The 69,656-nt window shown below is 54.5% G+C and overlaps 4 protein-coding genes and 1 pseudogene across 4 annotated transcripts; all 5 read right to left on the bottom strand.

The window, feature by feature from the left end:
* Window positions 1-13,912: 13,912 nt before the first annotated feature.
* LOC120405430 (perforin-1-like) lies at window positions 13,913-15,907 on the bottom strand. The gene is made up of 2 exons (XM_039539084.1): window positions 15,378-15,907; window positions 13,913-15,026 (listed from the first exon to the last, which is right to left on the bottom strand). The coding sequence occupies exons 1-2, from the start codon at window positions 15,905-15,907 to the stop codon at window positions 13,913-13,915; spliced, it is 1,644 nt and encodes a 547-aa protein (XP_039395018.1).
* A 5,406-nt stretch (window positions 15,908-21,313) lies between these two features.
* Window positions 21,314-23,677, bottom strand: LOC120404105 (annotated as a pseudogene).
* A 5,345-nt stretch (window positions 23,678-29,022) lies between these two features.
* LOC120405359 (perforin-1-like) lies at window positions 29,023-32,337 on the bottom strand. Its single transcript, XM_039538931.1, has 2 exons — window positions 31,805-32,337; window positions 29,023-30,136 (listed from the first exon to the last, which is right to left on the bottom strand). The coding sequence occupies exons 1-2, from the start codon at window positions 32,335-32,337 to the stop codon at window positions 29,023-29,025; spliced, it is 1,647 nt and encodes a 548-aa protein (XP_039394865.1).
* A 4,118-nt stretch (window positions 32,338-36,455) lies between these two features.
* On the bottom strand, window positions 36,456-38,255 carry LOC120404104 (perforin-1-like). Its single transcript, XM_039536106.1, has 3 exons — window positions 38,251-38,255; window positions 36,754-37,667; window positions 36,456-36,466 (listed from the first exon to the last, which is right to left on the bottom strand). Exons 1-3 carry the CDS (start codon window positions 38,253-38,255, stop codon window positions 36,456-36,458), a joined length of 930 nt encoding a protein of 309 aa, XP_039392040.1.
* Window positions 38,256-42,327: 4,072 nt separating this feature from the next.
* On the bottom strand, window positions 42,328-57,122 carry LOC120404103 (serine protease 53-like). The gene is given in 22 exon segments (XM_039536104.1): window positions 42,328-42,565; window positions 43,456-43,512; window positions 43,999-44,055; window positions 44,448-44,504; window positions 45,077-45,133; window positions 45,522-45,581; window positions 45,968-46,024; window positions 46,156-46,178; window positions 46,484-46,543; window positions 46,926-46,982; window positions 47,568-47,627; window positions 48,017-48,073; window positions 48,452-48,646; window positions 49,779-49,942; window positions 50,090-50,349; window positions 50,656-50,806; window positions 51,269-51,485; window positions 51,674-51,811; window positions 51,936-52,233; window positions 53,408-53,576; window positions 55,097-55,123; window positions 57,026-57,122. Coding segments are annotated over 22 exon segments (2,484 nt in total). The 3' UTR covers window positions 42,328-42,399.
* Window positions 57,123-69,656: the final 12,534 nt, after the last annotated feature.

Genomic DNA, 69,656 nt, shown 5'->3' with positions numbered 1-69,656 from the left:
AGCGAGTCAAAGCTCGGGGCCAAGGAGAGAGACAGTGACACTGCTGGAGGCTGCTCTTCTCTTTGCTACTGTCTGGTTATTTACAAGAAACGTACGAAGTCCTGCTTCTCCAAACCCAGGAGAACCGAGAACGGAAGGAGTTCTCTTAGCTTTTCTTAGCCAGATCTGGGTGTAGGGTTGCCAACTTTCTAATTCCAAAAGTGGTAGGTTATGGAAATGAAAATATATTTTGATTTCATAAATGCCAATATTGTAATTTTACGTGTGGAATTAGGACCACACATTATCCCAGCTGCAATGAGTCCATTCAAGGCCCACTCCTGAAGCCCAAATACAGATCCATAGAGCAGAACCACATGCGCCTGTCCAGAGACCTATATACAGAAATCTGTAGAGACTGACTCCCACGCGTACGTGCAGATACACACGTGTATTCACGTGTACACATCTTGTTACCTCAATTTCACTAGAAACCAACCCAGGGTTACACTAATATTGATTTTATTAAACGCCTTCCTCTGCAGCATGGGGCAGAGGTCACTTGCTGGAGGATTCTCTGCACCTTGAAGTCTTTAAGCCACAATTTGAGGACTTCAATAACTCAGACATAGGTTGGGGATATGTTATAGGAGTGGGTGGGTGAGATTCTGTGGCCTGCGTTGTGCAGGAGGTCAGACTAGATGATCATAATGGCCCCTTCTGCCCTTAACGTCTATGATTTTATGATCAAACAGAAAAAGGTTGACGCTTGTTCATGGACGCGCACATTCACCGCATTCATACCCTCCGGCACCCACACAGGCAGAGAGTTGCCGGAGACAGCAGAGGAAGCCGGGAAGCCAAAGCATAGTAGATCTGGTGTGTGTCCGCTAACCACTAGCCCCCACTCCCCTCCCAGAACCAGGGATGGAACCCCGGATCCCTGAGTCTGTTCCTGGCTGGTCTCGATTCTCCTCAGTACCTGTGCAGGGAACAGAACTAGGGCTGCAGTGCAAGCCTCGCCCACTGTCCCATTGCTCCTCCCATAGTCTCCACCCCAAGCCACAGGTGGCTGCCAGGCATCAGTAGGTTTCAGAGTGACACCAGCATGAGATGAAGAGGGGCTGCTCCAAGCTCTCTCGGGGCCACACCTTTTTTTTCCCACCCAGCCAAGCCCACAGGAGCTCTAGGTCGGGACATGCCCACGCAGCCTCCAGCGAGCGGAGCAGTCAGCCCCTAGCTTTGAGGCAGCGGGTTATAAGCCCATCTGGAGGCACTGCATTGGAGTGGGAGCTGATTTTGGCCAGCCCCCAGCTGCGGGTGTTGGTGCTGAGGAAGCCACCGCATCTCTGAGCCAGTTATCGCTGATCCCACGGCTCTCTGGCTCGGAGCCCAGCGTTTTCCTGTTTAAATCTCTGATTTACAGGAAAGTGAAAGCAAAAGCTCCCAGACCCTCATTTCCCCGCTGCCGCCCATCGTGAGAGCTGCCTATTTGCAGCTCAGCCGGCAGCAGGATGCTCCTGGCCAGTGCTCTGGGCTCAGGATCCCCTCAGCTGGCCCGTTCTTCTGCACCCCCCTGACCCCTGCTCCTCACCACTTCCAGGGACCTGCCCACGCAGCCCGTTTCCAGCTGGCCATGGGCACCGGACAGACGGCTCGGCCCGGCTACCTCCCGGGAAAACCTGGGCAGGTGGCCACCCGCCTGGGGATGGTCTCACAGAGCAGGCCCGAGTCACAGCCCTGATTTCTCCTCCCCCGAGAACGGCCCAGCAAGGACCAGATCTCAGCTAAGCCACGCTGGCCAAAATGGGTCAATGGAGCATGAGCATCCTGGCAGCTTTCGCAATGGGGGCGGAGGGGGACAGACAAGGGTCCATGAGCTTCTGCTTTTGCTTTCCTGTAAATCAGAGATTTAACGAGGAAAATGCTGGGCTCCGAGCCAGAGGACCCTGGGACTGGAGATAAGGGGCTCAGACTTGCCGTGGCTTCCTCAGCATTGGGGGGCTCTGCTCTGCTCTGAGCTGGCTGCGCTGCTGGTGCTGTGGTCCCCAGCGCATGGTAAGAGAGACCAAGGGATCCAGAGAGGGACACAGTCACGGGGAACAGACCAGAGGGGGCAATCCTGCCCCTAGGGGGATAATTGACTGCAGGGGACGATCTTGCCCCACCCCCGGTGGCGGGGAAGAGAATGAAGGGGACAACCCTGCCTGTCGTGTACAAACTCTCTCTGAGAGGTTTCCATTGTACACAGTTCCCAGGGTAATCCTTGTGAGTGGGTGTATCCCCCGTAATGGGCCATCAACGCTGTCTGGCCTGTTCATGGCTTTGGGGGTTCCCAACCTCACAACATATTTCAGTCCCACACTCATAGCAAAACCTCATAATTCCAGATACAACAACAACACATACAACTTAACAGGGTATTAATATTCAGCCGATGAAGACTTTTAAAATGATGCATCACAAGGCAAACGTATCATAATTATATCACCATAGTGAATAAGGGGGTGGCAGGGTGGCAGCGTTCACTCAGAAACCTACTGACACACAGTAACCATCTGTGATGTGAGGCAGACTATAGACATTGTGGGAGGAGCTGGGGATCATGGGCAGAACTTGTATTCCAGCCCTTTTCCCCACCTTCCACCCTCCCCAACAGGGGCTGTCTGCTCCGCTCGCTGGAGTCTGAGCTGCTCCTCCCCCAATGTCTCTGACTCTGTCATGTCTCCCCAACATTTCCATCCCTCCACAGGTGCAGTGGAGAGTCATGCCCAGCCAGGTAAAGAGTCTGGACTCCTGGGTCCTATCCCCAGCTCCGGGAGGGGAGCGGGATCTAGTGGTTAGAGCAGAGGGAGCTGGAAGCCAGGACTCCTGGGTTCTGTCACCTGCTCTAGGAGGGGAGTGGAGTCTAGTGGTTAGGGCAGAGGGGCTAAGATCCAGGACTCCTGGGTTCTATCCCTGGCTCTGGGAGGAAAGTGGGGTCCAGAGATTAGAGCAGAGTGGGCTGAGATCCAGACTCCTTGGTTATTTCCCAGGCTTGGGGCAAAGAGTGGGGTCTGTCAGGTGAGGGCAGGGGGACTGGAGCCAGGACTCCTGGGTTCTCTCCCTGGTTTTGGGTGGGAGAGGTGCACTTTGTCCCATGTTAACATGGCTCCCTGGTTTGTGCAGTGTTCAGCTGTATCACAGGGGGGCAGGATGCCCAGGAGGGTCGAAGGCCCTGGCAGGTCAGTGTGCAAGTAAATAGTCACCCCACCTTGTCTCTCTAACAGCCCAGGATCAAGTCGACTACAGCACTGCAAACAGCTACAGTGAAACTAACATTTACTAAAAGAACTGGGGTACTTGTGGCACCTTAGCGACTAACACATTTATTTCAGCATAAGCTTTCGTGGGCTACAGCCCACTTCTTCGGATGCATAGACGGGAACAAATAACAAGAGTGTATATATATAGTGGCAGAGCTCTGACCTTGCTCCCGTGGGTCCTGTGCTTCTAGGTGAATTACGCTAACCTCAGTGGCTCACTGTGACCCTCCACGTAGCCCTTCTCTCTCTAGGGCCCGGGTTACAGTCTACTGAGCCCTTTTCATCATAGGCCAGCAAGGAGGTTGGTGAGAGAACTCCCACAGTCTCTGTTGTCCCTGGGGGCTTATTTCAGAACACTTTATCCTCCTGTCCTGACAGGGGCCTGACTTCTGTTTCTGTAGTGGTGGGTTGGGGGGAACCCGGGCCCGCCCTCTACTCCAGGTTTCAGCCCAGGGACCCTAATGGTAGCAGTTGTTGGCAGCCGACCTTTCACTGCCAGAGTTGCTACATTTCCCTGGGCCACTTCCCCACAGCTCTCCTGCTTCTCCCTTCTTCACCCTTAGCTTAGGGCTTCTTTAACGATGGTTTGAGGGTGTCTTCAGTAACCAGCCCTTCAGCCACACTTCCTCTCCCCTGCCTGACTGGAGTGAGCCCTTTTTATAGTATCAGCAGGGCCTTAGAGTCAGGTGGTCACATTAGCTTAATGGCCTCACCTGACTCTTTGCAGGTTAATTGGAGTCAGGTGTTCTCATTAGCCTGGAGCAGCCCCTGCTCTGGACAGTCAGGGAACAGAAAACTGTTAATCCAGTGGCCAGTATATCTGCCTTCTGCTACTCTGCTGTACCCAACTGGCCTGGGTCTATCACAAACCCCCAAATTTACAAAAACATGCCAATCAAAAGTATGACATAGCTGATCAAATGGAGCGAAAGCAAAGGTTACGAGATATGCCAAAAACAAGATGTGGTTTCTGCTTGTTTGCCTGTTTGATTCTTGATCTATTCTGACTAATATGTGTGAACAAAGGGATCTTTACTCATGTGTATAAACAAAGGACAAAGACACTATGTATGTTGCTTCTGCCTAGCCAGAGGGGTTTGTTAGTATAATGGGAACAGATAAGAGCAGTTGAAGTGTTACTGGGCATGGTGGGAGTATAATATATTAGTGCTCACTTGAAAACTGCCTGCAGAGAAACCGCTCCCACATCTGCGGCGGTTCGCTCATCTCCGAGAGCTGGGTGGTGTCAGCAGCTCCTTGTATCAAAATGCTCGTGGGAGTTGGAATCCCATGTAAGATTCCAACAACAAAATACATTGCCCTGCGTACGTGGAAACAGAATGTGGCTGGGAGCCAGGACTCCTGGGTTTTCTCTCCCACTCTGGGGTCTACTGGATTAAAGCAGAACCAGGACTCCTGGGTTATTTCCCTGGCTCCAGAAGGAGAACGTGTTGCTCTCTTATCATCAGGTAACACGTATAATTATTTCACTTTCCTCACTTCAGCTCCCTTGCCCGAAGATAATGTAGTTTACTCTTTTCTTCCCAGGCTGTGGCAAGTTGTTGGTCTTGGGGTGCATCCTGAATGGTCAAGATGCCAAGGCCAGGGCCTGGCCCTGGCAGGTCAGCGTGCAGAGAAACCGCTCCCACATCTGCGGCGGTTCGCTCATCTCCGAGAGCTGGGTGGTGTCAGCAGCTCCTTGCTTCAAGCTGTGAGTACCCCAGGCAGGGCAGAGAGAGTGACTGCAGCCATTCTGAACAGATTCTCTCTCCCTTTTCACTGGCTTGCTGTTGCGTGGCATCGCTGTGTTGCTGTTCCTCAGCTGCCCTGCCCCAGAGGTGGCTGCATCTCATTGCCAAGTGAGCCATCCCTTTGCGGTGTTATGTATGGCTGTTCCCCAGGTGCACCGCTCCAGACATGTCTGCATCCACGTGCCAGGCAAGCCCTCCCTGTGCAGCACTGCTGTGGGTCTGTTCCATAGATGTCCCACCCCAGAGCTGGCTACATTTCAGCACCGTGAGAACTATCCCCCTGTGGTATGACTATTTGGCTGTTCCCCAATTGGATTCAGGCCTGTAGTCAATTCAACGTATCGGGTGCAGCTGGGTGAAAACAGGATTGTCGGTGAGACTCCAACCCAGAAGTTCTCATCGGTGAAGCGGATCGTCCTCCATCCCAATTACAACAGTAGCACTTTCCTTGCCGACATCGCTCTGGTGGAGCTGGAGAAGCCAATTGCCTTCACGGCCTCCATCAGCCCCGTGTGTCTGCTCAACGCCTCCGTCCGTGTGCCTGCTGGGTGACGGGCTGGGGGAACGTTCACCCCGAAGGTGAGGCAGACTCGTAGCTGTTAGAGAGGGGAAGGGCAGGGGAAAGTCCCAGCACCAGATGATGGTCACAGGCTGGGTGATTGTAGCCCCATATGTGCGCAGATGGACTGAGAGATACAGGGTTACATGGGTACACGGTTATACAGCCATGGTTACACTGTTATAGGGTTATACAGGCACATATTATGATTGTACACATACACAGTTACAGGTGGGATGTGATATATGTCCATAATATCATGACCGGTGTGGAGAAAGTGAATGGGGAAGTGTTATTTACCCCTTCACATAACACAAGAATGAGGGGTTACCCAATGCAATCAATAGGCAGCAGATTTAAGACAAACAGAAGGAAGTATTTCTTGACACAGCACAAAGTCAACCTGTGGAACTCATTGTCAGGGGATGTTGTGAAGGCCAAAAGTACAACTGAGTTAAAAAAAAGAATTAGTTAAGTTCACAGAGGATAGGTCCATCAATAGCTATTAGCCACGATGATCAGGGACACAACCCCATGCTCTGGGTGTTGCTAACCCTCTTACTGCTAGGAGCTGGGGCAGGACAGGGGATAGATCACTCGAAATTGCCCTGCGGTGTTCATTTCCTCTGAAGCACCTGGCACTGTCGGCTAGATCAACCGTTGGTACAAGTGACGATGTACAACAGAAGAAAGTCCAGAGAAGTGACAGATATATAAGTATCAGAGGGGGAGCTGTGTTAGTCTGGATCTGTAAAAGCAGCAAAGAATTCTGTGGCACCTTATAGACTAACAGACGTTTTGGAGCATGAGCTTTCGTGGGTGAATACCCACTTCGTCGGATGCAAGTCATCCGACGAAGTGGGTATTCATCCACGAAAGCTCATGCTCCAAAACCTCTGTTAGTCTATAAGGTGCCACAGGATTCTTTGCTGCTTTTACAGATATATATGTAGTGCTTTCATAGAGTTAATTTCACACAGCTAAAAACAATTCTGAGACATAGCAACTGAGAGGAAGGATATAATCAGAGAAATGTGAATGATAATTGAGAAGTGTTTAAGAACACCTTACTTGAACCCCCAAAAGCCACAATCCCACAACTGAGGAAGAAGATTGTGCTGGTTAACAAACCGACCTGGTTTAGAGGGGAAGTGAAGGCAGCTGTGAAACATTAAAAAAAATCTAGCAAGTGGAAGAAAGGGGAAGTTGATAGCAATGAATATAAATCAGAAGTTAGGAATTGTGGAAAATTGATAAGGGAAGCGTAGGGGCATAAGAAGAAATCTATGCCCACCAGAGTTAAGGACAATAAGGAGTTTTTAAAATGTATTAGGAACAAAAAGAATCCTGACAATGGTGTTGGTCCATTGCTAGATCAAAATGGTAGAATTATCAATCATAATGCAGAATAGCCTGAACTATTCCATAAATATTCCCATTCTGTATTTGGGGGGAAAACAGATGATATAGGGTACGCCTAGACTACCCGCCGGATCGGCGGGTAGTGTTCGCTGTATCAGGGATCGATTTATCGCATCTCGTCTGGATGCAATAAATTGATCCGCTAATCGACGCCCGTACTTCACCTCGGCAGGAAGAGTAAGCGGAGTCGACGGGGGAGCCGCGGCAGTCGACTCGCCGCCGTGAGGACGGCCAGGTAAGTCGAACTACGATGTTTTCTTTTGTACGCAGCGTTGTTGTAGCCATGTTGGTCATAGAGTATTAGAGAGACAAGGCGGGAGAGTTAATGTGTTTTCTTGGACCAACGGCTGTACGTGAGAGATAAGCTTTCAAGCATACACAGGTCTGGGAACAGGGTGACCAGACAGCAAATGTGAAAAATCAGGTCTGGGGTGGGAGGTGGGGGTAATAGGAGCCTATAGAAGAAAAAGACCCAAAAATCAGGACTGTCCCGATTTTCACGCTATCTGGGAAACTACCTCAGAGTGTCACTGCTAAATACAAGGTGGAACAGTTTGTTTAACACAATTAGTTACCAGATATTTCAAGGCACCATTCAAGGTGGAGAGGCCTGTTAACACTGGTTCAGTCACTGGAAGGTAGGGAGGGGGTATGGAGTGATGGGGGATTGTTAGTGGGTGACAGACTGTTGTAATAAGCCATAAATCCAGTGTCTTAAATTCACAACTTTGCTAGACACTAAAAATCACGGACTGAACAGAGACACTGAATTTATGGCTTATTACAACAATCTGTCACCCACCAGCCCCCTCAGCTGATTATTCCTCCTTTCCTCCCCGTGAGTGGAGAGGTGTTCACGAACCTCTTTACCTCGACCAGCCCCTTGCAATACATGTTAACTACATATACTAAAGGGTTCAGGCTTGTATTTAGCAGTGACACTTTGATAAGGTTTCCCAGACCCGAAGAAGAGCTCTGCGTCAGCTGGAAAGCTTGTCTCTCCCCAGCAGAAGCTGGTGCAATAAAAGATATTCCCTCCCCCGCCTTGTCTCTCTAGCTTTTTTGATGAGGTTCCAAGTTTCATTGATAAAGGCAATACAGGTAACGTAATATCTGTAAACTCCTGCCACGCGTATCAATTGGCGCCACACGATATTATGGTTAAAACACTACACCAGGGGTCGGCAGCCTTTCAGAAGTGCTGGGCCGAGTCTTCATTTATTCACTCTGAAGGGTTCACGTGCCAGTCATACATTGTAACGTTTTTAGAAGGTCTCTTTCTATAAGCCTATAATAGATAACTAAACTATTGTTGTATGTAAAGTAAATAAAGTTTTCAAAATGTTGAAGAAGCTTCATTTAAAATTAAATTAAAATGCAGAGCCCCCCGGACCGCTGGCCAGGACCCGGGCAGTGTGAGGGTTCAGAGAAGAGCCGTGAGAATGACTGAAGGATTAGAAAACCTGCCTTAGAGTGATAGACTCAAGGAGCTCGGTCTATGGAGCTTAAAAAAGAGACCGTTTGTGGGTGACTTGATCTCAGTCTGGAAATACCGCGGGGAACAAATATTTAATACTGGGCTCTTCTGTCGAGCAGAGGAAGGTCAAACAGAATCCAATGGCTGGAAGCTGAAGCTAGAGAAATTCGGGCTGGAAATAAGGTGTAATTTTTTCACAGCCAGAGTAAATAACCAGTGGGACAATTAGCCAAAGGTTGGGGTGGATTTTCCATCACTGACCATTTTTGCATCACGACTGGCAGTTGTTCTGAAAGTTCTGCTCAAGGGGTTAGTTGGGGGCAGGTCTCTGGCCTGTGTTATGCCAGGGGTCAGACTGGATTATTAGAGTGGTGCCTTCTCAGGTTAGACTCTATGAACCCCACCGATAACCGTACCCCCATTACAATCTTACCTTTACCGGGCATCTGTCACTGGCCAACTGTTCTTGGCAAAATCAATTGCTAAGGATACTCGGAAGTGAAAATCACCCCATGTTAACCTTGGCCACTGTACTTTTATGTTTGGGACAATTCCAGGCAGAGCAGCATGAGAAGAGTCACACTCTGTTCGTGTGCTGAATTCAGCAGCATTTGTTTCCTTGAGTGGCTCATTGTGGGACCGGTCACATCTGTTCTGTAGACCTGGGGAGGGCAGAGGCAGGAGCTGGTGTCTATAAAAACCTGCCCAGGGAGTTCAGTCCCCAGCTGGTATTTGGTTGGAGCGATGGAAGCAGCTGGGTTTGGCCAAGATGGGACCAGGCGAGGCTGGATCATGGGGCATCTCTGCTCCCTGCTGGTCACTGCTCTGCTGGCGATGAGCCTGGTGCAGGGTGAGTGTGGGGTGGAGTGGAGATGGGCGCCTGGACCCTGCCTGCCCGGGGGCGAGGAGAGAGAGATGGGCTTGCAGGGAAGCAAATTGGGCTAGTGAATAACAGGGGGATCCAACCCCTTCACCCTTCATAGATGCCCCTGCCTATCTAGCCCCTAGTTCTGCTTTCACTCCTCAGCCACCCCATTCAGAGCAATAGGGATTGTTAACTCTGGAACCTACAGATGGCAAGCTGAATAGTGACTCTGCTAAGATTTTTAACGGTTGCTAAGGATAGCAGGGCTGTTTCAGGAGAGTGGGTGTAGCCTGAGATTTATGGGTGAAGCTACTGGCACTCATCCCCCCAGACACATCGTGTCAGACCCCAGCAATGGCACCACCAACATCCTAATATCTTCCCCTTCTCTTTCTTCACTCCCAGGGCAGTCAGAACCAAGCAGGTAAGACACACAGCAAAACACCAGCCTCACCTCCCCTGGGCATGTGGAATGAGAATGAGACTGGGAGCCCGGACTCCTGGGTTCTATCCCAGCTGTGGTTGGGGAGTGGGGTCTAGTGGGTTAGAGAGGAGGGATAAGATGGGGTCATGGGGGTTAGGGACAGGCGGTTAAAGTTATCATAGGGTTAAGGTTATAATGAGGTCAGGACGTTATAGCATAAGGGTTATCATGGGGGTGAGGGTCCACCCTCAGAGATGCATCAGCCAGGCTGGGTGTTGGAGAACAGGGGAATGCTGTTGTGTCTATGGCCCAGGGAGGGATTCCAGGACTCCTGGGTTTCCCTCCCAACACGCTGTGTGACCATGGGCAAGTCACTGAATCATGCTGTGCCTCAGTTTCCCTTCCTCACCCGCAGTTTGTCTTGTCTGTTTGGACTGTGAATTATGAGGGTGAGGGACCGGCTCCTACGGAGATCAGGGCCCGCATTGTGTGTGTGCTGAGTGCTGACAAAATGCGGAGTGAGTGACCCATCTGACGCCAGTGGAGTCAGGGCCGGGTTCTGGTCTCAGTGATCCTAACGAGCCGTGTCTTTCTTGCCGGCAGCGACTGTGGAATTTGCCCCTCACACTCCACTTTCAATGACTGAGCTGTTAGTCAGAAATCCTGCCCTTGCCCTTCTGGCTGCTTCCCCGCTGTCTGGCATCACGACACCCCGTCCCCTCCCGACATCATGGGAGGGGATGTGCTTTGTAGGGAAACGGAGGTGCAGATGGGAAATGTGTCACCTGGCCGGCTCATTACAGCATCTCAGCTGACAAATGATTGGCTGGTTTGGCAGTTTTCCATGCCCCCACCTGAACACAGATGGACACACACGTGGGCTCTGCCAATTTGTACGGCTCATTTATTAAATATAATGAAAGCCTGAATAGATCCCTGTGCATTCGAATCTGCTCTAACCCTCTAGACCTCATTCCTTTCCCAGGGCTGGAGATGGAACCCAGGAGTCCTGGCTCCCAGCCCCCTCTGCTCTAACCCTCTAACCTTAAATACTCAAAGAAAATACTATCTTTAAATACCCAGGTAGCCTGTGGAACTCATTGGCACAGGATGTGAGTCAGGATTCGGAATAGGATCTTTATATGGGGAATGGAAGAGCCATAGTTACACTCCTAAGGGTTTAAAACAAATATGTTTGGAAGGAGTATAAATGTCATGCTCCAGGGCTTAAACTGCCCTCTGATTAATGAGGGTCAGGAGGAAAGTGCTCCCAGGAGGGCAGGTTATTCCAGATTTGGCCACAGTGTAAGACTGGATACCAGGCTAGTTGGGCCCACTGGTCTGACCTGGGGTGGCAGGGAGATGGCAGAATACTGGCCTAGATGGGCTGATGGGTGTGATTCAGAGTGGCAGGGAGGAGGCGGGATACTAGGTTACATCAGCGCATGGGTCTGACTGTGATCTGGGGTGGCAGGGATGGGGTGGGATATTGGGTTAGATGGGCCCATTCTCAATGATCCGATCTGGGACGGGGAGCAGGGGTAGGGTTAGCGTAGGGGTTACATTAGAGTTAGGGGAGGGGATCTGGGATCATCTTAGAGCAGGGTTTAGGGCTGGAGTAATGGAGTCAGATTAGGGTTAGAATAGGGAGCAGGGCCGGGGAGCCGGTTGGACAATCAGAGCAGCTTTGGGGGGAACATTTTACATGGCCAGCGGAGAGACAGCTTTAACCAGCGCTTGGGCTCAGCGTGTTATGGTTGGATCCCTGCTGACCTAGTAGTGGACCCATCCGCCACTGTTCGGGCCCTGGGCTGGGACCTGGTGGAGTAGGGTGGGCCTGGATCCCCCTACCCCTGCACCCACCCCACTCCTGGGGTGCCAGTTTCCCCACCTTAGGCCGAGAGGCCAGCGTTTGTCTAACATCTGCCAGAGTCAGGGTGTCAGACTGTTTATTACTCCACCCAGCCTGAAGGCCTGAGCCCCTAAACTGTTGGTTGTTAACTTGTTTCTGAGCTCTACCTAAGGGGCCAGGACTAATTCTCCCCTTGTCTTGTCAAGGGCCCAAGAGCGAGGAGGCGTAGCCTTCCTCCAAGACTGACGTGCCTACAACTGGTAACCTACCCGCACTGAAAAAAATGTCCCATGAAGCATTACACCAGATGGTGACATGGGGGATACTGGGAAGCCTACCCAAAATGCCCCATTATCTTCTGCAGACACAGCCTCTTGGGTGGCCCAGACAAAAGACCTGACAGCGAAAGTTTCGAGGGTAGGCATGACATGTAGTTCTGGTGTTCAACAGGAGAGTGGCTTCTATCTTCAGTGACAACCGCACTCCAATATCCTGTTAAAATCATTACCCGGAAAATGGAGCCCTTTAAGGAACAGCAAGGATTTCGTTAGCAAGAGAGAGATAAGTTAGATAGAAGTAACCGATATCTTTGTAAACCATTTTCCATCCATCAGTGTTCACCTCCTGTCCCGTTCCTGGCAGCACAGCGCCCCCTAGCACCACACTGGGGCACTGGGGCCAGCACCGATGGCCAAGGGAGAGCGCCCCCTACCCTGCAGTCTGCAGCATAGTGCCCGCTAGTGCCACACTGGGGCGTTGGGATCAGTGCTTAATGTCAGAGGACAGCACCCCCTACCAAGGCATTTCCTGCAGCACACCGCCTTCTACTGCCATGCATCCCAATCCCCACCCCCCTGTACTAGCTCGTCCTATATATGGCTTGTAGATGGGAGAAGCTGCATATCCCCTCCAGGATACATTGGGAATATTATTAACCTGCAAATATCAGCTGTGCACTAGTAATACCCCATAATAAACCTGTCCGTCTTCTTGTATCCCTTTCCTACCCACCCCACTATGTCCCTGAAAGAAACGCTTCTCTTGACTGGCATTAACCACGTCACACTGGATTCCCCATTGCAGTAAATTAATCTGTCTAGCTCCCCTGTCTTGCCATGCCTCACTCCCCTCCGGCCCAGTGCCCCCCCCCCCCGCCCAGTGTCCTCAAATATGTACTGCACCTGCTCATTTCTAATCTGCTCCATCTTGGTCCAGCCCAGTGCGGTTAGAGGAATGACAAGGCTTCCTGTCTACAAACTTTCTTTCACAAATATTTATTGAGGCAGAGAGACACATTTGCAAAGAGCCAGAGATCTGGAAGCCTCTCAGAAGCAAATCATTTTGTGGTGGAGCTGCAAAGCTGACAGGCAGTTTTCCATGCTGGAACTATTTAATTTTCAGTCAGTAGGGTTCAGAGTTAACAATCCGCATTCACCAGTTAACTGCACCATGGCGCTATTAATCTTGGCTTTCAGCAGATGCAGGTAGGTGTGAGCCTGGAATAATCTTTAATCCCAGAGTTAGGGGGATTTGTCCTTTCCAATGTGACCCCAATGCAAGGCCATCTCCTGGAATCTGCTAACAATCTGAATCAATGGCCCTGTGGCATGTCCTCCTGGGTGTTAACTGTGAATGCTACCAATTGCCAATGTTATATTAGCATTAGATGCACTGGATACATATATTGGTTGCTTGCTTGAATATGTTGGAAGCACTGGATACAATGATTGGTTGATTGACTGGCTGGATGGAGATGTTGGATGTAGGGGATACATACATTAGTTGATTAGATGGATTGCTTGGATGACCTTGATACATTCATTGGTTAATTGGTTTGAAGGATACATTGGATGTACTGGATACAGACACTGGATAGTTGATTTCTTGGCTGACTGGTTGGAGAGATTTTCTGGATGTTCTGGATAGATACATAGGTTGGTTGGTTCGATGGATGGATGGATGGATAGCTTGGTTGCACTGGATACATACAGTAGTGGGTTGGTTGGTTGGTTGGAGACAGTCAATGGATGTACTGGTTCAATGGCTCAGGAATAGGCAGTTAGTGATGGGATGCCTTTCCAGAGAGAGTTGTGAGGGTGACTGGTCCGTGGAAGGGAGGAGGCTGTTATTGGCATAGGAGACACCGATTCCCGAGCAGAAATGACAGCATGAAGCCCAGTAGTGTCAGGAGAGTGGGAGCTAGGAAATGCTTTGAGGGACAGGGAGCACTGTTGACCAATGCACACCCGTGTCCTCTCCAATTCCCTACCCATGGCGCTCACCAGAAGGGCTCCTTCCCTTTGATTATGCTGTGCTGGGGGGGCTGGGGAACATACTCAGAACAGATCGGGCCCCGAAGGTGGGGCCCACAGGGCAGAGTGTAACGGAACCAGATGCGGCCATGTTTCAGGTAGCACTCCCTCCGATGGGGCCCCCCAGACTTCAGTGGGATGTTGCAGGCCCCCAGCAGGTCATCCCTCCACTTGTCTTTGTCCCAGACCTCGACACGGAACTGGCTGGCGATGGTGACACGGATGGTGCCGAAGTCCATGCGTCTGTTCCAAACAGGATTGTTGTTGTTCCAGATGATGCCAGTCCGGATCTCCCTCCCTGCAAAGAAGACCTTGATGTAGGCATCAGTAGCACCGATGGGGTCGCCCCGCAGGCCATTTGCCCGCTCCACAGTTACCGTCAGCGTCGCCAGGCCCCGTTGCTGCGAGCAGCACACGGTGTTGGTGGAGCTGTCTCCGGGACAGACGCAGGAGCAGGGGTCGAGGGCGCTGCGCTGGGTCCCTGCTGGGCAGTTCTTAGTGCAATCCATCTGGAGGGCCCTCGCAGCGATGTACTCACTCACTGCCTGCCCCAGGGCCTTCCGCTTGGGGTCATCCTGCCTCAACAAGGTGTGGATCGGCCTCAAAGAATAAGTGAGAAGGCCAGGGAGGGACTCCAGGGTCTTCACCCAGGCTGAGAAGTCCCCAACTTTATTGTTGGAGAAGAGCAGGTCGGCCGTGTTCTTCCCTCCTTCCACACTCACGTGGCGCTCCTGGTACATCTCGTGGAAACTCTGATGGAATTTCAAGTTATTTTTCTTCTCCTTGCACTTGCTGAAGCTGAATTGCAATGAGGCCACCCCAATATTCACGGCCGCCTCCTTGCTCAGACAGTCCCTGATCTCGCTGACGGTCAGCCCATCCAGCGCCGCCTGGCAGACCCGCACCGCAGTCACGTCCCGCACCCGGCCCCCCAGCGATGCCTGGGACACATAGTGGGTGCCGTAGGTGTGAATCAGATGTTGGTACTCTGGCTTGGAGGTCTTGCTGTACAGGCTGGGAAGGTTTTTCACCGCCTGGGTGAAATGGCTGGTGAGTGGAGGTTTCTCGCTGACCCGGAACCTGCCCCAGGGACCCAAAGAATTTATGGGACAATTAGAAAATCCCCCATAGCTAGCCAGGCCCAGATCAGGTTACAGGTCGGCAGTGACACAATCCGTCACTGGCCTGGATCGCACCCCAGAACAAGACAGCCCCCTACAAGGGAAAGGCCCTGGATGGCTGAGTGGTACCACTGTCCAGCTGTTTCTTAGCTGCCCCACCCAAGAGGCGGCTGCATCTCAGCACCGGGCGAGACATCCCGGTGTGTCATCACTGTGCAGTTGTTACCCATCTGCCCCTCCCCAGAGCTAGCTGCATCTCAGTGCCAGGCAAGCCATCCCCCGACTGGGAGGTGTCCAAGCTGGTTCTTACCCATAATATTGGCAGGAAACCTCATGCCTTATGAAGGTGTATTTGTCCTTCCGTGACTTCTGCGTGACGAATTCGGCCAGTTTGGAGCGTGAGCCGGCCAGCCCCACCTGCACATTAACCTTGGGCACCACGGGCACTTTCAGCCCCACCTTCCAGTCGTTCTGCACCACGGACGCTGCTAACTCCATCATGCCCATGGCCGACTGCTGCACCGAGCTGCTGAGCTTTCGTTGGCATGAGACTCGGACCCTCCAGTCCACCGCAGCCAGTGGCAGCCTCTGCCACTGCCCTCCCTGCAGCGGGTTCCGGCACAGGGTGCAGGTGCCATTCGGGCCGCGCCACTGGCTGGTATCCACCAAGTAGGCCCCCGTCAGGCCCAGTGTGGTCACATCAATCCCCTCCCCCACTAGGTTGTGCCCAGGCACGAAGGTTGCATTCATGCAGGCAGCAGCCGTGCCTGTCTGGCATTCGGAGGAGACCACAGGAAGGAGGAATAGGAGCAGGAGCACGAAGGCACTAGGTTTGGGCATGGCTGGTGTGGTGGGGTCCCTTGCACAGGATGGGACGTCAGTCTCAGAAACCCCCTACAGGGAGAGACATAAAAAGTTCCTGAATAAATCATAATTCGGTAGCAGGCAGTTCCACAGGTTAACTTACTTATATGGAGAGAGACAGAGAGAGCAGGAGGCATTCAATTACCACTGTCTTTTTGTCAGCCAGAGCTTATATCACATCTGCTGAGGCTCTGGGCTCCTGGAACCTGGTGTCTTATGCAAATGATATGGAGATTAAATTTGCATGTTTGACCATGCATTTGTTAATTTGCATAGCCCCGCCCCTTTCTCTTGCGGTAGTAGTAGCTGTACTAACCACTAGGGGGAGGAGATGCACGTGCCCTGTAGGTTGAGATTACATTAGTGGGCTGCTGCTCTGACTGAAGGTGGCCTCTAGGCGGTGGTGTGTTCCCAGATGGTGGCTTTCAGCACCAGCAAGTGTTGGCTCTATGAATGGCCTCACCATAGGAACCCCTGGGGCCCCCTAGAGGACATTGGAAGTGGTGTATTTTGTTACATTTAGCCACCGATTAAGGGTCATTTTCTTGGGTTTCATCGGCCCAAGCAGACCCACATCTGACTCATGGGCCCATCTAGCCTGGTATCCTGCCCCTTCCCTACCACCCCAGATCAGACCCAAGGGCCCATCTAGCCCAGTGTACCATCTCTAACAGAGGCCAATTCCCCCTACCCCTCGTTAATCGGAGGTGAGTTCAGACTGGAAAGCATGAGACTTATATCCCTTTTAAACAAATGTATTTAAATCCCTTAGGAGTATAATTCTGGCATTCCTATTCTCCAAGGAAAGGTCCTGTTTGGAATCCTGCTAAACTCTTGGCCCTAGTCCTATCCTGTGCCAATGAGTTCCACAGTTTATGTGGAGATTTCAGGACAATATTTTCAATGCCTATTTAGTGCAGTGTGGTCCTGGTCCATCACCGGGGTTCCCAGGTGCATCCGTAATACAGATAATAAATAATCGTTATTTCTTTCCAGGCAGGTAACTTGCAGTGTGGATTTTCCTGTCTGTTGGCTGTTCCGTCTCACTAGTGAGAACACAGAAAAGAGCTTAGAGGAACGTTAGCCTGGCGCGTAAGGAGCTGAAATGGTGCGAGTACTCCTGAGTTCTATTCCTGGCTCTGCCACAGACCCCGTGTGATGTTGGACAAGGCTCCGAATCTCTTTGGGCCTCACTTTCCCCATCTGTAAAATGGGGAGAATAATCCTGCCTTTGTTGGGTTAGAGCTTCAGGACAGGGACTTTCTCTCCCTGTGTGTCTGGACAGCGCCTGTCACAACGGCGCCTTGATCTCAGTCAGCGGGGTCTGTGCAGTGCCCGGCACAAGGGGAGACCTGATCTCAGTTTAGGCTTCTATGGTAGCATCATAAACATAAACATTATAGTGAGACAAGGGAAATATCGTTGATTGCACCAGCTTCTGTGGGAGAGAGAGAGATCAGCCTTCAGCTCCCCAGGGTTCTTCGTGTCTCAAGAAGAAGATCTCTGTGCAGCCCGACAGCTTGTCTATCTCTCCAGGAGAAGCTGGTCCAATAATCGATATCCCCTCACCTGCCTTGTCTCTCTATTACAGCAGGACCAACCTGGCTGCAACACCACTGCAATAAACAGATCGTCCTGTTCTCGGTTTCGATGTCGCAGCCGATCAGTTCCCAAATTTCAGCCACTGTTCTAGGCATCGCGGGGCAGAGCCCTGCACATGTTGGGGGGAAGTCGGAAACCCAGGAGAAGGAGATGGGAGATGCCCAGAGCCCCCAGCATCGGGTTAGCAGAGCCAGCAGCATCAGCTGAATCTGGAATGGTCAGTAGGTCAAGGACCCGGTTGATGATAGAAATTAACCCTTCCCAGCATCGCCCAGCTCGGCCTCCCAGGGGGCTGCAACCTGTTGACACCCTGACTAACTGATCTGCCAGCCAGCCACAAAAGTAATGGGAATGGGGGGAAGGCAGGAGCGGGGGCACACGCAGCCCCTGTCATGGATGCCCTGAACTTGAGGGGGATGGGAGGAGGCCCCCGGGCAGCTTGTGGGAGGGCAGAAGGATGCGAGGAGCCGAAGGGGATGGTGCTTTGAGCTCAGACAGCAGAAGCAATGACACGTGCAACCCTCTGGGTAATTTACCTTCCCCAGCAGAAGACACTGACACTTGGGGATCCTGGGCTCCCATCCAGGCTCCGGAGGGTGGAGCGCTCTCGTGGGCACAGAATCTCCCGCCCATTGCCCCCAAAACTGGACCCCCATCCTCTCCAGCCCGTGCCAGTCCTGTCTCTTCCCCACCCCGGCTCCTCGTCCCAGTCTCCTTGTCCAACCAGCCCCAGCCTTCCCACCGCCTGCCGGGTCTCCATCCCAGCTTCCCGCCCCTCCTCCATCTCCCCGTCACAGCGTCTCTGCTCCCCTGGTCTCTCTCAACTCCTCGCCCGAGTCTGCTCCTTCCAGCTCCCCCCTTGCTCTAGTGTTTATCATCTGTGTTTGAATCAGACGCTTCCTCCTCTGCACTGCCTGGGTGCCAGGACTGCAGGGTCAGTAAGACCCCAGAAGCAGCAGGCTCCCGGCTCTCTGTTCGGCTGCCTGGCCCCAGTCCTGTCCGGAGGAGAAATTACAGTCAAAGTCCTGCTCTGGCCCTGCAGCCCTGGGCTGGAGCAGGTTCAGTGCGGCCAGAACGGCGACGAGATTTTAGCTCTTGCCAAGCATCTTCTGAGCATGCACATTTTCGAAGGCTTCTCACGCGGCCAAATTTGGACCGATTTTCATAGTGACAGCAAGAGACACCGGCCTGGCATGAAGGCTGACTCCCTACCCCCACCGCCTGGGACCAGGCCACTAGAGCTGTTAAAAAAAGATGGCAAGAAATGTTTTAACGTGGGCGAAACGCTGTAATTTTTCTTGCCTCTCTCTTGGGAATGGATTCATTGTTTTGGCTGAAATTCTCCCCGAATATTCAGCTTGTGGTAGACACCCACCAGTATGGAAAATTTCAGCTCAGGAAGAGTCAACTGGAAAGAGTGTCATGCCTGAGTTAGCCTGGGTTAGCTTTAATAGCAGGCTGGGCTACCAGCACAGTCTGCAATGCCAAAATGACTCACCTGGAGCTGAGATGCAGCCACCTCTGGGGAGGGAGAACGGGGGAACAGCTGCCTACCAGGACTGGGGGGCACAGATGAGGGCTGTGGTCTTTGAGAAGAAGATGATTAGCCAGGGAGCCCTGAATAGCACAGTGGTCGTCAGTGGGGTATGGTGCTTTGCCCCTAAATTCCCCATCATGCCAGCCCCTCTTCCCCACCCCTCTCCCCAGTGCCCATCACCCCAGCCTGGATCTACCCTTCCCAGCCTACCCCCCTAGTCCCCTGCCCCCTAGATTACCGTCTCCGGTGGCTCCCGTGAAGCGCAGGGCTCCTGTCTTAGGATCCAGCTCACGTTCACCAGCCACAGGCCGAGCTGCCCAGATCTGCCTTCTCCCCCGTGTATCAGCCCCAATTTAACCAGCAAGGTGCCACCCTCTAGATCAACATCTGCAGGAGCCAGCTGCCAAAGCCATTCCACCTGCCACTTCCTCATTGTGATAATGGGCCATTGAGGATTGCTGGGCGGGCAGGAGTGGGGGGAACTCTGGGTGCTGTGAGTGGTCTGAGAGATGGACCGTAGACACGTGGAGCAGGGTGAGGGCAGCTGGGCTTTATAGGGTGCCATGGGGAGCGCTGGAAAAGGGGGGACCGCTGCCTCTGTCATTCTCCCACTGACCCTATGGGCTCCCCTTACCTCTTCCCCCAAGTCCCATTATGCCTCTATCCCCGTTCCCAGCATCCTTTGTACTCTCACAGAGTTCAGGCCGGAAGATTAGAGGGTCTAGTCTGACGCCCTGTGAGCCCAGGCCAGAGAATTTCACCAGCTACCTTTGTATCCAGCCCACCCCTTGGGATCGACTGAAACATTCAGCCCTCAGCAGGCCAGGCTGTGCTGGGGGCAGGGAAGAGGACCCAGGTGCCATCCATGCCCGGGGCCCTTGCCGTGGCAGCTGAGAGATGCCCCGATGAGCCCAGCAGCTGGCAGCTACAGAGGGAGGCGAAAAGCTTCCACAGTCCCTGCCAGTCTGCCCTGGGGGGAAATTCCTTCCCAGCCCCATATCTGGCAACCCTGCCCCACCGGCCAGGCAGCCAGAATGAGGGTTTTCTGGACAGTTCAGAGCACTGAACCAGTCAATGTCTATTCTCCAGCTGTGGCTGATCTCAGGTGCTTCAGAGGAATCGGGGCTGGGGTGGGAAATCCCAGATACTGGTCAATTGTACATGTGGGGGGAAAGGGATTCCTTCCTGACCCCTGCAGGTGACCAGCTGAAGCCCTGAAGCATGAGACTGGATTATGGTCATTGTCTTAGTGCAGAGCTGTGTTATGAGCAGGTAGCAATGCAGAGGAGCATCAACCAGCCAGCCCCAGTCTCCTCCCCAGCTCCCAGTCCCAGTCTCTCTGCCCAGCCAGCCCCAGCCTTCCCTCTCCAACCCCCATTCACAGTTTCTCTCCTGCCCCAATCTCTCCAGCCTCCTTGTCCCCATTTACTCCAGCGTTTTGGGTAAAGTTTTCCAAAGTTCCAGGCAACTGGAAATGGGGTCTTGTAACGTGAAGCTTTGGGCAACCTTAATAACAGGCTGTGCAACCAGGTCTGTTTATAATGTCGTGACGGCTCATCTGATGCTGAGATGCAGCCACCTCTGGGGTGAGTCAGCCGTGAAGTAGCTGCTTAGTGATACCGCATGGGGATGGCTCATCTGGCGCTGAGATGCAGCCACCTCTGGGGTGGGGTGGCTGGGGAACAGCTGGACAGTGACACCGCACAGGGACGGCTCATGTAGTGCTCAAATGCAGCCACCTCTGGTGTGGGTCAGCTGGGAACAGCCACACAGCACCGTTGTGGGGTGTAGAGGGCTGGGATCTTTGGGGAGAGGATGGTTAACCAAGGAGCCCTGGGTAGCAAGGTCCTTAGCAGTGGGGTACATCCCCTGGCATCCCAGATCCTACTCCTACCCCACTCCCCAGCCTGGGTCTGCACCTCCCTGCAGGGACTTCCAGCCCGCCTGCCCCCAGAGCTCTCCTGCCCCTAGATTATCGAAATCCAGCGGGTCCAGCAAGAGCGCAAGACCCAGTGCAGAGGCTGAGCTGCCCAGAGCTGCCTTCGTCCCCACTCGTCTGCCAGCTGCCGCCCTGCTAGACCCAGCATCTGGCAGCCAGCTGGGCAGCTGGTGAGGCATTTTCACCTGCCACTTCCTGGTCGAGACAATGGGCCCTTGAGGAACACTGGGGCTGCAGAGGGAGGGGTTGGTTTGACAAGGGAGTAGGGGGGCGTGAGGTGCTGGGCAGCTGGGGTGAGGCTTTTTCACCTGCTACTTCCTGATCGAGACAATGGGCCATTGAACAACCCTGGGGCTGGCAGGAGAGAATCTGGTTTGATGAGGGGAAGGGTGGGCAGGAGGGTAGGTGCTGTGGGGGAGGGTGGTGCCAGCCGGTCACGATTCAGGTAGCAGACCCGGTGCCGACCATCCCTGGAGCGCAGCGGCTCGTCGTGCGTCCCCAGCAGGTCGCTGTCAGACTTCTTGTCCTCGTCCCAGGCCTGGAGGCGGAGCTGGCTGGTCTCCTCCACCCGCATAGGCCCCAGGTCCAGGCAGATGTCCTGGACCGGGTTGTCGGCGTCCCACACACTTTCCATCTGCACCTCCCGGCCCTGGAAGGAGACCTTGATGTAGGCATCGGTGCGGCTGGTGTAGTTGCCCCACAGGGCGTTGGCTGTTCCACCGTCACCATCAGCTTCCTCTGGCCCCGCGAGCAGCACATGGTGTTGGTGGAGCCGTCCCCAGGGCAGACGCAGGAGCAGGAGTCCTGGGCGCTGCACCGGGTCCCCGGGGACCTCCCCAGGGCCTGCTCAGCGATGAACTCGCTCACCGCCTCCCTCAGCGCCTCCCGCTTGGGGTTGTTCTGCCTCACCAAGGTGTGGATGGGGTGCAGCGAGTAGGACACCAGGCCGGGGTGCCTTTGAAGCTCTCCATCCAGGCCGAGAAAACCTCGGCATCCTGCCCCTCAGAGAACAGCAGGTTGCCGTGGCTGTTGCCGCCCGTCACCTCAGTGTGACGCTCGCTGTAGGTCTCATGGAAGCTCCGCTTGAAGTTCTGCTTCTTCTTCTGCTCCTCACACTGGCTGAAGGCCACCTTGGCCTTGCCCTTCCCGCCCCCCATGCTGACGGAGGCCTCCAGGCTCAGACAGTCCTTGACCTCGTCAGCCGTCACCCCATCCAGCGCCGCCTCGCAGACCCTCACAGCCGTCACGTCCCGCACCCGGCCCCCCAGCTGCAGCTGGGACATGTAGTGGGTGCCGTAGGTGTTGATCAGCTGACGGTACTTGAGGCGTGAGCTGCGGGTATAATCCTCTGGGAGGTCCCTCAAGGCCCGGGTGAAATGGCTGGTGAGCGGAGATTTGTGGGTAACGCGGAACCTGGGAGAGAGAAATGGCCACCATGTGACGTACCGTCGGACATTGGTCTTTTGTGGGGGTAGAGCTCAGTGTTATAGATCCACAGACTCTAAGTCCAGGAGGGACCGTCCTGGTCATCTAGTCTGACCTCCTGGATAACACAGGCCAGAGAACTTTCCTGAATTAATTCCTGTTTGAACTAGAGCAGGTCTCCTAGGAAAAAAATAAAATAAAAACCATTCCGGATTTCAAAATTGTCCATGATGGAAAATCCACCATGGCCCCTGGGGAATTGTGTCCCTATCTCCTGCCTGAACTTGGCTAGCTTCAATTTGCAGCCATCAGACCCGATTAGACCTTTGTCTGGTAGATTGCAGAGGCCATGATCAAAAGCTTGTTACTTGTGTAGATTGGATAATCTATTCTGAAAATGTGAGGCCACTACGAACCTTCCTGTGCCTTTACGGAACTGAAAAGCTACTCACAATTCTTATTATACACGATCTTTGAAGAATATAATAAATTATAGTCTTGTGATCTAGTTACTGGTTTCATCATGTGAAAGATTTCAGTCACCTAAGGTCAGGCCTAGGAGGAGTTCTGTTTTCTGTCAAGGCAACAGGTCTCAGGTGTGAGAGGAGATAACCCTATTGGCCAGAGAACACCTCTTAATGTTTACACTAGCTCTGAAATGCAGCTGATAATGTGCACATCTTTAATCTATTTCCTTGTATGCCTTGTTTTGAAAGACATGTGTCCTTCAGATTCATGCTTTGTAGCCAACATCTGACAGAAGGCGTTAACTGCAAGGTGTCTACAGTATCGATGGGCAATTGTAAATCTTCGAACCTTTTCATCAAAAGATAAACAGCTCAGCAAGATTGTCTTATCAAATACTAACAAACGTGCCACTGCGTTATCAAGAGCTAAGAACGAGGTCATAAAAGTGTCATTCCTATTTCAGTATTATTAAATTACTTTCTTTTAGATGCTCTCTGAAGTCTTTATTCTTTCAACTTGAAGGCAAACACTGATGGATGGGGGCTCGAGTCAGTTCTGTGTTATCTTGTTGAAAAGGAACTCCTAGGTATTGAACCTGGTGCTTATTAATGCTACTCCACCTGGCAGAAGGGTACCAGTAAAAAGACACAGTTTCCTCAAAAATCTTCCAATCTAAGGGCTGGTCTACACTAAAGTTATAAATCGACCTAAATTACGCCCACCTCCGCCCCGCCCCCTGCTCCTCCTCTCACCAGAGGCCCCGCCCCTTGGCCATGCCAGAAGCCAGAGATGGGGTGTGGTAAGAGCCGCGACAGCCGCCCAGGGAGATGGGTCACTGTGGGGAACCCAAGGGCAATGGAACCTTTGTAAAAGTGTGTGTGTATGTGTGTGGGGGGACAAAGTGGCAGAGGAATCGCCCCATCACCTCTGGGCCCCATCACCTCCCCCATTGCCCCAGCTCCCTTCCATGGCCTCACACCGCAGGCCCACCACACTCCTTGCCTCTTGACCACAGAACTTCCCCCCACCCCACCCCACAATGCCTACCCATAAGGCCGGCCCTGTGTTTATCTTATTTCCAAACTCCGCTGCCTTCATGTATTGGCACGAGGATACACATGCCACAATTAAAACTCCCAGGCTCAGAGTGGAGTAAGATCTAAGAGTGGAGTGGAGACAGTCTACAAGCATTAAGCGCTACAATCCTCCTCTAGTGAGACACTCTCGTGGTCTCAGTGTATCAGGATGCACCCAACAGGGCCACAATGACAGGATTCATATTAGAGAGACAAGGAGGGTGATGTCATATCTTTTATTGGACCAACGTCTGTTGGTGAAAGAGAGAAGCTTTTGAGCTCCCAGAGCTGAAGAAGAGCTCTGCAGGGGCATGGTGCCGGAATGCATGCTTGCAACATAGTGGGGATGCACTCAATCCCGGAGTGTAAGGGTTCAGCTTTTAGGTGCTGACTCTGTGGGTGCTTCTGGGTCAGAGCGCCAGCAGAAAAATGGTGGTGGATGTGATAGGTTGTTACCCCCAGAGTGCAGTCTAAGAGCTGTGGGAACCGCTGTGTCCCCTAACCCTCCAGTTGGGCTGGTCCCTCTCACACTACTCTGCTGGTGTTTCAGCCAGCCTCTCCAGGCCCTATTATCACCCAATATGACAGCAAGTGGGGCCACACAACTGAGCTACCTGAATGCTTTACCAAAGCCACTCAAGGACAGACAGAAGAAAACAGCCCACTTCCCAGCTCCCCAGGCTTGCATCCTTGCTGGAGTATTACCCAATATTCTCCCACCTTGAACTGCACAGGGGTCTGCACAATGCAAACTCATTAATATAGTTCACTTTCCCCTCGATGTGGGAAGGATATGCACAACAAGCCCGTGTTAACCAAGCTGAGATTTTCCAGAGACTTCATTCAAAACACACTACGATAAAACATATAACAAGTTTATTAACAACAGAAAGATAGATTTTAAGTGATGATAAGTGATAGCAAACAGATCAAAGCAGATTACCTAGCAAATAAACAAAACTGCAAACTAAGCCTAACGTACTTGATAGGATTTGAATTAGCAATTTCTCATCCTGACTGATGATACAAGCAGGCTTGTAGATTCTTAAGGCACCGAATTCAGTTGCGGTGTAGCCTGGGTTCTCCTCCCCTGTTCCAAGTCCTTTGTCTTTCAGGTGTTGAGTTGTCGGGGGGAGTGAAGACAAATCATGCTGTCACTTCCCACCTTATATAGTCTGCTCATATGGTGGGAATCTTTCGTTCAAAGCTGAGCTCCCAGCCCAGTTTGTGGAAAAACACAAGTACACCTCTACCCCGCTGTCCTCGGGAGCCAAAAAATCGTACCACGTTAGAGGTGAAACCGTGTTATATTGAACTTGCTTTGATCTGCCGGGGTGCGCAGCCCCCCCCCCCCAGAGCAGTGCTTTACCGTGTTATATCCGAATTCGTGTTATATAGGGTAGCGTTATATATGTCGGGGTAGAGGTGTACCAAAATGGAGTTCAGTGTCGTGTGAGTCATAGCACCCATTATTTACAGGCTGGCTGAAACATTTACAGGAAGGCAAATCTCTTCCATGGTCCGTCTAGCCTGGTATCCTGCCCCCTCCCTGCCAACCCAGGTCAGACCAATGAGCTTATCTAGCCTGGTATCCAGTTTTGCACAGTGGCCAACACTGGAATAACCTGCCCTCCTAGGGGGACTTTCCTCCAGACCCTCATTAATCAGAGGGCAGTTTAAGCCCTGGAGCATGACCTTTACTCTCCTTCCAAATATATTTGTTTTAAACCCTTAGGAATATAATGCTGGCTCTTCCGTCCTCCATGTGAAGATCCAGTTCCAAATCTTGACTCACATCCTGTGCCAATGAGTTCCACAGGCTACCTGGGAATTTAGAGCTAGCCTTTCTAACTAGGGGAGGGATAGCTCAGTGGTTTGAGCATTGGCCTACTAAACCCAGGGTTATGAGCTCAATCCTTGAGGGGGCCAGTTAGGGATCTGGGGCAAAAATTGGTCCTGCCTAGTGAAGGCAGGGGGCTGGACTCACTGACCTTTCAAGGTCCCTTCCAGTTCCAGGAGATTGGTATATCTCCAATTATTACCTTACCTTAACCTATTTCCTTTGAGTATTTAATGTTATCAGGTTGTGTGTGGGGGCAGAGTGGGGGCTGGGAGTCAGGACTCCTGGGTTCTATTCTCAGCTCTGGGAGAGGAGTGGGGTCTAGGTCAGGAGTTGACAAACTTTGTTCCCTGAGGCCCACCTGTGCAGCTGCAGTGGGCACTGCAGCCCATTATTAACACGCGCCTGTCGGGGAGAGGGAAACTGTGGGGCATTCACAGCCCCTCGTCTCAGCAGGCAGCCCTGTCCCAGGCACCCAGCCAGCACCTTGGCGCGCCTCTCAGGCACCCCCTGCCTAGGAATGAGGGAAGTGCTCGGGGGCGACCAGGGCTGGGCAGAGGCTGGGCCAGGCCGTTACCTTGATGGTCCCAATCACCCACTGCCAAGCCCTGGTCCCTGAGGAGGGGCTGTGGGGCCGATACTCCAGGCCTCCCAATAGCCATTGGTGGCGAGGTGCGGTGGCTCGGCGTGGGAACAGCCGCAAAGCCTCCAGCCTTCTCCAGCCACTCTGGGAGCCGCCATTTCTAGGTGCTGGCCCCTTCTCCTCACCCTCCGCCCACCACCCGGCAGCTCCGCTTCAGCCTCTGCCACCCACTGGGGGCGCTGGGTTCCTCTGGCCCTGGCTCCCACTCCACCAATGTACTCAGTTTGTGGGGGCAACATCATCCCATCCCCCCCTCCAACACCGCCCATGACGGACCACCCAGGACAATGTCACGGCCCATCGTTAGGGCACGGCCCACAGTTTGGGAACCCCTGCTGGATAGGGTCTTGTAGCTGGGAAAGGCCTCCTATCCCCTCCGGGATCCCTTGGCAATACTACTAACCTGTAAATATCACCTGTGTGCTATTAATACCCCATAACAAAACTGACCGTCTCCTTGGCTCCCTTTTCTACCCACCCCACTCTGTCCCTGACAGAAATGCTTCCCTTGACTGGCATTAGCCACTTTACATTGGACTCCCCGTTGCAGCAAACTCACCCAGATGTCTAGCTCCCCTGTCTTGTCATGCCTCGCTCCCCTCCAGCCCATTACTCTTCCTAGTGCACCCAAGCATGTATTGAACCTGCTAATTTCTAACCTGCTCCATCTTGTTTCATCCTAGTGGGGTTAGAAGAATGACACAGATTCCTGCTTACAAAACTTCCTTTCACAAATGTTTATTGAGGCAGAGAGACACATTTGCAAAGAGCCAGAGATCTAGAAGCCTCCCAGAAGCAAATCATTTTGTGGTGGAGCTGCAAACCTGCATGACAGTTTTCCATGCTGAAGATATTTAACTTGCAGTCAGTAGGGTTCAGAGTTAACAACCATCATTCATCAGTTAACTGCATCATGGAGCTATTAATCTAGGCTTTCAGCAGATGTAGGTAGGCATGGGCCAGGAAGACACTTTAATCCCAGAGTCAAGGGGAATTTGCCTTTTCCAATGTGACCCTAATGCAGTGCCATCTCCCTGAGTCTGCTGACAGTCAGAATCAAGAGCCCTGTGGACTGTCCTCCTGGGTGTTAACTGTGAATCTTACCAATGGCAAATGATATATCAGCATCACTGCTGATCATATGTGCAGGGAACATCCAGCTGGATGGTGTTTGGGGTGTGTGCATTTGGGATGAAATAATTAACAGCAGAGCTGCTGGGTAATTCTGGAAAGCAACAGAAACAACAGTTAGAGAACAACCCCCTAATGAATCCTCCCCCTGGGAGCTCAGCCTATCCGCTGGGTGTTTAGAACCATGTCCATCCCTGGAGTATCTTTGGGTTTCTGCAGAGGATTAATCACTGAAGCCACAATAGGACAGGGGCTGATCTTTGCTCCTGATGATCTCTTGGGTGGGTGGATATGTTAGGTGGTGGATTGGTTGCACTGCCTGCAGACATTAGTTGTCTGGTTGGTTGGTTGGATGTACTTCATACATTCATTGGCTGGTTGGTTGCCCTGGTGACACATATTGGTTGGTCTGACGGATTGGTGGATATGTTGTTAGGGTGGTTGGTTGCGCTAGGTACAGATGCTGATTAATTCATGGATGGATTGATGAATGAAAACATTGGATTACTGGACATTGGTTGGTTTCATAGATATGACGGAAGCACTGGATACATTGTACTGGTCACTGGATGTTGTACTGGTCACATACATTGGTTGGTTGGAGAGAGAGCTTGGATGCACTGCATACATTCATTGGTTGGATGGATGGATAGATAGGTTTGATGCACTGCATATATTGGCAGGTTTGTTGGGTGGATATACACATTGGATGGATAAATGGAAGGATGGGATGTTTTGGTTGGTTGGACACACTGGATGTATACATAGGATATAGTGGATATAGACATGGATAGGTTAATTATCTGGATAGTTTGGATGCACAGGATACATTGTTTGGATGGAAACATTAGATGCACTGGATACATGCACTAGTTGCTTGGATATGTTGGAAGCACTGGATACAACGGTTGGTGTATTGATTGGCTGGATGGAGATGTTGGATGTAGGGGATACATACATTAGTTGATTAGATGGATAGCTTGGATGAACTTGATACATTCCTTGGTTAATTGGTTTGATGGACACATTGATGCACGGGATACAGACGTTGGTTGGTTTGTTGGCTAATTGGTTGGAGAGATTCCATGATGTATGGGATAGATATATTGGTTGCACGGATGGATGGATAGCTAGGATGCGCTGGACACAGACATTGGTTGGTTGACTGGAGACGGTCAATGGATATACTGGTTCGATGGATCAGGATTAGGCAGTTAGTGGTGGGATATTTTTCCAGAGGGATCTGTGAGGGGGACCAGTCCATGGAATTGGGGAGGCTTTAACTTAGTAGACACCAATTACCAAGCAGAAATGACAGCATGAAGCCCCGTGGCATCAGCAGAACAGGAACTAGGAAATGCTTTGAAGGACAGGGAGCACAGTTCTTCAACACACACCCATGCCCTTCTCCGATTCCCTACCCAGGGCGCTCACCAGAAGGGCTCCTTCCCCTTGGCTACGCTGTGCTGGTGGGGCTGGGGAACATACTCAGAACAGCTCCGGCCCTGAAGGTGGGGCCCACAGCGCAGACTGTAGTGGAACCTGAGGTGGCCGTGTTTCAGGTAGCACTCCCTGTGATGGGGGCCCCCAGACTTCAGTGGGATGTCGCAGGCACCCAGCAGGTCGTCATTCCAGCCATTGTCTTCGTCCCAGACCTCGACACGGAGCTGGCTGGCGTCAGTGACACGGACAGAGCCAAAGTCCATGAGTCTGTTCCAGACAGGGCTTTTCCGGTTCCAGATGGTGGCAGTCTGGTTCTCTCTCCTGTCAAAGAAGACCTTGACGTAGGCATCCGTAGCGGTTAGAGTGTCACCCCGCAGATCACTGGCTCGCACCACAGTCACCGTCAGCCTCGCCAGGCCCCGCTCCAGCGAGCAGCACATGGTGTTGGTGAAGTTGTCCCCGGGGCAGACGCAGGAGCAGGGGTCGAGGGTGCTGTGCCGGGTCCCCGGGGGGCAGCTCTTGGTGCAATCCATCCGCAGGGCCCTCTCACGGATGTACTCGCTCACTGCCTGCCCCAGCGCCTCCCGCTTGGGGTCGTCCTGCCCCAACAAGGTGTGGATCGGCCTCAAGGAGTAGGTGAGAAGGCCAGGGAGGGACTTCAGGGTTTTTACCCAGTCTGAGAAGGCCCCAGCGTAATTCTTGGAGAAGAGCAGGTCATTTGTGTTTTGCCCTCCCTCCTCCTCTGTGTAGTGCTCCCGGTACATCTCGTGGAAGCTCTGTTGAAATTTCACCCTCTTCTTCTCCTTGCAGCTGCTGAAGCTGGACTGGTCTGAGCCCACCCCGGTATTCAGGGCCACCTCCATGCTCAGACAGTCCCTGATCTCGCTGATGGTCAGCCCATCCAGCGCCGCCTGGCAGACCTGCACCGCAGTCACGTCCCGCGCCCGGCCCCCCAGGGACACCTGGGTCATATAGTGGGTGCCGTAGGTGTGAATCAGATGATGGTACTCCAGCTTGGAGATCTTGTTGTACAGGCTGGGAAGGTTCTTCACCGCTAGGATGAAATGACCGGTGAGTGGAGGTTTTCCGCTGATCCCAAACCTGCTCCAGGGACCCAAAGAATTTATGAGAGAGTTAGAACATCCCCGATAGCCAGCCAGGCCCAGATCAGAGCTGTGACCCTAGGGGAGAAATGCCCCTGTCCCGTTCCTCCACCCAGCACAGCTTCCAAACCTCCAACCACATCACAACTGGTGCCCGTAGAGGTGCCGTTCTCCCAACCCCTGGAACAGCCAGTCCCCCCACCCTGGGGCCAGATAAGACCTGCCCCCACCCCCAGAGAGGAAAGGCCCCGTGTCCTATTCCCCACCCCTTTGAGCCAGCCAGTCACTTGCCCCAGGGCCGGATCTGAGCCAGATCCCCTGTGGCTCAGCACCCAAATGCCAGAGGACAAGGGCTCCCTGCTATCTGGTAGTGAGTCTCAGCTGGCCTGACCAGTTCAGTGTCCCTCACCTCACTCATGTCATCACCTGCACCTAAGAGGGGCCATGTAGGCTACCGACAGCAAGCTAACCCCACGCCGCTCGTTGCTCTCAGTGCGAGGCATCTCTACGGAGGACACATCCAAACACGCACACGGGTGGGAAATTCTGTTATCAGAGTGCGTTTGCCAGGCAGGGCGAGAGGTACTCCACCCTGGACAAAGGACTGGGCTTCTCTGCCTGGAAGGCATCTCCAAGGCACAGTAAGAGACATGGGGACTGCAAATGAGGGTCAACAGGACCATCAAGACGACAGGGGGAGGAGAGTGCAGGAAACAGATCGATTTGGGTGGACTTTACTATGGCGGAGTGACCCTAAGGGGAATCCATTGCAAAGGTTCACTGGACTATCAAGGCAGGGGCAGAGGACCCCAAATGATCCTTCACCTAAGATGAGAAAAGACCCAAGCACATTGGACTCGGTGGGAGATCTCGACCGGAGGGGCGATCAGCCATCTCGCTGGAAGGTAGATTGATAAGGAAACTGCCTTGCACAAAGGCTGTGCCGCGTTGTGTTCCGGCTTAGCCACCAGAAAGTGCTTCTCACCTCTATTTGCTTGTCACCACTTATGTCCTTACCCCTTGTGCTTCACCTCACTGCCCCCCTCTCTCCCTTACTGCAGAAACTTGCTAACCCCACCCTGTGCTGGGTTTGATGTTAAGTGCATGTGAACTCCAGTTAGCCCGGCAAGCTGCTGAGTGTTGTATCTTTAAAGGAACCTTAAATCTCTCCGAATGGGCCACAAGAGGGATGGAGATTGCAAAGCACCCGGTTTGGGAGACACTCGGGACGGGAAGCGTGTTAGCGACATTGACCAGCATATGGCTGGGGAGGAAACACGCAGGCTGCTGGGATCAGAGCTGATTTGCTCACGGACATTCAGTGACGGCTTGTGAAATATCCAGACAAGAGACCCACAGAGGCAGAGCCTCTTGAAGCATTTAGGGCTACAGGTCAGGCACTCACACAATCCCTCACTGGCCTGGTTCACACCCTAGAATGAGACAGCCGCCTACAAGGGAAAGGCCCTGGAGGGCTGGTGGTACCACTGTGCAGTCGTTTCCCAGCTGCCTCACCCAAGAGGTGGCTGCACCTCAGCACTGGTTGAGCCAGGCTGGTGTGACATCACTGCACACTTGTTACCCATTTGCCCCTCCCCAGAGCTAGCTGCATCTCAGTGCCTGACGAGCCATCCTCATGCTGGGAGGTCTCCGTGCTGCTGCTTACCTGTAATATGGACAGGAAACCTCCTGGCTTACAAAGGCATATTTGTCCTTCCGTGACTTCTGCATGATGAATTTGGCCAGTTTGGAGCGTGAGCCGGCCAGCCCCACCTGCACATTAACCTTGGGCTCCACGGGCACTTTCAGCCCCACCTTCCAGTCGTTCTGCACCACAGACGCTGCTGACTCCATCATGCCCATCGCCGACTGCTGCACCGAGCTGCTGAGCTGCCACTGGCACAAACCGTGGACCCTCCAGTCCACCGCGGCCAGTGGAAGCCTCTGCCACTGCCCTCCCTGCAACGGGTTCCGGCACAGGGTGCAGGTGCCATTCGGGCTGCGCCACTGGCTGGTGTCCACCACGTGGACCCCAGTCCGGCCCAGTGTGGTCATGTCAATCCCCTGACCCACCAGGTTGTGCCCAGGCACAAAGTTTGCTTTCATGCAGGCAGCAGCTGTGCCTGTCTGGCAGCTGGGGGAGACCTCGGGGAGGAGGAATAGGAGGAGGAGGAGGATGCAGGCACTAGGTTTGGGCATGGCTGGTACGATGGGGTCCCTTGCACAGGAGGCAACGTCAGTCTCCAAAACCCCTACAGGGAGAGACAGAAAGAGATCCCTCATGAATCATAATCCAGTAGCAGGTAGTTCCACAGGTTAACCTGGTTATATGGCGAGCCAGAGAGCCAGAGGCCTCCAATTACCACTGTCTCCGTCAGCCATATCTTACATCACACCTGGAAACTGCTGGCTTTATGCAAATGATACAGTGACCAATTTGCATGTCTGAACAGGCATTTATTAATTTGCATAACCCCACCCCTTTCGCTTGCAGTGTAGCTGTCACTCACCACTAGGGGGAGGAGATTGTTGCACGTACCCTGTAAATTGCAATTACATTAGTGTGCTGCTGCTCTGGCTGGGCCTGGCCACTAGGGGGCGGTGTACGCCCACACAACACCCAGGGCTTGCGAGACATTAGTCCCCAGCGGGTTGGCAGCGAGGCCAGCGAGCGCTGGGACCACACTGGGCACGAGTGGCCTCACCACAGAAACTGCGGGGCCCCCTAGTGGACATGCAGAGTGGTGGATTTGGTTACATTTAGCCACCAGTTGTGGTCATATTCTAGGGTTTCTTTAGCCCAATCAGAGTGTGTGTGTCATCTCTAACAGAAGCCAATTCCCCCTGCCCCTCGTTGATCAGAGCTGGATTCAGACGGTGAAGGATCAGATTTATATCCCTTTTAAACACATGTATTTAAACCCCTTAGGATTATAATTCTGGCTTTCCCAATCGACAAGGAAAGTCCTGTTTGGAATCCTGCTAAATTCTTGGCCCTAGTCCTATCCTGTGCCAATGAGTTCCACAGGTTATGCGGAGATTTCAGGACAGTATTTTCAATGCCTATTTAGTGCAGTGAGGTCCTGGTCCATCACCGGGGCTCCCAGGTGCATCCGTAATACAGATAATAAATAATCGTCATTTCTTTCCAGGCAGGTAACTTGCTGTGTGGATTTTTCTATCCCTTGGCTGTTCTGTCTTGCTACTGGGAATGCAGGAGAGAGCTTAGCGAAATGTTAGACTTGCACTTGTGGAGTGGAAATGGAGGCAGGACTCCTGGGTTCTATTCCTGGCTCTGCCACAGACCCCTGTGTGATGTTGGACAAGCCTCTGAATCTCTCCGGGCCTCAGTGTCCCCATCAGTAAAATGGGGGAAATGGTACTGCCTTTGTCAGGTTAGAGCACTGGCGCTTTGGGACAGGGACTTTCTCTCCCCGTGTGTCAGGGCACCACCCATCACAAGGGGGCCCGGATCTCAGCCAGCGGGGTCTGCTCACGGCCCAGCACAAGGTGGTCCTGATCTTGGTCAGGGTCTTTGCTTCACCTACCACGATGGGACCCTGATCTCGGTCGGGGCCTGGCACGGGGGGTGGGGAGAGGGTTAGTCGGAGTCTGTGCAGTGCCTGACACAAGAGGGGTCCCTGGTCTTGGTCGGGGTCTGTGCAGCGCCTGGCACAATGGGAACCTAATTTTGGTCAGGCTCTGTGCTGCACCTGGGATGATGGGACCCTGATCTTGGTTAGGGTCTGTGCAGCTCCCAGCACAAGGGGGCCTTGATCTCACTCTAGGCTTCTCATGGTAGCACAATAAACAACGGCATATTAGCGAGACCAGGCAGGGGAGGGAATATCTTTTATTGCACCAAGTTCTGTGGGGGAGAAAGACCAGCCTTCAGCTCCCCAGGGCTCTTTGCATTTCAGGAAGCAGAGCTCTGTGCATCCCGACAGCTTGTCTCTCTCACCCGCAGAATCTGGTCCAATACTCAACCGAAAAGAGTGTCATACGATGGGAAGCCTGGGTTAATTTTAATGACAGGCTGGGCTACCAGCACAGTCTGCAATGCCAAAATGGCTCACCCAGAGCTGAGAGGCAGCCGCCTCTGGGGTGGGGCAGCTGGGTAACAGTTGCAAAGCTATGCTGCATGCGGCTGGCTTGCCTGGGGCTGAGATGCAGCCACCTCTGGGGCAGGTTGGTAACAGCCACTCAGCAAAGCTGCACAGGGGTGGCTTACTCGGCCCTGCGATGCAGCTGCCTCTGGGGTGGGGCAGCTGGGAACAGCTGCCTACCAGCATTGCAGGGCACGGATGAGGGCAGTGGTCTTTGGGGAGAAGCAGGTTAGCCAGGGAGCCTTGAATAGGACAGTGGTTGTCCGTGGAGTACGGTGCTGCCCCCCCCCCCTAAATTTCCCATCATGCCAGCCCCACCCTTTGCCCCAACACCCGTCACCCCAGCCTGGATCTGCCCCTCCCAGCCCATCCCCTAGTTCCCTGCCCCCTAGATTACCCTCTCCGGTGGATCCAGTGAAGCGCAGGGCTCCTGTCTCGGGATCCAGCTCACAGGCTGAGCTGAGCTGCCCAGATCTGCCTTCGCCCCCGTGTCTCAGCCCCAATTTAACCAGCGAGGTGCCACCCTCTAGATCTACCTCTGCAGGAACCTGCTGGGCAGCTGTCACCTGCCACTCCCCCCATGGAGACAATGGGCCATTGAGGATAGCTGGGCGGGGGGGGGGAGGGCTATGGGTGCTGTGAGAGGTTTAGGGGGTGGGTGTCATGATGGGCTGTAGATGTGTGGAGCGGCCGGGGGGTGAGGGTGGCTGGGGGTTACAGGGTGCCAAGGGGAGCGCTGGCAGAGGGGGTGCCCCTGCCTCTCTCCCTCCTCCACTGACCCTATGGGGTCCCCTGACCCCTTCCCCACAGTCCCAGCCTGCCCCCCCAGCCACACTCCCAGCACCCTTTGCATTTTCACAGGGTGGAGGCCAGAAGAGCTAGTCTGACGCCCCGCGAGCCCAGGCCAGAGAATTTCACCAGCTACCTTTGTATCCAGCCCACCCCTTGGGATCGACTGAAACATTCAGCCCTCAGCAGGCCAGGCTGTGCCTGGGGCAGGGAAGAGGACCCAGGTGCCACCCATGCCCGGGGCCCTTGCCGTGGCAAGTGAGATATGCCCCGATGATCCCAGCAGCTGCCAGCTACAGAGGGAGGCGAAAAGCTCCCACAGTCCCTGCCAGTCTGCCCTGGGGGGAAATTCCTTCCCAGCCCCATATCTGGCAACCCTGCCCCACCGGCCAGGCAGCCAGAATGAGGGTTTTCTGGACAGCTCAGAGCACTGAACCAGTCAGTGTCTATTCTCCAGCTGTGGCTGATCTCAGGTGCTTCAGAGGAATCGGGGCTGGGGTGGGAAATCCCAGATACTGGTCAATTTTGCATGTGGGGGGAAGGGATTCCTTCCTGACCCCCTGCTGGTGACCAGCTGAAGCCCTGAAGCATGAGACTGGATTATGGTCATTGTCTTAGTGCAGAGCTGTGTTATGAGCAGATAGCAATGCAGAGGAGCTTCAACCAGCCAGCCCCAGTCTCCTCCCCAGCTCCCAGTCCCAGTCTCGCTGCCCAGCCAGCCCCAGCCTTCCCTCTCCAACCCCCAGTCACAGTTTCTCTCCTGCCCCAATCTCTTCAGCCTCCTTGTCCCCATTTACTCCAGTGTTTTGGGTGAAGTTTGCCAAAGTTCCAGGCAACTGGAAACGGGGTCTTGTAACATGAAGCTTTGGGCAACCTTAATAACAGGCCGTGGAACCAGGTCTGCTTATAATGTCGTGACGGCTCATCTGGCACTGAGATGCAGCCACCCCTGGGGTGTGACAGCTGTGAAGTAGCTGCTCATTGATGCTGCATGGGAATGGCTCACCCGGCGCTGAGATGCAGCCACCCCTGGGGTGGGGGTGGCTGGGGAACAGCTGGACAGTGACACTGCACAGCGACGGCTCATGTAGTGCTCAGATGCAGCCACCTCTGGTGTGGGTCAGCTGGGTAACAGCTGGACCGAGATGCTGCCGAGGGACGGCTCACCTGGTGCTGAGGTGCAGCCACCTCTGGGGTGGGTCAGCTGGGAACAGCCACACAGCACCGTTGTGGGGTGTAGAGGGCTGGGATCTTTGGGGAGAGGATGGTTAACCAAGGAGCCCTGGGTAGCAAGGTCCTTAGCAGTGGGGTACATTCCCTGGCACCCCAGACCCTACTCCCTACCCCACACCCCAGCCTGGGTCTGCACCTCCCTGCAGAGACTTCCAGCCCGCCTGCCCCCAGAGCTCTCCTGCCCTTAGATTACCGGTATCCTGCGGGTCCAGCAAGATCGCAAGACCCAGTGCAGAGGCTGAGCAGCCCAGAGCTGCCTTCGTCCCCACTCGTCTGCCAGCTGCCGCCCTGCTAGACCCAGCATCTGGCAGCCAGCTGGGCAGCTGGTGAGGCATTTTCACCTGCCACTTCCTGGTCGAGACAATGGGCCCTTGAGGAACACTGGGGCTGCAGGGGGAGGGGTTGGTTTGATGAGGGAGGAAGGGGGCGTGAGGTGCTGGGGTAATGAGGTGCTGTGGGGGAGGGTGGTGCCAGACTTGGCGCTGACCCTCCCCGGAGCGCAGCGGCTTGTTACACGTCCGAGACCTGGAGGTGGAGCTGGCTGTTCTCCCCGACCCGTGGGGACCACAGACCGGGTTGTCGGTGTTCCACACGGTTGCTGTCCGCACCTCCCGGTCCTGGAAGGAGACCTTGACGTAGGCGTCGGTGCCGCTGGTGTAGTCGCCCCACAGGCCGCTGGCCCGCTCCACCGTCACCGTCAGCTTCCCCTGGCCCCACTCCCGCGAGCAGCACATGGTGTTGGTGGAGCCGTCCCCGGGGCAGACACAGGAGCCAAGGGCGCTGCGCCGGGTCCCCGGCGGGCAGCTGTGGGTGCAATTCCTCCACAGGGCCCTCTCGGTGACATACTCGCTCACCGCCTGCCTCAGCGCCTCCCGCTTGGGGTTGTCCTGCCTCACCAAGGTGTGGATGGGGTGCAGCGAGTAGGACACCAGGCCGGGGCTGGCTTTGAGGCTCTCCATCCAGGCCGAGAAAACCTCGGCATCCTGCCCCTCAGAGAACAGCAGGTCGCCGTGGCTGTTGCCGCCTGTCACCTCAGTGTGACGCTCGCTGTAGGTCTCATGGAAGCTCCGCTTGAAGTTCTGCTTCTTCTTCTGCTCCTCACACTGGCTGAAGGCCGCCTCGGCCTTGCCCTTCCCGCCCCCGATGCTGACGGAGGTCTCCAGGCTCAGACAGTCCTTGACCTCATCAGCCGTCACCCCGTCCAGCGCCACCTCGCAGACCCTCACAGCCGTCACGTCCCGCACCCGGCCCCCCAGCTGCAGCTGGGACACGTAGTGGGTGCCGTAGGTGTTGATCAGCTGACGGTACTCGAGGCGTGAGCTGTGGGTGTAATCCTCCGGGAGGTCCCTCAAGGCCCGGGTGAAATGGCTGGTGAGCGGAGGTTTGTGGGTAACGCGGAACCTGGGAGAGAGAAATGGCCACCATGTGACGTACCGTCGGACATTGGTCTTTTGTGGGGGTAGAGCTCAGTGTTATAGATCCACAGACTCTAAGTCCAGAAGGGACTGTTCTGGTCACCTACGCTGACCTCCTGGATAACAGAGGCCAGACAACTGCCCTGAATTAATTCCCGTTCGAACCAGAGCAAGTCTTCTAAGGAAGAAAATAAAAACCACTCCGGATTTACAAGTTGTCCATGATGGAGAATCCACCTTGCCTCTTTGTAAATTGCAGGACCAAAACCAACTAAAGAAACCAGCTATTTCCCCCTGATTTAAATGTCTGGGTATTTCTCATGGATTGTTGTGTCTTAAAGGGCACTTAGCAGCCTCAGCTGGAACACGATGAGGTTTTCTGTCTGGGAATGGCCTTCGGTTTTAGAGGGAACTCTCTGAGTTTAACAAAATGTGTCGTGCCGATGAGGTGAGCTCGGACGCTGGTTAAAGCTGAGCTCTCCGCTAGCCGTGTAAAGCGTTTCCCCAGAGCAGGTCTGATTGTCCAACCGGCTCCCCGGCCCTGCTCCCTATTCTAACCCGAACCTGACTTCATTCCGCTAACCCCTAAACCCTGCTCCAACGTTATCCCAGCTCCCCTCCCCTAACCCTAACGTAACCCCTACGCTAACCCGAACCCTGCTCCCCTTCCCAGATCAGAACAATGGCAATGGGCCCATCTAACCTGATTTCCTACCCCACCCCTGCCAGATCAGAGTCAGACCCATAGGCCCATCTAGCCTGGTATCCTGCCCCATCCCTGCCACCCTGAATCATGCCCATCTAGCCTGGTATCCTGCCATCTCCCTGCCAAACGAGGGCAGACCAGTGGGCCCATCTAGCCTGGTATCCAGTCTTACATTGTGGCCAATTCTGTCCTCCTGGGGGCGCTTTCCTCCTGACCCTCATTAATCAGAGGGCAGTTTAAGCCCTGGAGCATGACATTTACACCCCTTCCAAACATTTGTTTTAAACCCTTAGGAGTTTAACTCTGGCTTTTCCCAATCTCCATGTGAAGCTCCTGTTCTGAATCCTGACTCGCATCCTGGGCCAATGACTTCCACAGGCTATGTGGGTATTTAGGGATAGTATTTCCTTTGAGTATTTAAGGTTAGTGGGTTAGAGCCGGGGGGCTGGGAGCCAGGACTCCTGGGTTTTCTCCCCAGCTCTGGGAGGGGAATGAGGTCGAGGGTTAGAGCAGATTTGAATGCACAGGGATCTATTCAGGCTTTCATCATACTTCCTAAATGAGTCATACAAGTTGGCAGAGTGTGTGCGTGTGCGTGTGCGTGTGTGTGTACAGCTGGGGCCGTGGAAAGTTGCCAAACCAGCCAATCATTTGCCAGCTGAGATGCTGTAATGAGCCAGCTCAGCATGAGGGAGGGCCAGTGGGTGAAAGGAGAGCGAGGTATTTCCGATACACGCCTCCCTTTCCCTACCAAGCGCTCCCAGCCCTGAGGGAGGGAGGGGTCCGGGCAGCGCGATGCCGGGCAGCGGAGAAGCAGGCAGAAAGGCCAGGGCAGGATTTCTGACTCACAGCTCAGTGATTGCACGTGGAGCGCTGCTGGCAAGAAAGACGCCGTTCGTTGTGGTCGCTGAGATCAGAACCCAGCCCTGATTGCACTGGTGTCAGGGGGGGTCACTGCAGATTTTCTCCAGGGTCACTGAGATCAGCGCACACACAATGGGGGCGCTGAGCTGTGGAGGAGCCAGTCCCTCACCCTCATAACTCACACTCTAAACAGACAAGACATCTCCAGGGTGAGGAAGGGAAAATGAGGCACAGCACAATGCAGTGACTTGCCCACAGTCACGCAGGGTGTTGGGAGGTGAACCCAGGAGGCCTGGAATCCTCCCTGGGCCATAAGGACACCACCACTCCGCTGCTCTCAAACACCCAGCCTGGCTGATGTGTCTCTGAGGGTGGTGTGGAATAAGAAAATTCTGCAGCACCTCAGCCTTCATTTCAAATTAATTCTCTAGTCCTCGTGGCTGCAAAGAAAGCCATCCAAACGGTGTGACAGTTGCCAGAGTTTGCAGAGAGCCTGACACAACAGCTCTGAGCAGAGTGAACTGGCCACATTTGTCTCCCTGGGCTTGTTCACACTTGAAACTAATGATGGCACTTGCTGGTCATAGTCATGAACATGTAACGTCTGTGCTATGGTTTCCCCCAAAGTGACATTGCACAGGGATGGTTTGCCCAGTGCTGAGATGCAGCCACCTCTGGGGTGGGGCAACTGGGGAACCGCCGCATAATGCCGCTGCATGGGGATGACTTGCCGGGCGTCAATATGCAGCCAGCTCTGGGGTGGGGCAGCAGGGGAACAGCCACACAGTCACGCTGCACAGGGATGGCTCGCCCAGGGCTGAGATGCAGCCAGCTCTGGGGCGGGGCAGCAGGGTGGTTGCAAGGCCCAGCTCTTCCCACGCCAGATCCTCGGTGCAAGGGGAAAGCTGGCGCGACTGGGGCTGCCGGGAGCAGAAGTGTATTTTCTACTGACAGTGCTTCTCCAAAGGGCCCCGGGTGGGGATCTGGGATGTGAAGATTCCTGCAAAGTTTATGGGGCTCAGAGCAGTAAGGGGCTCTGTGCTGCAGGGAGTGTGTGTGTATGTGAGGGCTCAGCAGGGGATGGAGTGGGGGCTCAGTAGGGGGTGCTGTGCTGCAGGGAGTGGGCGGGGGATCGGTAGGGGGCACTGAGCTGCGGGGAGCAGGTGGTGGGCTCAGTAGGGGGCGCTGTGCTGCAGGGAGCGGGCGGGGGGCTTGGTAGGAGCACTGAGCTGCAGAGAGCGGGGTAGAGGCTCAGCAGGGGGCGCTGTGCTGCAGGGAGCAGGTAGAGGCTCAGCAGGGGGCGCTGTGCTGCAGGGGGCAGGGCAGGGGGCTCAGTAGAGGGCGCTGTGCTGCAGGGGGCAGGGCAGGGGGCTCAGTAGGGGGCGCTGTGCTGCGAGGAGCAGGCGGGGCTCAGGAGGGGGCGCTGTGCTGCAGGGAGCAGGGTAGAGGCTCAGTAGGGGGCGCTGTGCTGCAGGGAGCAGGTGGTGGGCTCGGTAGGGAGCACTGTGCTGCGAGGAGTAGGGCAGGGGGCTCAGTAGGGGGCGCTGTGCTGCAGGGAGCAGGTGGTGGGCTCGGTAGGGAGCACTGTGCTGCGAGGAGTAGGGCAGGGGGCTCAGTAGGGGGTGCTGTGCTGCGAGGAGCAGGTGGTGGGCTCGGTAGGGAGCACTGTGCTGCGAGGAGTAGGGCAGGGGGCTCAGTAGGGGGCGCTGTGCTGCGAGGAGCAGGTGGTGGGCTCGGTAGGGAGCACTGTGCTGCGAGGAGTAGGGCAGGGGGCTCAGTAGGGGCGCTGTGCTGCGAGGAGCAGGTGGTGGGCTCGGTAGGGAGCACTGTGCTGCGAGGAGTAGGGCAGGGGCTCAGTAGGGGGCACTGTGCTGCAGGGAGCAGGTGGTGGGCTCAGTAGGGGGCGCTGTGCTGCGGGGAGGGGCTCAGTAGGGGCGCTGTGCTGCAGGGGCAGGGCAGGGGCTCAGTAGGGGCGCTGTGCTGCAGGGAGCAGGGTAGAGGCTCAGCAGGGGCGCTGTGCTGCAGGGAGCAGGTGGTGGGCTCGGTAGGGGGTGCTGAGCTGCAGGGGGCAGGGCAGGGGGGCTCAGCATGAGGCGTTGTATTGCAAGGAGCAAGTGGTGGGCTCAGTAGGGGGCGCTGTGCTGCGGGGAGGGGCTCAGTAGGGGGCGCTGTGCTGCTGGGCGCAGGTGGTGGGCTTGGTAGGGGGCGCTGAGCTGCAGAGAGCAGGGCAGGGGGCTCAGTAGGGGGCGCTGAGTTGCAGGGAGCAAGTGGTGGGCTCAGTAGAGGGCGCCATGCTGTGGGGAGTGGGGCGGGGAATTGGTAGGGGGCGCTGTGCTGCAGGGGGCAGGGCAGTGGGGCTCAGCATGAGGCCTTGTATTGCAAGGAGCGGGGCGGGAGGCTTGATATGGGGGCAATGCAGAATATGAAATACTTTGAATTTAAACTCTAGATTGAAGCTCGAAGCCCTTTGCTGCGGTTAGTGAATCCGTTTTTTTATTATTGTTTGAACACTATTGCAAACACCTGACTGTGCTATGATTAACAGTATTCCAGTCATTTTAAGCCATTGTATCACCCAAGAACACAACAATTTACTCCAGGCAATATACGCAGACGAGGCAAATGAAACCCAAATTGGGGTGGTAGCGGGGAAAACCCAAGGTCACCACTGTGTTGACAATCAGACTTTGGGTGCAAACGTCGCCTCTGGTGTGCTGTGAACAAACCTAGGACCCCGATCTTGGTTGGGGTCTGTGCAGCGCCCAGCACAACAGGGTCCCTGAGCTGTCAGGCGCCGGTGCGACGGGAGGCCCCCGATCTCGGTCGGGGTCTGTGTAGAACTCGACTGGGGACCCCCAATCTCGGTTGGGATCTGTGCCGTGTTCAGCACAATGGAGTCCCCGATCTCAGTTAGAGTCTCTGGATACTATTGTAGCATAAATAATAATAATAATAATAATAATAATAATAATAATTAATAGGCAGTTAAACAAAAACGTTCCTCCCCAGAGCCAGTTGCATTGAGGCATCAGACAATGTCATTTCTAGATCCATAGGATGCTGGGTTCTGCTGGGTAGGAGATCCCACTGGGAAGGGATCAGAACACAAATGAAGGCGAGTGGCTTCTCTCGTGCCTGATTCCACATCTCAGCAGCTGGGACGGCACAGGAAATAGACAGAGCTGCCGATTAGCACGTGACAATCTTCCATTGGGTGAAGCAAACAGACGGAGCGTGGGGGGAGCAGAATTCTCTTTTGTGGGTCGGTGGCTAAGAGACATGGTTCTTTCCTTTGTGTCCCTTCACTTTTTTTCCTGTGAAAGTCACCAGAAAGACAACAGGCAGTGAGTACATGGGGTATCTTTACCCATGGTTAGGATGCTTTGGTGGATCCCAAAGCACGTTGGAAGCTGCACACACAGGGATCACTGGCTTGGCGCTGAGATGCAGCCACCTCTGGGGTGGAGTTGCAGGGGAGCAGCTGCGCAGTGAAGCGGCATGGGGACGGCTCGCCTGGCCCTGAGACGCAGCCAGCTCTGGGGCGGGGCAGCTGGGGAACAGCTGCACACAACGCAGCACAGCGATAGCACACCCGGCCCTGAGATGCAGTCGCCTCTGGGGTGGGTGGCCGGGTACTGAGCTACCAGCACACAGTTTAATACAGGAACGGGAGGTGACCCTAGTATCCAGCTGAAAGTGCAGGGGGGAGCGAGGGAGGCAGAGCAAGGGATTCGGCTAAGACACCAGAATGAACATGTGGATTAAAGCCGAAAGTGCCAGAGACACTGCACTGAACATTGCCAACACAGCGCCCCCTAGTGCTGCATCGGGGCCATCCCTGCCTGCCAGGGGACAGCGCCTCTTTTGAGCCCCCACCCCGCTCCCTGCAGCACAGCGCCCCCTAGTGCCACACTGAGGCACTGGGGCCAGTACTGACTGCCAGGGGAGAGGGTCCCTGCCTGCTCCCCGCAGCACAGCGCCCCCTAGTGCTGCACTAGAGTGGCTGGAGGTGGCAGACCTGGGCTCCGGCTGGCTTGGCGGCTGGCAGGCAGGGTGGAAGGTTGGCCCCAGGAGCTGGGAGGTAGCTCTGGTCGGGGAGGCAGATTGCAGGAGGGGCAGGTCGCTCTGCGGTGAGACCAGACATCTGAACACCCCCAGACTTTAAGGGGACTGAAAAGGGGGCCTCAGGTGCTAAGGGACTCACCTTCCCCTCGTTTGGCACCACCGGGTGGCACTGGCTTCTGCCCCTTGCCACTGGAACCTGCAGGAGAGAGAGAGAGAGAGTCAGTGAGTGTCTCCGCATCACCCACATGGGTCCCTGCAGCACAGCGCCCCCTAGTGCATCACTGGGGCACAGGGGCCAGCACCGACTGTCAGGAAAGAGCGCCCCCTACTGAGCCCCTGCCTTGCTCCCTGCAGCACGGTGCCCCCTAGCATCGCACTGGTACATTGGCATCACTCTGACGGCCAGGGGAGAGCATCCCCTGCTGAGCTGCATGCACTGTTCCCTGCAGCTCGGCGCCCCCTAGTGCTGCACTAGAATGGCCGGTGGTGGCAGAGCTGGGCGCTGGCTGGCTTGGCGGTTGGCAGGCAGGGTGGAAGGTTGGTCCCAGGTGCTGGGAGGTAGCTCTGGTTGGGGAGGCAGATTGCAGGAGGGGCAGGTCGCTCTGGGGTGAGACCACACTTCTGAACACCAATTGCACTGCCTGGGTAGTGGAAGAATGTCCTTGGGTATTTGGGGACTCACCTTCCCCTCGTTTGGCACAACCAGGTGGGACTGACTTCTGCCCCTTTCTGCTGGAAACTGTAGGGAAGAGACGTATAGTCAGTGAGTGTCTCTACTAAGTCACCCAAACTATTCCCTGCCGCACAACGGCCTCTCATAGTGTGGTGTGACGTTGGGGGTCAGCATTGGTGGTGAGGGGAGAGCGCCCCCTACTGAGCCCTGCTCCTCCACCTGCAGCTCGGTGTCCCCTAGTGCCACACTAGAGTGGCTGGTGGAGGCAGAGCTGGGCTCCAGCTGGCTTGGTGGTTGGCAGGCAGGGTAGAAGGTTTGTCCCGGGAGCTGGGAGGTAGCTCTGCTTGGGGAGGCAGATTGCAGGAGGGTCAGGTCGCTCTGCGGTGAGACCACACTTCTGAACACCCCTCAGACTGCCCGGGCAGTGAAAAATGGGGCTCAGGCACTGAGGGACTCACCTTCTCCTTGTTTGGCACAACCGGGTGGCACTGGCTTTTCCCACTCTCCACCAGAACCTGCAGCAGCGAGAGATACAGTCAGGGAGTGTCTCTGAGTTACCCACCTTGTGCCCTGCAGCACAGCGCCCCCATCACTGCAAGGGGGCATTGGGCTCAGCATTGGCTGCCAGAAGACAGTGCTCCCTACTGAGCCATCTGCCCCAATCTATGCAGCACAGCGCCCCCTAGTGCTGCACTGGGTTATTGGGCTCAGCACTGGCTATGAGGGGAGAGCGCCCCCTGCTGACTTGCTCTGCTCCATGCAGCACAGCGCCTCCTACCACCACACTGGGACATCAGGGCCAGCACTGACTGTCAGGGGAGAGTGCCCCTTAATGAGTGCCCCACTCCCTGGAGCACAGCGCCCCCTAGTGCTGCACTAGAGTGGCTGGTGGTGGCAGAGCTGGGCTCTGGATGGCTTGGTGGTTGGCAGGCAGGGAGGAAGGTTTGTCCCAGGTGCTGGGAGGTAGCTCTGGCTGGGGAGGCAGGTTGCAGGCGGGGCAGGTCGCTCCGCACTGAGACCACACTTCTGAAGACCTCTTAGACTGCCTGGAAAGCGAAAAAGGGGCCTCGGGTGCTTAGCGACTCACCTTCCTCTTCTGTGGCACCACCGGGTGGCACTGGCTTTTCCCACTCTCCAACGGAACCTATAGGAGAGAGAGGGATAGTCAGTGTCTGTGCATCACCAACATTGTTCCCTGCAGCAGATCAGTGCCCCCTAGCACTGCACTGGGGCTCTGGGGTGAGGTCTGACTGCCAGAACACAGCGCCCCCTACTGAGCTCTTGCTCTGCTTCCCACAGTGCAGTGCCCCCTAGTGCCACACTGGAGTGGCTGATAGCGGCAGCGCTGGGCTTTGGATGGTTTGGCAGTAGTCAGGCAGGGTGGAAGGTTTGTCACAGGTGCTGGGAGGTAGCTCGTGTTGGGGAGGCAGATTGCAGGAGGGGCAGGTCGCTCCACACTGAGACCACACTTCTGAACACCAGTTATGCTGCCTGGGCAGTGAAAAAGTGTCCTCGGATGCTTAGGGACTCACCTTCCCCACGTGTGGTACCACCAGTGGTTGGCACTGGCTTTCCCCCCTCTCCACTGGAACCTGCAGGAGAGAGAGACGGATAGTCAGGGCGTGTCTCTGAGTCACCCACATTGTTTCCTGCAGCACAGCGCCCCCTAGTGTCACACTGGGGTATCAGGGCCAGCACTGGCTGCCAAGGAAGAGCACCCCCTGCTCTCCCCTGCCCCACCACCTGCAGCTCAGCGCCCCCCCAGTGCCACACTAGAGTGGCTGGAGGTGGCAGAGCTGGGCTCTGGCTGGCTCAGTGGTTGGCAGGCAGGGTGGAAGGCTTGTGCCGGGAGCTGGGAGGTAGCTCTGGTTGGGGAGGCAGATTGCAGGAGGGGCAGATCTCTGTGCAGTGAGTCCACACTTCTGAAGACCCCTCAGACTGCCCGGGCAGTGGAAAAGTGGAAAGCTGAGGGACTCACCTTCCCCTCTTGTGGTACCAGTGGTTGGCACTGGCTTTTCCCCCTCTCCACCGGGACCTGCAGGAGAGAGAGGCATAGTCAGGGCGTGTCTCTGAGTCACCCCCATTGTTTCCTGCAGCTCAGCGCCCCCTAGTGTCACAGTGGGGCATTAGGGTCAGCACTGACTGCCAGGGGAGAGTGCCCAATACTGAGCCTTGACTCTACTGCCACACTGGGGTATCAGGGCCAGCATGGCCAGCCAGGGAAGAGCACCCCCTGCTCTCCCCTGCCCCACCCCCTGCAGCTCGGTGCCCCCCAGTGCCACACTAGAACGGGTGGTGGAGGCAGAGCTGGGCTCTGGATGGCCTGGCGGTTGGCAGACAGGGAGGAAGGTATGTCCCAGGTACTGGGAGGTAGCTCGTATTGGTGAGGCAGATTGCGGGAGGGGCAGGTGGTTTGCAGTCAGACCACACTTCTGAACACCAGTTATGCTGCCTGGGCAGTGAAATAAGTGTCCTCAGGTGCTTAGGGACTCACCTTCCCCTCTTGTGGTACCACCAGTAGTTGGCACTGGCTTTTCACCCTCTCCACCGGAACCTGCAGGAGAGAGAGGCATAGTCAGGATGTGTATCTGAGTTACCCACATTTTTTCCTGCAGCACAGCGCCCCCTAGTGTTGCAGTGGGGTATCAGGGCCAGCAGTGGCTGCCAGGGAGAACCCCCGCTACTGAGCCCTGCCCCACCACCCGCAGCTTGGCACCCCCTAGTGACACACTAGAGTGGCTGGTGGTGGCAGAGCTGGGCTCTGGATGGCTCGGTGGCTGGCAGGCAGGGTGGAAGGCTTGTCCCAAGTGCTGGGAGGTAGCTCTAGTTGGGGAGGCAGATTGCAGGAGGGGCAGGTCGCTCTGCAGTGAGTCCACACTTCTGAAGACCCCTCAGACTGCCCAGGCAGTGGAAAAGTGGAAAGCTGAGGTACTCACCTTCCCCTCTTGTGGTACCAGTAGTTGGCACTGGCTTTTCCCCATCTCCACCGGGACCTGCAGGAGAGAGAGGCATAGTCAGGGCCAGGGCTGGCTCTCTCATTTTTGGCGATCCAAGCCACAAAAAAAAAGGCGCCCGAATAAGCACGTGCTTCCTCCGCTGGTGCCTGGAGCCGGCCCTGGTCAGGGTGTGTCTCTGAGTCACCCACATTGCTTCCTGCAGCTCAGCGCCCCCTAGTGTCGCAGTGGGGCATTGGGGCCAGCACTGACTGCCAGGGGAGAGTGCGCAATACTGAGCCTTGACTCTGCTTCCCGCAGCACAACACCCTCTACTGCCACACTGGGGTATCAGAGCCAGCATGGCCAGCCAGGGAAGAGCACCTGCTACTGGGCCCTGCCCCACCTGCAGCTCGGTGCCCCCCAGTGCCACACTAGAGTGGCTGGAGGTGGCAGAGCTGGGATCTGGATGGCTCGGTGGTTGGCAGGCAGGGTGGAAGGTTGGTCCCAGGAGCTGGGAGGTAGCTCATGTTAGGGAGGCAGATTGCAGGAGGGGCAGGTTGCTTTGCACTGAGACCACACTTCTGAACACCAGTTATGCTGCCTGGGCAGTGAAAATGTGTCCTCAGATGCTTAGGGACTCACCTTCCCCACGTGTGGTACCACCAGTAGTTGGCACTGGCTTTTCACCCTCTCCACCGGAACCTGCAGGAGAGAGAGACGGATAGTCAGGGTGTGTCTCTGAGTCACCCACATTTTTTCCTGCAGCACAGCGCCCCCTAGTGTCACGCTGGGGTATCAGGGCCAGCACTGGCTGCCAGGGAAGAGCACCCTCTACTGAGCCCTGCCCCACCACCCGCAGCTCGGCACCCCCCAGTGCCACACTAGAGTGGCTGGAGGTGGCAGAGCTGGGCTCTGGATGGCTCGGTGGTTGGCAGGCAGGGTGGAACGTTGGTCCCAGGAGCTGGGAGGTATCTCTGCTTGGGGAGGCAGAATGCAGGGGGGTCAGGTGGTTTGCAGTGAGACCACACTTCCTAACACCAGTTATGCTGCCTGGGCAGTGGAAAAGTGTCTTCAGGTGCCTAGGGACTCACCTTCCCCTCTTGTGGTACCACTAGTTGGCACTGGCTTTTCTCCGTCTCCACCAGAAGCTGCAGGAGAGAGAGGCATAGTCAGGGCGTGTCTCTGAGTCACCCACGTTGTTTCCTGCAGCACAGCGCCTCCTAGTGTTGCAGTGGGGCATTGGGGCCAGCACTGACTGCTGGGGAGACCACCCACTACTGAGTTCCTACTCCAACCCCTACAGCACAGTGCCTCCTAGGGTGACTATGGGGTATTGGGACCAGCCTTGATGGCCATGAGTGAGCAGGTAGCCCCCTGTGCAGCACCCTGTTTTTCCTGTCTGGTCTCCCATCCAAGCATTGACCTAGCCCCACCCTGCTTAGCATGGGCACCCAAAGGAATTGCGGTTGCTGTCTGGATCGCCCCTTACTTGGAGTAGGCTTCATTGGGCATCTGTCCTCTTCTACGACCACTGGAACTGGCATGGGCTGCTTGGCAAAGTAACCATCCCGTGTGATGTCCATGATCCATTTCTCGTATGCTCTAACTTCTGTGTACACCCCGGGCTGTCTCTTCCTCCCGCAGCCATTGCCAAAGCTGGAGAGGCCAGTCAGGAACCAGGTGCCCTTCTCATTGCAAATCAGAGGCCCCCCATCATCGCCCTGAAGAGTCAAGAGCAAAGGGACAACTGCATGAACTCCAGAGTAGGTGGGTTCTCAGGGCCTGTTGGACAGCGTATATTCTGGGTCTTCCCCAGGGAGTGGTTGCATGAGGAGACGTCCCAGAAATTCAGTGGAACAGTCCTCCTCCACGAATGACCATGAGCTACCCCAGTGCACAGTGGGTCAGAGGTTGCACAGACCATCTCTGCACCATGGAGAACCGTGGTGTGCTACATCCATGCCCAACCCAAGGCAGGATGGATTAGCCATGGACAATAGGACCATTCACCCTGGAGAACCAGGACATGCTGGATCCATCCCCTATCCAACACTGGATGGCTCAGCCCTGGGCAAAATAGGACACATGGGTACCATGGACAGCTCCAGAGGAACGAGGCTGTGCGGAAAATCTCCCTGACCCAAAAGCACGGAGCTCAGCAATGGCCAATAGAAAATTTCCGTACCATGGACAGTGCCATAAACCCCATGGACTGCCGGGCATATGCCCCCCTGAAGGCCCCGGTTCAGGCCCAGAGAATAGGACACTTCAGCACCGTGGACAGCTCCAGAGGTGCCAACATCTAGACTAGGGGTAGGCAACCTATGGCACACATGCCAAAGGCAGCACATGAGCTGATTTTCAGTGGCACTCACACTGCCCAGGTCCTGGCCACGGGTCTGGGGGGCTCTGCATTTTAATTTAATTTTAAATGAAGTGTCTTAAACATTTTAAAAACCTTATTTACCTTACATACAACAGTAATTTAGTTATATATTATAGACGTATAGAAAGAGATCTTCTAAAAACATTAAAATGTATGACTGGCATGTGAAACTTTAAATGAGAGTGAATAAATGAAGACTCAACACAGCACTTCTGAAAGGTTGCTGACCCCTGATCTAGATTCAAGTGATCAGCACCCTGAACGTCCAGAGCATCTGATAAGCAAACGGGGCAGGGGTGAGATGTGGGGAACGGAAGGGCTGCCAGAGCCAGGCCTTTGTGTGGAAAATGGGGGGAATGTCTCCATTGACGGAGCCATGGAGATCAGTCCTTCAGAGCCAGCTGTTGTGGCTGCCCAGATGTTCTGCAGACCTGGGGGCCATGCTGTGCATTGGATGGCTCACTCACCTCACAGCTGGTGTTCGCCTCCTGTTGGGCAGCACAAAGCATGTCTGGGAGGATGGACACTGCCTCACCAGCTGAGCTGCTCTGGTTGTAGGCGCAGTTACAGGCGACAGGTCCCATGAGATCCACCTCCACGCCCTGTAGCGACTGCGGTGCGGGCGCCCGAGCTGTGGAAACACAGAGACGTTGTGTTGGAAGTTACCAAGCCCTACCCCTTATCCCACCTGCTGTCCCTTGAGCCCTCCAGTTACCGCCTGGGGGCCAGATCGGAGTCGGCGCCCCCTAGAGGGGAAAGGCCCCCGTGTCCCACCTACCATTCTCCCGTCCCCTGACCCAGCAGGTGCTGCCGAGCTGGAATCGGTGTGTGTCGTAGGGGAGGCAGACAGCCCAGATGTTCTCCCCAAACACCACTGGCTTGGCGAGCATCAGCAGCGCGATGTCAGAGCCCTCGGTCATGTTCACGTAGGCTGCGTGGAGGATGAGCTTCTGGAGGCCTCTCTCTTCTTGCCAGCGTGACTCTGCCCCCTCCCGCTGCTCACCCAGGAGCACCTTCCAGTCAGCGGGTTCCTGCCGCCTGCAACACACAGGGGGTTACTAATCTGTCAGGGCAGGGAGCTGGGAGTCAGGACTTCAGGGTTCGATCCACGGCTCTGGTAGAGGAGTGGGGTCTAGTGGTTAGAGCAGAGGGGGATGGGGGGGGTCAGGACTCCTGGGTTCTATCTCTGGGAGGGGAGTGGGGTCCAGAGGGGAGCTGGGTAGGGCACACATTACAGACAGTCATTCATCTCTGATAGAGACATGGATACCCTGGGGTGTGTGACACCTCTCCCTTCCTCCCCAACCCCTGCTGGGTCACCCCCGCCTCATGCCCCTCACTCACCCGATGAAGCAGTGAGCGGCCGCCAGCACCCAGCTCTCGGCGATGAGTGCTCCCCCACAGACGTGCTGCCCCCCGGATTGCAGGCTCACGTACCAGGGCCAAGGCCCCTTGGCAGTGACACTCAGCTCATGACCCTTCAGCTTCCCGCAACCTGGAGAGATTAGGAGTCAGTAGCCTATTACCAGTCCCCCACCCTGGGGCTGGATCGGGGCCAGCGCCCCCTAGAGGGGAAAGCCCCATGTCCATTCCCCAGCTCCCTGAGCCAGCCAGTCCCCTGCCCTGTGGCCAGATCAGAGCCAGTGCCCCCTAGAGGGGAAAAGGCCTCACTTCCCATTCCCCAGCTCCCTGAGCCAGCCAGTCCCCTGCCCTGTGGCCAGATCAGAGCCAGCGCCCCCTAGAGGGGAAAAGGCCTCACCTCCCATTCCCCAGCTCCCTGAGCCAGCCAGTCCCCTGCCCTGTGGCCGGATCAGAGCCAGCGCCCCCTAGAGGGGAAAAGGCCTCACCTCCCATTCCCCAGCTCCCTGAGCCAGCCAGTCCCCTGCCCTGTGGCCGGATCAGAGCCAGCCCCCCCTAGAGGGGAAAGCCCCCACGTCCCAATCCCCACTGGCCGTACCTCTGCATTTTCCATGGTCGCTGCTGAAGGGGGGTGGCACAGTTTGGACAGCGAAGGAGGCTCCCCCGGTGTGGTTCTGGATCCAGCTGGTGTAGGCTGTGACCTCGGTCAGCAGGATGGGGCTGTGGGGCTGGGCGCAGCCCACTGAGAAGCTCATGATCCCAGCCTGGAACCACGTCCCGTTCTCGGAGCAGGCCACCGGCCCCCCGGAATCACCCTGGGGAGGGATAGGCAGGGAGATTCAGGGCTGGGGAGCCAGGTGTGATCCCTTTTCCACCTCTACCCCCCTCCAAACCAGGGACAGCCCCTCTGTTCCCCTCCCACAACCCATCTCCTTCCCCTTCCTTCTCTCTAACCCCCTAGCCCAGCTCCCCCCCCCAACCTGGCACCCCCTTTCACTCTCACCTGGCAGGGCCCCTGGCCTCCACTCTGATACCCGGCACAGATCAGCCCTGGCCCGGCAGGGTTGGAGAGCTCCTTCTGGCGCAGGTTATTGTGGATGCAGTTGCAGGTCTCTGCACTGAGCAGGTCCAGCTCCACCTTCTTGAGAGGCTTGGGGGGTGGGAGGGTCACTGCGGGGAGGGAAAGAAGAGGGGTCAGTGCCCTGTTGGGGATGAGCATACCCCGGGTGGGCAGGGGGCTAGATGTCTCCATCTTTGCCAGGAACTCTCCCCTCTCACTCACTGTCCTCCTTCACCCTGCCCCAGCCGGTGGCCCAGCACTGGGACCCGAAGGCGAATCGGTGGTTGGGGTAGGGCAGGCAGATGGGGCCTACGTCATGGCTGAAGGAGACAGGCTCAGCCAGCCGCAGCAGGGCGATGTCCAAGCCCTTGGTGTAGTCTTTGTACTGCTCATGGGTGATGATCTGGGACACGTTCCGCACTACGCCCTGTAACGGGTCACCATTCAGCTGCAGACGCCCCAGCACCACCTTCCAGGCGGATGGGTCCTTGGTCGTGTCTTTCCTGCAGGGAGATAAGGGACAGGGTATCATTACTGGGATGGGGGAATGCTGGGTTCTAGACCCTGCTTTCATAGGCTTATTGCTCCGTTGGGGGTACTGAGTTCTAGGCTTGTCCCAGATTGTACACATATATCTAGATTGCTTCCTGAGTCTTGGTGATGCACTTGGCTCTAGATTCCCTGTTCTGGGGTTATTGAGTACGATGCACTCTGCTCCAGATTTGTGACTCTTGGTGGTGTTCATCTTTTTAGATGCATGGTTCTAGACTCACTCTGGAGTGCAGTTGTAGATTCATGGCTCTAGGTTCATTCTAGATGATGCCTGCAGACCTAAATTCATGGCTCTTGCTGATGCTCACTGTTCTACCTTCATGGTTCTAGACCAGTTCTAGACAGTACATAAAACTATATAATTGTGGGTTTAGACTAATTCTAGATGTTATATACAGCATGAGGTTCTTTGCTCTGGTTTGTACATATTGTTTTAGTTTCCTGCCTCTATGTTTGTTCTAGATGCTGCATGCAGCTCTAGATTCACTGCTTTTGATGGTACACACCTTTCTAGATGTATGTTTCCATTCTTTACAGATTATACATACATATCTAGATCCACAATTGTAGTTGGTGCACAGAGTTTACATGCCATGCTCTAGGCTCATTCTAGATGCCATGCATGGTTCTAGGCTAATTGCTCTGTACTCGAAATCCTGAACACCGTTCTAGATGTTGCAGATGCTTTAGATTTCATCTCAGGATGATGTACTTCTAGACTAACGTCTAGAGTCTCCAGTGTTGGTGGTCTGAGAAAAGGTCACGTCTAGAATTGTAGATGTAGGCTGTCTATTCTGGGTGGTGCACATGGTTCTAGCTTTCTTTCCCTAGGCTATCAAATAGTCCCAGATGTACAGCTTCAATCTCTTTAATCTAAGTGTAAAATACAGTTCTAGATGCACAGCTCTCGACTCCATTCTGGAGACCATGCTGGGTTCTAGAACAGCTCTCTGCCTCTGGATAATGTGTGCACTGTTCTAGACTGAGAGATCTGGTGTCCATGGCTATAGATGAGCAGCCCTGTTACTCTCAGCACTAGAAGACACACACAGTTCTAGCTGCCCCGTTCTAGAGGCCAGGCCGACGACTGTCCCCAAGGTTCTGGATCTGAGGTTCTAAACTTACCCGATGAAGCAGTGAGCAGCTGACAGAATCCATTTGTCACCGATCAGGGTCCCTCCACACATGTGCTCCCCGCGGAGCTGCAGGCTGGCCTGCCAGGGCCACTCCCCTCTCAGGGCATTGACCCCGCCGACGATCCGGCTATAGACTCTCTGCTGGCCACAAACTGGTCCTGTAGAGAGCGGGGAAATTAGTTATCACATAATAATCCTACCCCATATATGGAAAAAAACAGAGAGGGAGCTGGTTATTCCAGGAGGGGAGTGGGGTTTAGGGGGTTAGAGTGGAGGGGGCTGGGAGCCAGACCTCCTGGGATCTATCCCTGGTTGTGGGAAGTGAGTGGGATCTAGTGGGTTAGAGCAGGGAGGGTAGGGGGCATGGACTCCTGGGTTCTATCCCTGGCTCCAGGAGGAGAGTGGGGCCTAGTGGGTTAAAGCATGGGGAGGCTGTGTGTGTGTGATTATGTGTCACTGCTCTTGTGGGTGTGCGTGATTTTGTCAGCCTCATTCTGCAGACTCTTGTGTGCGTCTCACTGTCATTACATCCCTGGTGGCATGAACAAATTCCATGCAGCTGGATTGCACTGGACTGACAAAGTCTCTGCAGCATCTGTTGCATGATTTACAAAACCTTCCTTGCCTGCCAGCCTGGGACTCTGGAGCCTTCATGCAAATGTTGCAATGGTTTTACTTGTGTATCTTATTACTATAGACTCATGGAAATGTGACCATGAGAGGGCATCAAGTCCAGCCCCCTGCACTGAGACAGGACCAAGTAAACCTAGACGAGCCCTGATAGATGTTTGTCCGGCCTGTTCTAAGAAACCTCCAGTGACCGGGAACTCCACAACCTCCCTCGGAAGCCCATTCCAGAGCTTAACCCTGTTGAGAGTTAGAAAGTTTTCTTCTAATTTCTAGCCTAAATCTTCCTTGCTGCAGATTAAGCCCATTGCTTCTTGTCCTACCATCAGCAGACGTGGCGAACAATTGATCACCAGCCTCCGTACAAGAATCCGTAACATATTTGAAGACTGTCAGGTCTCCCCCTAGTCTTTTTTTTTCAAGGATAAACACACCCTGTTTTTTTAACCTTTCCTCATAGCTCAGGGGGTCTAAACTTTTCCCAGGTTGTTTGCTCTCCTCTGGACTCTCTCCAGTGTGTCCACATCTTTCCTAAAGTGCGGTACTCAGAACTAGGCACAGGCCTCCAGCTGAGGCCTCACCAGTGCTGAGTAGAGGGGGGATAATGACCTCCCGGGTCTTCCATACGACACTCCTGCTCATACACCCCAGACTGATATTAGCCTTTCTTGCCACTGCATCACATTGTTGACGCATATTCTCTCTGGGATCTGCTCTAAGCCCCGGGGCCTTCCCAGCAGTGTTACACCTCGCCAGTTATTCCTCATTTTGTAGCCGTGCATTTGACTTTTCCTTCCTCCGTGCTGCACTTTGCGCTTGTCCTTATTGACTTTCCTCTTGTGGATGTCAGACCGGTGCTCTGGGCATTGGCTCATTTGCAGAAGCCTATTGTGAAATGCAGAAAGCCTCCTTTCCAGAGCCGTTCCTACTCCCCACCCACCCCAGCTCCGGGGCAGATGGAACCAGCCACTCAGGAGCCTGGAGGAGGGCAGCCAAAATCAGGCGCCTCCTGCCCCACAAGTTCAGATCAGAGAGATGTTGGGCTTCCTACCTGCTGCTGCTGCTCCTTGCTGGAGGCCTGTAAGGGAGAGAAAACAAGGGTGAGGAGCCTGTGTTGGTAGCCTCTGGGGGATGATTTCATCTGGAGGGAGGTGCTGGCTCAGCAGGCCCCAGTATCTGACTCCAGGACAACCAAGGCCCAATATGTCCAGTGGACTTAGAAAGGAGAACTTACATTTCTGAGGCATCATCTTCTGTGGACTAGAGCTCACGGGTTAGAACAGGGATGAGCAAACTATGGCCCGCGGGCCGGATCCGGCCCTTCAGGGCTTTGGATCCGGCCCGCGGGATTACCCCTGGTGGTGCTGCGGGCCCGGCGCTGCTCTCAGAAGCAGCCCCCGGGCCGGGAGGCAAAGGGCTCCATGTGCGCACGCAGAGCCCTCTGCCCCCCCCAGGGGCCGCAGCACTTCCTGGAGTGGCGTGGGGACAGGGCAGGCATGCAGGGAGTCTGCCTTGGCCCTGGTGTGCGCCACTGCCACCCCAGAGCCACTTTAGGTAAGCGGCACCGGACTGGAGCTCAAACCCCTCCTGCCCCCCGCCCCCCAACTTCCTGCCCTAAGCCCTCTGCCTGTACCTCGCACCCCTCCTGCACCCAACTCCCTGCCCTGAGCCCCTTTCTGCACTCCTGTGCATTCCAACCACCTGCCCTGAGCTCCCTGCTGCACCCTGCACCCTGTGCACCCCAACTCCCTGCCCTGAGCCCCGTCCTGCACTCCGCACCGCCTCTCTGCCCCAATCCCTTGTGCTGAGCCCCTTCCTCCACATCCCACACTCCACCCCCCCCCTGCCCCGGCCCTGCATACAATTTCCTCACCCAGATGTGGCCCTTGCCCCAAAAAGTTTGCCCACCCCTGGGTTAGAACATGAGGGGCTGGGAGTCAGGACTCCTGGGTTCCATCCCTGGCTCTGGGAGGACCATGGGGGCTAGTGGGTTAGAGCATGAGGGGTTGGGAGCCAGGACTCCTGGGTTCCATCCCTGGCGCTGGGAGGACCATGGGGGCTAGTGGGTTAGAGCATGAGGGGTTGGGAGCCAGGACTCCTGGGTTCTATTGCTGGCTCTGGGAAGGGAGTGGGTCTGGTGGTTAGAGCAGGGGAAGGGAGTCAGAAGGACACCTGGGTTCTATTTGCAGTTCTCAAAGGATAAAAAGGCAATAGACTAAAAAATAAAAGGGTCTAAAGCCCAAGGACACGTAAGGGGATGGGGGGGGGGATATAAAATGGTTTAAAACCCAACAGAATCACCTGTGTGAAAGAGAAGGAAACTGTTTTTAAAAAGTAACAAGCAAATATTGGTTTTGTGCTTACAAACACGTAGGGCTGTGTGCTAGGGGGCGCTCTCTCCGGGCAGTCAGTGCTGGTGCCAATGCCACAGTGCACCACTAGGGGGTGCTGTGCTGCAGGGAGCAGGGCAGGGCTCAGTAGGGGGCGCTCTCCCCCAGGCAGGCAGTGCTGGCACCAATGTCCCAGTGCAGCACTAGGGGGCGCTGTGCTGCAGGGAGCAGGGCAGGGCTCGGTAGGGGGCACTCTCCCCTGGCAGTCAGTGCTGGCACCAATGTCCCAGTGTGGCACTAGGGGGCGCTGTGCTGCTGGGAAGGGGGGTTCACTAGCGGTGTTGGGGTGTTAATGTGAACAGCGACTGCACCTTGCCTGGCTCGGTCCCCTCTGGACTCTCCTCTAGGAAGATCTCATCTCCTGGGGGGAGGTGCCTGAGCCATGAGACCAGTTCGGTCTGGCTGTCTCATGCGGGTGCAGTCCAGGGGGCATGGTGCTTCTCTGCCAGCGCTGGGGTTTCCATGGGCCCATCTAGCTCTGTAGCCTGCCTGCTCCACCAGTGAGCAGTGATGTATCACTCTGTTGCCCAACGTCTCTTGTGCCATGGTGTCTGACGGAGAGGAAGCTCTTCCTTCCTGTTCCCGCTCACAGGCAATTCCTTTCTGCCCTGGAGCATGGGAGTGGAACCATTCCACCAGCAAATCCCCTACAGGCAGCAGCTTCCCCTCGGTCTGATGGATCCCCATGGGCTACGAACTGCATGGGGGTGACGGACAGTCCTACGCACCCCCTATCCCCCTAATTTGTGCTCCCCCGCAGCCCGGCCTGCACGCCCAGTTGGCTGCAGCTTGAGTTTCACTCCAGTGCAATCCTCTGATGCATCAGCAAAGCAATTATAATAGGGCACTATCATGAAGACTGAGGCCAATTATTTCAAGTGCTCCAGTATCCACAAACAGACTCCGACTGTCTTGAAAACCGCTGCACCTCATGAGGCTGCACGGTGGGGTATTTGAGGTCATCCCGAAATATCACCCCTCTACAAATCACATGACAGCGACAACTGCCAGCTTTTACCGCTTTGTTTGTGTACGCCTAGCGGTGAAACGGTGGCTCTCATCAACCTCAAAACCGATCTCCCCCCGCTAAAGTTGGATCTCAGCTCCTGCCCCCTTTGGGGAAGCGAGAATGACAAAAGTTCTCCTGGCTAAATGTTAGCTCTCCAGCGTGTCTGGAGGCCAAGCAAGGAAACAGGGGAGAAAAACTCTTCGGAGTGTGCGCGGCAGGATTTGGTGACTAGTTGTGATGGTAAACCTCGTCAGCACCCACGTGCTTGGAGTTTGTCTTGCCTTCTGCAGAGGCTATTTTTGGTAATGTTGCCTGGAGATCAAAGTTCCTGGTTTCGGAGTTGATATTTCAAAATTCTGGGAAATGGCACGCAGGAGGAAGCAGGTTGCTTAACACCAGGACAGGTACTCCTAATAGACAGTCCTAGTCTAAGGACTGGCATACAGTTGCTATTGACCAGGATCCTGTCCTCAATCAAAGCAGCAACTTCAGCTGATCATGGAAAAGTAAACCCCCAGATTCCAGCTGTCTGCAAGAACTCATCCAATCTGCACGAGCCCAAGGACCGTCCTGATTGATTTCACCCCTCCCCAGGCTGTAGTTCCTTGGAAAATGGTGTTCCAAAGGGTCGGCCCCCTTGCTCATGCTGTCGTGGCAGAGAATTGCACATGCTCTTTTTGGATCCAACTTAGTCCAAGGGTGCGGCGCCTGAGTCATGCTTCGCAGAACCTTGCCTCTCTCCTCGATTTAATTAATATGCCTTTCCAGCGAAACGCTTGCGACATAGAGACTCAGGGCCTGCACGTGGATGTGAGAACACCTCGAAAGAGCAGCTCTCAAAGCAGAAACTTTGGCAAAACTCCCCCAAACAAGTCTCTGCAGAATGATGTTAGATAAGGATGCTGATAACTTTGGGGAGGGTGCAGAGAAGACCCGTGAGAATGATTAATGGATGGGAAAACCTGCCTCAAAGTGAGATGCCCAAGGAGCTCAATCTATTTAGCTTAACAAAGAGACAGTTAAGAGCTGACTTGGTCACTGTCTATAATGACCTATGTGGGGGGGGCGAATATTTGATAATGGGCCCTTCAATCGAGCAGAGGAAGGTTTAACAGGATCCAATGGCTGGAAGTTGAAGCCAGACAAATTCAGATTGGAAATAAGGTGCAAATGTTTAACAGCGAGGGGAATTTAATCATTGGAACAATTTATCAAGGGTGGATTCTCCATCCCCGGCTATTTGTAAATCCAGATGGGATGTTTTCCTGAGAGATCTGCTGTAGTTCAAGCACAGAAGTCCCACCGTCAGGCTACATCTACACTACAGTGGGGATCGACGCTCTGAGATCGATCCACCGGCGGTCGATTTAGCGGGTCTAGTGAAGACCCACCAAATCGACAGCAGATTGCTCTGCAGTCGACCCCTGTACTCCACCCCCAACGAGAAAAGTAAGGTAAGTCGATGGGGGAGTTTCTCCCATCGACCCCCAGCGGTGTAAACCCCACAGTAACTCGACCTAAGGTACGTCGACTCCAGCTACGTTATTCACGTAGCTGGAGTTGTGTAGTGTAGGTCGACTTACCGCGGTAGTGTAGACATCAGACTCTACGTTCTAGCGGTGTGGAATCTATGAATGCAAGTAATATGCACCAGTGGTTCTCAAGCTGTAGTCCGCAGATCACCGAGGGGCCGGCGGATTATGTCTAAGGGGTCCACAAAGACTTCAACTGACTGAACAGAATTCACCTCTATGTACACAGACAATAGATTTCCCAAGGGGACCGCAGCTCCATTTGACACTTTGTAGGGGGTCTGCAAATGAATAAAGGTTGAGAACCGCCGATGTACGTAACACATGTTCTCAGAAAGCTGACAAGGGCAGGATTGAAACTCTTAGCACACGGGTGATACTCAGATATGCTAGCCGCAGCACGTCATCTCCAGCCACCTGGCTGTGTGCATTCTGGTGGCCAACAAAGCCCCAGTGTGGCTGCACACACAAACAACTTTCTCTGGCTCATCAAAAGTTCTTGGGCTTTTCCTGTCTACCTGGCCAGTGCATCTGAGTTGAGAGCACTGTCCAGAGCGGTCACAATGGAGCACTCTGGGATAGTTCCCGGTGGCCAATACCGTTGAATTGCATCCACACAACCCTAAATTTGACCTAAACTCGTAGTGTAGACCAGGGCTTGGAGCTCCAACCTTTACCCTGATTAGCCTTGTCGGTGCTGGGCACCAGCTGAGATCGATGCTGAGCAGAAGAGGTCAGTTTGGAGGTGGATCAGAGCCATTGTTTAGGCCCCGGGTGCAGCTGAAAAAGTTACAAGAACTGTAATGAGCTCAGTCTACTAAGCTTAACAAAGAGAAGGTTTCAGGGGTGACTTGATACCATGCACCTACACGAGGAACAAATATTTGGTAATGGGCTCTTCAGTCTAGCAGAGAAAAGTTTACCATGATCCACTGGCTGGAAGCTGAAGCTCAGTAAATTCAGAGTGGAAATAAGGTGTACATTTTTAACGGGGAGCGTAATTAAGCATCGGAACAATTTGCCCAAGGTCGTGGTGGATTCTCCATTGCTGCATTTTTTTTGAACCAAGATTGACTTTCTCCAAGAGATCTGCTCTAGGAATTATTCGGGGGCAGGTCTCTGGCCTGTGTTCTCCAGGGAGGTCAGACTAGATGATCACAATGGTTTGGGAATCAGCGAATCCATCCGCCATTAACGGGAGCCGGAGTTGCATTAGGCCACTGGCGAGGGCTGGGTTTTCATAACGGAGGGAGCTCAGGGCCGTGGGAAAAGGGACCAGGGAGGAGATCGCGTGAGAGGCAGCTGGGAGTTGGAAGCCTGCAGCCAGAACCAAAACCAGAGCCAGGAGGGGGCTAATGGGGCGTGGAGGAACTGGAGGGAGATTTGCGGGGGCTGTGGAGAGGATCTGCAGGCAGGGGAAGGCTCCTGCCACAGCCCCTGTGGAGGGGAGCTGGCAGGGAGGCTGTGCTGTGTGATAAGAGCCAAGAAGACCTGTGGAGGCATGAGGCTGAGTCCCGGCAAGGAGCCCCAAGGAAAGGGGTGGGGGTGGGAAGGGAGCCTGGGAAACCCAGGGCAGGACAGTTAGAAGGCAAAGACTCCAGGAGATGGGGCAGGCCTGAAAGTGAGCTCAGGGCCGAGCTGAGACCGAGGGGGCCCCGAGGCAGCGGGAGATGCGGTGAGCCCCGGGCAGGGCTCGGAGATGGACCAGGAGCCGAGTGGGAGCCGGAGTAAAGGCGCTGGGATTTCTTGGAGTGATCTGTGTTGAAGAGCCGGGGGCCTGAGGAACTCCCAGGAAGAGGAGCAGAAAAGGCTGGAATATGGAGCACTGTTTGGTGTGGGTTTGGGAGTGGAGTACCCCAGAATTAAAATGGGAGCTGGCTGTGATTTGGGAGCCAGGACTCCTGGGTTCTCTCCCTGGCTCTGGGAGGGCAGGGGAGTCTAGTGAGTTAGACCAGGGGGGCTGGGAGCCAGGACTCCTGGGTTCTATCCCCAGCTCTGGGAGGGGAGTGGGGTCTAATGGGTTAGAGCAGGGGGGCTGGGAGCCAGGACTCCTGGGTTCTATCCCCAGCTCTGGGTGGGATGGGGAGTGGGGTCTAATGGGTTAGAGCAGGGGGGCTGGGAGCCAGGACTCCTGGGTTCTATCCCCAGCTCTGGGAGGGAAGGGGAGTGGGGTCTAATGGGTTAGAGCAGGGGGGCTGGGAGCCAGGACTACTGGGTTCTATCCCTAGATCAGGGAGCAGAGTGGGATGTGGTAGGGGGTGGGACACTGGGAGTCCTGATACACCCACCATTCCAGTTTTGGCCGTGCACCAGGGAATCTGGAGCCAGGTGCATTGGAAGCAGTATTGCAACCCTGCCCTGAGCTGAGCACTAATTTGGAGGAAGCCGTTGAGGGCACTTTATACACTTACTCAGAAATGGCAAACAAACAGGGGAGCTTCCTGTTCAGGGTAACAAGGATTTTTTCCCTGCAACCCAGCTCTGCTCCACCCCAAATGTAAACAAAAGCCCTCGGCAAATAGCCAGCGCTGTCCAATGCTGACCCAGCCTGGCCTTTCCTCTTTCCCCAGGAGTGGGTCTCACCTCATTCCCAGGGACAGCTGATATCTCCTCCCTGCTGCTACTCAATGTTCCCTCTTACTGCTGGGTGAGGATGGGTGGAGGCTGGATTCACCCCGCACAGGAGGTGTTAGCAGGACTGGGAGTCTGGATCAAGGCACTTTACACTCCTGGGTTCTAGCCCCATTTCAGGGGGTGGGTTAAAGCAGGAGGTGGGTCTCGGAGCCAGGACTTGTGGGTTCCATCCCCAGCTCTGGGAGGGGAGGGGGGTCTCATGGGTTAGAGCAGGGGGGCTGGGAGCCAGGACTACTGGGTTCTATCCCTAGATCGGGAAGCAGAGTGGTCTGTGGTGAGGGCCGGCTCCAGACCCCAGCGCGCCAAGTGCGCGCTTGGGGCAGCGTCCTGCGGGAGGGCGGCAGGGCGGCTCCGTTGGACCTGCTGCAGGTATGCCTGCGGAGGGTCCGCTGGTCCCGCGGCTCCGGTGGAGCATCCACAGGCGTGCCTGCGGGAGGTCCACCGGAGCTGCGGGACCGGCAACCGCCAGAGCGCCCCCCGCGGTGGGCCTCCCTGCTTGGGGCGCTGCAAATCCTAGATCCACCCCTGGGTGTGGTAGGGGGTGGGACACTGGGAGTCCTGATACACCCACCATTCCAGTTTTGGCCATGCACCAGGGAATCTGGTGCCTGGTGCATTGGAAGCAGTATTGCAACCCTGCCCTGAGCTGAGCACTAATTTGGAGGAAGCTGTTGAGGGCACTTTATACACTTACTCAGAAATGGCAAACAAACAGGGGAGCTTCCTGTTCAGGGTAACAAAGATTTTTTCCCTGCAACCCAGCCCCGCTCCACCCCAAATGTAAACAAAAGCCCTCAGCAAATAGCCAGTGCTGTCCAATGCTGACCCAGCCTGGCTTTTCCTCTTTCCCCAGGAGTGGGTCTCACCTCATCCCCAGGGACAGCTGATATCTCCTCCCTGCTGCTACTCAGTGTTCCCTCTTCGTGCTGGGTGAGGATGGCAGAGGCTGGATTCACCCCGCACAGGAGGTGTTAGCAGGACTGGGAGTCTGGATCAAGGCACTTTACACCCCTGGGTTCTAGCCCCATTTCAGGGGGTGGGTTAGAGCAGGGGGTGCTGGGAGCCAGGACTCCTGGGTTCCATCCCCAGCTCTGGGTGGGGCGGGGAGTGGGGTCTCATGGGTTAGAGTGGGGAGCCAGGACTCCTGGGTTCTGTCCCCAGCTCTGGGAGGGGCGGGGCGGGGAGTGGGGTCTCATGGGTTAGAGCGGGGAGCCAGGACTCCTGGGTTCTGTCCCCAGCTCTGGGCGGGGCGGGGAGTGGGGTCTCATGGGTTAGAGCAGGGGGGCTGGGAGCCAGGACTCCTGGGTTCTATCCCCAGCTCTGGGAGGGGCGGGGCGGGGAGTGGGGTCTCATGAGTTAGAGCGGGGAGCCAGGACTCCTGGGTTCTGTCCCCAGCTCAGGGAGGGGAGGGGAGTGGGGTCTAATGGGTTAGAGCAGGGGGGCTGGGAGCCAGGACTCCTGGGTTCTATCCCTAGATCAGGGAGCAGAGTGGGATGTGGTAGGAGGTGGGACACTGGGAGTCCTGATACACCCACCATTCCAGTTTTGGCCGTGCACCAGGGAATCTGGAGCCAGGTGCATTGGAAGCAGTATTGCAACCCTGCCCTGAGCTGAGCACTAATTTGGAGGAAGCCGTTGAGAGCACTTTATACACTTACTCAGAAATGCAAAAAAACAGGGGAGCTTCCTGTTCAGGGTAACAAGGATTTTTTCCTTGCAACCCAGCTCCGCTCCACCCCAAATGTAAACAAACGCCCTCGGCAAATAGCCAGCGCTGTCCAATGCTGACCAAGCCTGGCCTTTCCTCTTTCCCCAGGAGTGGGTCTCACCTCATCCCCAGGGACAGCTGATATCTCCTCCCTGCTGCTACTCAATGTTCCCTCTTATTGCTGGGTGAGGATGGGCGAGGCTGGATTCACCCCGCACAGGAGGTGTTTGCAGGACTGGGAGTCTGGATCAAGGCACTTTACACTCCTGGGTTCTAGCCCCAGCTCGGAGGCAGGGTAAGAGCGGGGGAGGCTGGGAACCAGGACTCCTGGGTTCTATCTCTGGCTCTGGGAGGGCAGTGGGGAGCAGTAGTTGGAGGGAGGGCTGGGAGCCAGGACTCCTCAGTTCTATCCCCAGCTCTGGGAGGGCAGTGAGGTCAGGTGGGTAGGAGCTGGGAGCCAGGACTCCTGGGTTCTATTCCCAGCTTTGGGTTTGCAAGGTCCTGTCACCATCCCCATCCACACAGTAGCTCGGTGCCTAAATCAGTCTAGCCACAACAGATCGGCAAACCACACCAACCCCCTCCTGCAGCCAGATTTCCCTCCTGTCCCGTCCCGTGACTCACAGATCCCGATCAGCAGCAGTTGCCGAAGGCTGAGAGATTCCATCCTCCGTGGGCCCATCTCCTGCGATCCTCCTGTGCCTGCCTCCTAGGCACGGTTGTTTAAATACACCTCGCACCTGCCACCCCAGGTTGTCACGCCCGGGTGCACCTTGCCAGAATTACACAATGAGGCATGCGTGTGCGAATGGGTTACTCACTGCCGCTGCATCAGGGCTTTCTCTGCCCCGTGGGCTTGTGACTGCTCCTTGCTGAGCTGCGCCGGAGTCACAAACACAGGGTCTTTCTGCCCCTTCCTTGCGGCTTTTCTAATGGATCTAGAAATTGTGTCCATTTTTGGCCATTAGAGATTCCGATCTTGGCTACCCTAGAAGACTCTATGGGTGACTGGGGATCTGGGAGGATTTTGAGATGAGGACAGTCAGGAATTGAGGCTGGATTAACCCAGAAGGGGAAGGAGTTCTTATTCAGACAGTTTAACATTCTTCTGTCTGTTTTGGGCCATCTCTATTTAACTCAAATGCCCAGTAAACGCAGGGGATAAAATCTCTCTGAGTTAAAGACTTAGATTTTATTGTGACACCTTGGTGCTTTTTAAAACACACAATTAACTCCAAATCACAATGCAAACTCTGGATCAGTTCTTTCTGAGTTTAATATTCATCTTTTATTTAGACTAGGTGATTTTTCCCCCTCCACACACATTTGTCTCAAAGGTCTAAGAAACACTTGGGAGAAAAATCTCTCTAGGTTAATTTTAACTGATATTTGTTGAAATCTCTCTGGGTTAAAGATTCATATTTCATTTAGACTACCTGAATCTTTTTTTTGTTAAAACTTCACTCAAGCACCCTTCTTTGTGAAAGATTCTACTTTATTCATCATGTTCATTCTTAATAAAAAAATGATATTACTATTATTATATAGTTGTAGGGTAGAGTTTAGGACCCTGCCAAGATTGGGGTCCCCCACATTGGGCCAGGCACTGCATAGACCAAGATAGGGCACCCCATTTTGGCAGGCACTGCATCAGCTGAGACTGGGAACTCCATTCTGCTGTGTGCTTCCCCAGACCTTACTGAGATTGGGATCTTCATTGTCCCAGAGGCTGTACAGATGCAGAGTTGTACATAGTCTCTGCCCCAAGAAGCTCATAGTCTAAGCATGGATTTGTTGTTTGCTTCGTATGTCCCCAATCTCCATTTCACTCAAACACTTACTAAACAGCAGGGAGAAGGGATGTTCTTGTGAAAGGTTCCACATGCCTCAGTCCCTCTGGGGCAGGAACTGTCTTGCTGTTTGGGGTTTATATAGTACCTAGCACAATGGGGTGCTGGGCTGTGTTTGGGGCACCCAGGCACTACCGTAATAAAGCCGACAAATCAAAAAGGGTCCCCCAAACCAGTGAAGACCACAGGCCCCTGTTTAAGGTTAAAGAAGCAGAGTTGAGTGGCTATAGAGAGATATTCAGGCTTTCATTCTGCATCGTGTGTGAGCCCTACACACTGGCAGAGGCCCCATGTGCATTGTTAACCAATGAGTAGGGGTTGAAGAAGGCAGTTCAAGGCAAAACTTGTTCACGGGACGTATATTTCTTTCATTTCACCTGGGTCTGCGTGCGTGTATGTGCGTGTATGTGTGCAGCTGGGGGGCATGGAAAGCCGTCAATCCAGCTGAGCCAGCCAATCATTTACCGGCCGAGACGTTGTAACCAGCCAGCTCAGCATGAGTGAGGGCCAGCGCGTGAGGGGAGAGCGATGCATTTCCGAGTCGCGCCTCGGTTTCCCTGTAAAGTGCACCCACCCATGATGTAGGGAGGGGGCACGGCAAGGCCAGATCATGCAGGATTTCTGACTAACCGCTCGGCGATTGCACGTGGAGTGCTGAGGGGCAAATTCCACAACCACAGATGCCAAGAACTGAACCGTTCGTTGGGGTCGCTGAGATCAGAACCCAGCCCTGGCTCCACTGACGTCAGTGGGATCACTCCGGATTTGCCCCGGGGTCACTGAGATCAGCGCACACACAATGGGGGCCCGGAGCTCTGCAGGAGCCAGGCCCTCACCCGCATAGCTCACAGTCTAAATAGATAAGACAGACCCAGAGGGGGGAGAGGAAACTGAGGCACAGAGCAATTCAGTGACTTGCCCATGGTCACACAGGGAGCTGGGAGATGAACCCAGGAGTCCTGGAATCCCTCCCCAAGCCTTAAACACAACAGCGCTCCCTTGCTGTCCAACACCCAGCCTGGCTGATGTGTCCCTAGGCCGGTGTGGAGTAACTGGATTCTGCAGCGTCTCAGCCTTCCTTTCACAAATTAATTCTGTAGCCCTCACAGCGGTTAGGATATAGATATTCAGGCCTGTCGGTAAAGGCCTAGACTTTAAGGATGTAGGTGTATGTTTATCATTTAGCTATACTTTAAGAGGTATAAAAGAATCAAAATCACTGTCTGCCTGTGTAAGGGCCTTCTCTCCCTGTGACCGTCTGCGGCCTTGTTCTTAAGCTAAGGCCTTTGGCTAAGCAGCAGAGGCAGCCATAAGCTGGGAAGTGTATGGAAGCATGGGGGAAATAGCGTTTAGTGTGTGTAATGACCCATCCATGCCCAGTCTTTATTCAAGCCTAATTTAATGGTGTCCAGTTTGCAAATTAATTCCCGTTCTGCAGTTTCATGTTGGAGTCTGTTTTTGATGGGTTTTTTTGTTGAAGAATGGCCACATTTAGGTCTGAAATAGACTCCAACCAGAAACTGCAGAACTGGAATTAATTTGCAAACCGGATACCATTAAATTAGGCCTGAATAAAGACTGGGAGTGGATGGGTCATTGCACAAACTAAAAACTATTTCCCCATGCTAATTTTTCCCCTTCTGTTACTCACACCTTCTTGTCAACTGGTTGAAATGGGCCACCCTGATTACCACTGCACAAGTTTTTTTTCTCCTGCTGATAATGGCCCACCTTAATTGATTATTCTCATTAGAGTTGGTATGGCAACCCCCATTTTTTCATGATCTATCTATCTATCGATCTATCGATCTATCTATCCCCAGATACCCCCTCTATCTATCTATCTATCTATCTATCTATCTATCTATCTATCCCCAGACACCCCCTCTATCTATCTATCTATCTATCTATCTATCTATCTATCTATCTATCTATCTATCTATCTATCTATCTATTTATCTATCTATCTATCCCCAGACACCCCCTCTATCTATCTATCTATCTATCTATCTATCTATCTATCTATCTATCCCCAGATACCCCCTCTATCTATCTATCTATCTATCTATCTATCTATCTATCCCCACACACCCCCTCTATCTATCTATCTATCTATCTATCTATCTATCTATCTATCTATCTATCCCCACACACCCTTCTCATCTATCTATCTATCTATCCCCACACACCCCCTCTATCTATCTATCTATCTATCTATCTATCTATCTATCTATCTATCTATCTATCTATCTATCTATCTATCCCCACACACCCTTCTCATCTATCTATCTATCTATCTATCTATCTATCCCCACACACCCCCTCTATCTATCTATCTATCTATCTATCTATCTATCCCCAGATACCCCCTCTATCTATCTATCTATCTATCTATCTATCTATCTATCTATCTATCTATCTATCTATCCCCACACACCTCCTCTATCTATCTATCTATCTATCCCCAGACACCCCATCTATCTATCTATCTATCTATCTATCTATCTATCTATCTATCTATCTATCTATCTATCCCCAGATACCCCCTCTATCTATCTATCTATCTATCTATCTATCTATCTATCCCCACACACCTCCTCTATCTATCTATCTATCTATCTATCTACTGTATTTTCCACTGCATGCATCTGATGAAGTGGGTTTTAGCCCACAAAAGCTTATGCCCAAATAAATGTCTTAGTCTCTAAGGTGCCACAAGGACTCCTTGTTCTTTTTGCTGATACAGACTAACACGGCTGCCACTCTCAAACCTGTCCTCATTTCTGTATGTTTTATCTTTATGGCCTGCACTCATCTATTAATCTGTCTGGTTCTCTAATTGTTTCTGTCTGCTGTATAATTAATTTTGCTAGGGGTAAGGTAATTAGGGTAGCGGGATATAACTGACTAGAGACATGTTACAATATGTTAGGATTGGTTAGAGAGGTTTCAGTAAAATGATTGGTTAAGGTATAGCTGAGAATATTACTATATAAATTAGGGGCAGACAGGAAGTAAGTTGGGATTCGAAAATAAGGAAAAAGCAACTTGAATTTCACCCCAAAAAACATTGAACTGTTTGCACTTTGGGACTTTGGGTACTGTTGCTCTCTGTGCATGCGAGAAGGACCAGGGAAGTGGGAGGGGTCCGCGGCCCCCAGCAGCTGGTGCCACTGACCCTGGGCGCCTCCCCCAGCACTGCCCCCCCCACGCCCTACCAGTGGGCCCCCTCCCGCAAGAGTTAATCACAGGTATTTTTAGTATAAGTCATGGACAGGTCACGGGTTGTGAATTTTTGTTTCTTGCCCATGACCTGTCCATGACTTTTACGAAAAATACCCATGACTAAATCGTAGCCTTAATGTTCACTGTTCTTTGGCTAGTCATGCCGGTGGGGGTGTGAATGGAGCTGCCGGGGGGGAGGCAGTGGGAGGATTCGCCCCTACAGTTTAACCAGGGTTAACGTTGCAGCCCAGTGAGGATGCTTGAATTCGATATTGTTATTAATTATTTGTATTAGGGTAGTAGGGAGATTGCGGCCCCATTGGGCCAGGCACTGCACAGACCCCGACTGAGATCAGGATCCCCATTGTGCCAGGCCTTTCCCAGACCCCAGCCAAAATTGGGGTCCCCTTGTACCAGGCCTGAACCGACCCCAGAGATCGGGGCACTAGCTCACCCGCGCTGCCCCCCCCCCCATAGCCCAGGGCAGAGAATTCCCCCAGCTCCCCCAACGCTGGGACCAGGAACGGGCATTTGGCTGCTCCACCAGAACAACCACACTGGCGGGGGCCATCCAGAGAGGGGACCCCACAGGCTGACAGGGGCCAGAGGAGGGAAGGGAGGTGAAGGGAGGACAGGGAGGGGCAGGACAAAGGATCCAACTTCTAGCACTGGACTCCCCTCCCCCCCCCCCGGGTTACCCTCCTGGGGGGTGAGCTGTGCTGCAGGGGGCTCAGTAGGGGGCGCTTTCCGTTTCCAGTCAGTGCTGATCCCAATGCCCCAGTGCGGTGCTAGGGGGCACTGTGCTCGTGGACTCATGGACATTAAGGCCAGAAGGAACCATCATGATCATCTAGTCTGACCTCCTGCACATAGCGGGGCACAGAACCTCTCCCACCCACGGCTGTAACAGACCCCAAACCTCTGGCTGAGTCTGGGGTGACCAGACAGCAAATGAGAAAAATCAAGATGGGGTGCAGGGTAATAGGAGCCTATACAAGAAAAAGACCCAAAAATCGGGACTGTCCCTATAAAATCGGGACATCTGGTCACCCTAGCTGAGTCACTGGAGTCCTCAAATCATGATTTAAAGACTTCAAGTTACAGAGAACCCACCATTTAAAACCTGCAAGTGACCCGTGCCTCATGCTGCAGGGGAAGGCAACCCCCGATCCCCGGTCTCTGCCAGTCTGACCCAGGGGAAAATTCCTTCCTGACCCCAAATATGACGATCAGGTCAACACTGAGCATGTGGGCAAGACCCAC

Source organism: Mauremys reevesii, linkage group 4 (genome assembly GCF_016161935.1).
Source record: "Mauremys reevesii isolate NIE-2019 linkage group 4, ASM1616193v1, whole genome shotgun sequence".
NCBI lineage: Eukaryota > Metazoa > Chordata > Testudines > Geoemydidae > Mauremys > Mauremys reevesii.
This window is presented reverse-complemented; position numbering and strand designations above follow the sequence as displayed.

What these genes read in the sequence shown, in the direction of transcription:
- LOC120405430 (XM_039539084.1), bottom strand. Translation starts at nt 15,907, where the DNA reads ATGCCCAAACCTAGTGCCTTCGTGCTCCTGCTCCTATTCCTCCTTCCT. An exon ending in GTTTCCTGCCAATATTATGG is followed by an intron (nt 15,027 to 15,377) that starts GTAAGAACCAGC and finishes TCCCTGGGGCAG; the next exon opens with GTTCCGGGTCAGCGAGAAAC.
- LOC120405359 (XM_039538931.1), bottom strand. Translation starts at nt 32,337, where the DNA reads ATGCCCAAACCTAGTGCCTGCATCCTCCTCCTCCTCCTATTCCTCCTC. An exon ending in GTTTCCTGTCCATATTACAG is followed by an intron (nt 30,137 to 31,804) that starts GTAAGCAGCAGC and finishes TCCCTGGAGCAG; the next exon opens with GTTTGGGATCAGCGGAAAAC.